This window comes from Pinus tabuliformis, chromosome 7 (assembly GCF_031772625.1).
Source record: "Pinus tabuliformis cultivar Carrire ecotype Pingquan chromosome 7, CPIR1, whole genome shotgun sequence".
NCBI lineage: Eukaryota > Viridiplantae > Streptophyta > Pinopsida > Pinales > Pinaceae > Pinus > Pinus tabuliformis.
In genome coordinates, this window is record NC_142293.1 from 1,009,923,912 (window position 1) to 1,009,996,000 (window position 72,089).

The following is a 72,089-nucleotide window of genomic DNA, read 5'->3' on the forward strand; positions in this document are numbered from 1 at the left end:
GTGGCATCATAATCTTCAGCCAGAGTTTGGAAGGCCACCTCCACGACATCCAACAAATTCCCCAAACACAGCAGCAACACAAGCTATGTGCCAATTTAGAGAAATGCACTTTTGGCATGACCCAAGTTCAGTATCTGGGATACATTATTCATGAACATAGGGTGAATCTGGATCCAACCAAGATCGAAGTCCTTCGAGATTGGCCAGCTCCAGCCACTCTGATGGAGCTCTGCAACTTTCTAGGTCTTGCCAATTTCTATCGCAGGTTAGTGTTAGGCTTCACTCATATCACTTGGCCCTTGAGTCAAGTCACCAAGGGAGGAGCAAAAGAAAAATTCTTTTGGTATGAATCTCAACATAATGCATTAACAAAGTTGAAACATTGCCTCTGCTCTCCAAGAGTGCTCACATTACTAGACTTGAAACAACCATTTGAGACCGAGATAAATACCTATGACTATGCTATTGGGGCAGTCCTTACTCGACAGGGACATCCAATGGCATCTCATAGTAAGACACTTTCATACATTGTCCAAAAGTATCCCACTTATGAAAAAGAGATGTATTCCATTGTGCAGGCCTGCTGACAATGGAAGAATTACATTTTGGTGAAGGAAACAGTCATCCACATAGACCACCGGCCCCTGTAGTTCATACAAGTGCAAGGGAAGTTGTAGAATGATTGCCATCAGAAGTGGTCCACATACCTGCAACAGTTCCATTTGAATATCAAGTATAAGAAGGGAAACACCAATAATGTTGTAGATTGCCTTAGCCAACCACCAATCATTGTGTTAACCACAATGCTCAACTCATGTGGGCATGAGACTTTTGATTGGCCACTTCTCTACAAAAGCGACCTAGAATATGGCCACACATACCAAACGCTCTTGGAGGGTCATCAAGTTCAATATTTTCACCTCCAGGATGGCCTGATATGCCACCTGGGACACCTTTGTGTTCCTTCAAGCAAGCATTCCAAGATGATTTTGGAAGCACATTATAGTTGGGCCACTGGGCATTTCATGGTCGAGAAAACGGTGGCAATAATGCAGAAGATTTCTATTGGTCGAATCTTCGACAGGATACCGCGAAGTACATCAAATCCTACACTGCCTGCGTTATTGCCAAACCGAACATCAAGAAGCAAGGCCTCTATACTCCACTGCCAACCCCTAGTCAACCTTGGAAATCCATCTCCATGGATTACATATGGGGCCTTTATCCTACTAAGCATGGAAACAACTATGTTTTTTTGGTCATTGACAGATTCTCGAAGATGGCCATTATGGCGGCCTGCAAGAATAATATCACAAAGGAAGCCACTGCTAAAATCTTCTTTGAACAAGTGTGGGTGCACTTTGGGATCCCACAATCTATCATCTCAAATTGGGACAGCTGGTTCCACAGTACATTTTGGCCCAGTCTCTAGTTGATGTTGGATACCAAGCTCACTAAGTCCACAGCTTTCCATCCCCAAACTGATGGTCAGAAAAAGGTCGTTAATAAGATGATCATACACATTCTATGCATGTACAACTCAAAGCATCCATGCGCATGGGATGAGAGCCTACCTTATTTCCAACACAACTATAACCGGGCTCACCATAGCTCGATTGGTCACAACCCTTTTCAGGTGGCCTTGGGATTCCAACGACTATGTCCCATTGATGTGGCCATGCCATTCGCAGCTACTCAGGAAAATTTGGCTCATGTCGAATCCGAAACCGATAAGGCAAACAACTTCATTGAGCACATCCAACATATCTTCTAGAAAGTCCATGACATTTTGGAGAAATAAAAAGCGAAGTGCAAGCAGCGACATGATCAACATTGGGTGCCACACAAGTTTCATGTGGGCGACAAAGTCTAGTTGCATTTGGAAACGGAATGCCTTACCGGAGCCTATCAGAAACTAAGATCGCTCTGATATGGTACTTACACCATTACTAGGGTTGTGGATACAATTCATTTGAGCTCAACATTCCCCCATTCGTTGGCCTACACCCAATGTTCAATGTGGACTGCCTTCGACCATACTTCCCACCATTTCTAGGCACATCTACAGAGTTAAATCGAGATTACATGGAACAAACCACAACTGATTAGATCATGGACACACATATCAAGAACACCTAACAACAAAGGATCCAACTATATCGAGTTGTCAAAGCAGGCCAACTGCTTCACCAGGGCAAGTGGCTCATCAGGGCCCAAGTTGAGCAGAAGTTTCCCCATCTCATGGAGGCACTCAATGCAATGGGGACTATTGATTCCTAAGGGGGGAGGAATGATCTAGGTGGATATTGGTGGCCACCTGCCTATTCCACTTTGACCCCTGACACTGTCTCTTTCAGTTTTTCGGTTTCCTTAATTGTAGCATAGTTTATTATTTTTGGCTGTTTTTCGACTCCTGAACTTCCAAAGAGACTAAAATCCTCCCAAATCGGCTTTCTAGTTTGCTCTCAGCCTTCTCATTGAGATCTTCAAAGCAAGGTATTATAATAGCATAACGAAGATCGTATGCCAAAGTTACGACCCGAGGAATTTGATGTACCAATTTACTCAAACGAGTCCCACTGTTTTGGCGCTTCATCTCCTAGGGTTAGGGTTTTTGGATGTTTAGGGTTTTCCATTATTTCTTAATAATAAGTAGGCCTTTGAGCCCCAGTGTAACACAGTTCAGAGGCATGTAGCCACCACATATCTTCTCATAGATAAGCTACCATTGTCCTAGCTAGATTATTTCCATTTCTGTTTGTAAGCATATTTCAGTGTTTGATATTAATGAAATGAAGTATTATTTCTACTGAATCTTTGTATTTATGGTTATCTCTGTAATCTGTTGCCTTCCTATTTAAATCTAGAACAATGGTATCAGAGCGGTCTGCTCTTCCTCTATTTTTCTTTGCATGTCCGCAACGAGGTCGAGATATAAGGAGTTAGGGCTTGAACTGGTCGAACCTTTGCAAGACCAACCTCATAAAGCTCGATGGCCTCCCATGGTAGATGAAAAGAAAGATGAGGAGGCAGGACATCCTATCAAAATATTGCTCAAAGAAGCCCTCGAGTTGCAAAGGAACGCGATGATGGACAACTTTTCCAAGATCCTTCAGCGGCTACCCAGGGGTGACACATCTACTTTCGACAGCTACTCTGGAAGTGTCACACCCTTTGAGGTGCAAGCTAACCTTGACATTCCCATATTTGAGGGTGTGATAGATGCAAACACTGTAGATAAATGGTTAAATATGCTAGAAGGATATTTTTCCATTCATGATTTTTCCAGCCAGGAAAAGGTCACTTTTTCACTTCTCAAAGTAGTCCCCCACGTCAAGGACTAGTGGGAAACCTACTGTGAGCAGAAGGATGAAAGTATGAATTCACTATTTTCAATTGCACCCACTTGGAACTCATTCTGGGGTGCCATCAATGAGTAGTACCACCCTGTCAGGGGCTATGAGGATAAATACATAAAGTGGACAACACTGCGACGGGGAAGGCACCAAGATGTGCCAGAGTTTGTCAATGTTTTTCATACACTTTGGTCGAAGTTGGGTATCAAGGATTCATAGAAGCATTTGGTTCTCAAGTACTACAGCTGTCTACATAGGTACGTATAGGATGAGATGGATTTGTTGAACATATCCTCGCTCAGCACAACATACCGATATGCTGTCAAAATCGAGTAAAAGTTTAAATAGAAGAAGTAAGAATTTGGATCTCTGAATCTGAAGCAAGGGAAAGGTTCCCCCAAACCACAGAAAAACTGACAAAGTCAAGGCGGGGCGACCCCGTACAACCCACCAAAGCTGCAAGCAAAGAACAACACTATGAATTCGAAGAAGGACACAAGAAATTTGTGTGAGTTCCATAAGAGCTCCACTCAAAGCACAAGTCAGTGTTGGGCCAAGCAGTCACTGCTGGCCGAGCTAAAGGCTTCGGAATCAGATGCATGTTCCAGCTTTGAGTCAGAACCTGACAAGGGGAATGAAAAAGGGAAACAAACTATCGATGCAGAGCCCAATGCCACCATTTCCATCATGAAGATCCAGAAGGAACAACCTGAAGATCCAAAGGAGAACGAGCACCTCTTCCACTCCTAGATGTAGGTAAAGGGTTCCCTACTATAGTTCATTGTCAATAGTGGGAGCCAAAATAACCTCAAATCATTAGAGGTCTTGAAGCAACTGGGATTACCGACCACATCACATCCACAACCATACACCATTAGGTGGCTTCGCCAAGGAGAGGCTCTTTGCGTGAGCCAGCAGTGCCTCCTTCCATACAACATCAAGCACCACCTACTGCAAAACAAGGCATTAAGCTCATTTCCAAAATTGGGAAATTTGTTTTCCTGATTATACACCCTCAGAAAAATAAGAAGACGATGGCCACGACCTCTAGACAGGGACCCTCTGCATGCCACCAATAGATGGACAAGGTCATGGAGGAGTACAAGGACATCTCACCTCCCCCACAGGGGTGCCTCTGCACTGTCAAGTCAAGCACACCATAGATCTGACCTTAGGTGCACCACTACCGAATGGACCAATCTACCAGTGCTATGTTCTGGAGAATGAAAAAATAAAGAGGTAGATTCAAGAGCTATTGCAGATAGGTCACATCCAGCCAAGCTCATCGCCCTGTGGGAGCCCGATCGTGTTGGTATAGAAGAAGGATGGGACATGGAGACTCTCTATTGACTATCGAGTGTTGAACAAGATCATTGTCTGGATAAAAAACCCAATCGTACAAATTGATGTCCTTCTCGAACAACTGAAGGGGGCAAAATATTTCAGCAAGATCGACTTGAAATCAGGCTATCACTAGGTACCAATCGAATCCTCCGATGTGTGGAAGACTGCCTTCAAAGCTAAGGAGGGCCTATTCAAATGGTTGGTTGTGCCTTTCGGGTTAATGAAGTCTCCCACAACCTTCGTAAGGCTGATAGATGACATGTTGCAGCCATTCACCAACTCATTTGTAGTGGTATATTTGGACGACATCCTGATCTTCAGCTAGAGTTGGTAAGGGCACCTCCACCACATCCGAAAAATTCTCCAAACACTATGACAACAAAATCTATGTGCCAATTTGGAGAAATGCACTTTTGGCATGACCCAGGTTTAGTATCTGGGATACATTACTGATGAACGGGGGGTGCATGTGGATCCAGCCAAGGTACAAGTCCTTTGGGATTGGCCAACTCTAACCACTCTGAAAGAGCTCTGAAACTTTTCGGGTCTTGCCAATTTCCACCACATGTTCATGTTGGGATTCTCTCATATCACTTGGCCCTTTAGTCAAGCCACCAAGGGAGGAGCGAAAGAAAAATTCTTTTGGTTTGAATCTCAATAGAAGGCATTCATAGAGTTGAAACATCGCCTCTGCTCTGCATCATTTCTCACCCTAGCAAACTTGTAACAGCCATTTGAGATCGAGATAGATTCCTATGACTATGCTATTAGGGCAGTCCTTAGTCAACGTGGGCATCCAGTGGCATATCATAGTGAGACACTTTTAGACATAGTTCGAAAGTATCACACTTATGACAAATAGTTGTATTCCATTGTGCAAGTCTACCGAAAATGGAAGGATTACATTTTTGGGAAGGAAACAGTCATCCACACGGACCAGCAGCCCCTATGGTTCATACAGATGCAAGGGAAGTTGCAAAATTATCGCCATCAGAAGTGGTCCACATACCTGCAATAGTTTCATTTGAATATCAAGTATAAGAAGGGAAGCACCAATAATGTTGCAGATTGCCTCAGCTGACCATCGATCATGGCGTTAACCACCGTGCTCAACTCTTGTGGGAACGAGACTTTTGATTGGCCACTTTTGTACAGAAGTGACCCGGAATTCGGCCATACATACAAGATTCTCTTGGAGGTGTTATCACTCTGATATTTATTTTGAGGTTAAAGAAGGAAGAAAAGTCAAAGGTAACCACAAACAAATTTTGGAGATCAGGACCTAGCCTTCCTGATGCTGAGAGAGGCCTCTCTCTTTATAATTTAATTTCGTTTTAGTTAAGATGATTTTAGGCTAGTTATTGTTTGCACTTGGGTTTTGTTTTGAATTTGGGTGGTAGGAACACTTCACTTATATGAACAAAGGTTTTCTTTTACCATTGGGATATGCGCTCAAATGTCAGCCAAACGAGACTAGATTCAATTCTAAAAACAGTGTCTACAGGGAAATATAGATGAGTTACTGCAGATAGAAAAGGATAAATGGTGAAATGGTTTCAAATCATATCCAGGGAGAAATTAAGGGTTCCATAGGTTAGAATATGGAAGGAATGAAAGAAGTCAACCAGGATGAGAGAGTAATTAAGGGTTCTCAAATCTGGGTATCAGAGGAAAACATGTAAATGATTAACTGTGCAAAACAGAGTGTACTTAAACAAATTATGAGTGATATCTCCAGTTAATTAATTCAAATTTAGAACACATTTAAGATTATGAAACACATAACAAGGTAACAAAATCAAACAAAGAAGACACTTCACTTCAAATAGCTCATCTCATGAATCCTGTAGCGAAATGCTTTTATTACTTGCTCCACTCTGTTGACTTGAAAATGGTATAATCAATCTTAGGTTTTAAGATAAAAATATCTCTACAAATGTAAAATAATCCACACCTAATACTTCGAATTATGAAGTATTTATACAAAAAGGAACTACAAAATATCTCAAACTGCATTGATAATTAATCTAGGAAAAAGAAATATCTTCATGCAAGAATATAGAGACAACTATTGAACTGTTGTTTTCTATCCCTTTTATTTAGGTTCTGTTGGCTTTTCTCTTTGATATTTTTCCCTTTAAGCTTCTTGGATGTTTAGTCTTCACACTGGATGTTCAGTTTTACTTGAACCTTGTATCTAATACTCTTTCATGTGATAAACTTTGACCTTGCTCACCTGTCAATGTCCTTTTACTTTTTTGTTTTACTTTTTACTGTATATTTATATTTTTACTGTGTATTTACTACAGTAAATCATTCAGTTTTTCCCATCTTTCCTCATTTGGTAATTGGATATTGAGCATCTTTCTGTATATTTCATGTACCTCTATATACTTGGCAAAAGTTGGATTAATAATAAAAAGGTGTTTTACCTCATGCTGGAGGTAAAAAAAGTTTTCAAATGTTTGGTACAATAATTTTCTTGTTGGTATGCCCTCCATGGATGAAGTGTTTACCTAATCTATGGCCACTTCCCTAATCTTGTTATTGTAATCTTCCCGTGTCACTAGCTTATCATTTATAACTAAGGGATTAGGTAATCCCTTTTCCTTTAAAAGTTCGAATTTAACCATGGACCTGTCAACAACCAGTTGCATGGTTTGACACTTATCTTCTAACTTAAAAATCAAATTCCTCTTAATGAGGACTTTTCTGACTTCCAAAATTGTACCTATCTTGTTAGGTATATCTAGTTCTTGCAACTCATACTTGTTCTTGGAGTTGAGGAAGTTGATGATTCTTGTTGCCTCCTCTGGAATATCTCCAAGTTCTTCTTTAACTTTCTGAATGGCTTTTGTCGCCTGCTTTATCAAATCAATATGTTCATAAATAACCTGAATGGATGGTCAAATATCATTGACAGAGTCAATGATATTGGCCCACAGTTGTTTCTTATCCTGACGTAGAGGCTCACACAGTGTCAGTTCCTTATCCAGGGTTTTTACTCTTTCATTCATCCTTGTGGCCATTTGTTGTTCTTCTTTATGCATGATCTGGGAAAGTCTGCAATCTGTCTTGAGGATGGTGACTTTCTCCTTAAGTCTATTCATTTCAGTGGTTTGAATGGACATTTCTTCCATTGCTTTGATGAACATGTTTTCTTCATCACCTCTGGAGGTTGTTGTTGTTGATCATGTTGCTGATGTAGTAGCTGGTAGTGCAGTGGCCATTGGAGCAGTAGGACCTAAAGATGTTGCCAAAGTATAAGGTACAAGAGTGGTAACTATTGGAATGATAGTTGTAGGAGCATTATCCAAACTAGCTTATTTGAGCTGCATCAAGCTATCTAGTTCTTTCTCCATCTCCTTCCACAGATCATTCAATTGCAGCACTAGGTCCATCATTTACTCATGATTGGTCTAGCTTTCCAGGACTTCCTTTGTTTGTGGCTGTTGTAAATGAGGCAACTTGAGTTGTTTCTTGAGGGCTTCTATGTCCTCATTTTTATTCTTTATTAATTTCGCTATGGCCTTAACATCACTTAGGTCATGGCCTAGTTCAATGATCAAGTCCTCCAAGGATTTTATCCTGGTGTCTTTGGCCTGTGAGGAGGCCTTTTCTAGCTTGAATTGGGTTGTTACGTTATCAAATGAATCTTTCAGCTTAAAATACCCCATGGCCTTTTCTGCTTGTGAAACTCTATCTGATCAATGGGATGAACATCCTTGGCCAACACCTCAAAATTTGTCTTCTTATAGTCTGGTGAGGTCTTTGGTTGCTGTATAGTGGGCTGCAAAAATGATACCCGCATTTTCCCTGATTTGATGTCGAAGGCTGACATCAATCTGGTTTGGTTTGGTAGTGTAAGTTTGAGGTATTGGGCATATAACTCTACCTTCAATTTTTCATTCCTCACCTTTATCTCTTTGAATCTATCTATGATATCGTTTTCCTTGTCAGTTGGCCTCACAAAGGAAGAAACATCCATATTCTATTGTCTCTCTATCATTTGTGTGTTGGAGGTTGATGGATGTTGTGTTTCACCTGATGCAACTATTTTTTCTCTTCTCTACCCCGTTTCCTTAGTGTCAATTATTTCCTCTGAAGCAATTCTCTCCTCCTGTTCAAAGACATAATTCAACTTGGGCCTCTTTCTTAGCCCAAATAGCTCATCAATAGCCTCCATGGCAGAGCTAGATGCCTCCTTCTTGTTCCTATTATGATTCTTCTTTTCATTGGCTAGGGTCTGTATGAGAGGAGGAATGTTCATTGGCTCCCCTTGTTCTGGAACCTGCAGGAAAGAGTTATGATCAAATTGTCTTTCAAGATCAATGAGTTTGTTCTCTACATCCACAACAATGTTGTCCATATCAATAAAGGTGTTCTCCACCCACTCATCCTAGTTGGAAAGTTGTTCAATGTCAGGTCTTAGCTGGTGGATGTATGCTCCCAACTTGACCCTAAGACTAAGCTTGTTTATGACCCCATGAGGGTCACAGTGCCACATGAAATTGTTTCTGGATTTCATTTGTTGAAGTAACATGTCGGCCTCTGGTCCAGCCTCTCTATTGTTGAAAATCAATGGGCCCATTTGGTTTTTCACTTTGAACTGTGTTTTCTTCCTGTAAGCTAGGAAGTAGACATCCTCAGAGTTGATGATTTGTCTGAAGTATTAAAGAACAAATATCCTCATAGGGAGGTATTTGGGAAACTTATAGAGGGCTAGCTCACAGCCATAAATTCTAATCTCAGTGTGGTTTTGGTACAAGTACCAATATCCCACCTTGTTGTTCTTCACCAATTGCAGTACTCGCTTGACATTTGGGCTAATTCAAGGCTAAGCCTTAGAAGTTAGCATGTTCATGACTGGGAACACAAAAGATTCTATGAAGTCTTTATAGGTGAATGTTGTGGAAAATGTCTGGACCAAGGGTGTCTAGTATATAACTGATCTCTCCTTTCCCTTGGTGTCCAATTTTTGGATCCTCACAGGGAACTTGTCTGTCTCATAATACAAAAACATATAAAACAACACTGAAGAGTATTTGAAAACTCTTTCAGTGGGAATTCTGGTGAATTGTTTATGTATTATGTCTGCAATGAACTGAGCATAATCATACATAATATCATGAGGCTTGCCTAGAGTAAAAATGGACAGGAAGGCCATGATGACCTCATCCACGTGCTCATTTGATGTGTATTGTAGGGTGCATGAGAGCATGCTGATTATGCGCCTCCCAGTATCTGAAAAAATAGTGGCAGCATAGGGTGGAGTGTCTATAGGAGTATGGCATTCCTCAATGATAAAATTATGGAAAATTTGTTTGATTTTGACTGGGTCTAGTGTGATGTACAAGTCCAACAGATTTCCAATGGATAGAGGGGTCTGATTAGGGATGGGTTGTATTTGTAGCATCTACTTGATGGATTCAGTAGTAATGGTGAATAGTAGCTCATGGTTTGGTGCCACAATAGCCCTTTGGCTTGGGAAATAGTAGGCATGACAAAAATCTATAATGTCTGGGAATGGGTGAGCTTTTGGGAATGCATACTTGGGCAAATTGGATTCCCAAAGGTGAATTTCATCTAGATGGTTTAGGAACCTATCCTTACTCCAGCAATGGATTTTCAGAAGGTGGCCTAGAGTAGAAGTGTCTTTAATTTGGAAATCCTTGTCTACTAGGGCCAAATGGTCAATGTCCAGGCGAGGGGTTGACACAGGTTTGACATACAGAGAGGTCTTGAAAGCCATATTTAGGATAAATATGGGAATCAGGCTTATACAGGTTGAACTAGTGAGGTTTTGAAAACTCAGGTGTAGTGATAGGGTAATGGAAGTTTGCAAGATGGGGGTTTGGGTATTTAGTGGGGAATACTCTCAATTCAAGGGAAATTAATTAAATTTAGTTACTTCAAAGTTTGAATTAACTGTACATTCTTGAATTTCAGAGGGATGGTACTCGTTTGTTATCAAAATACCTAGAATTTGAGGTTCAGACTGCAAACAAGTTTTGATGACGGCCATAGAGGGTAATGTGGCTTTAGGTATGTTGTAGATGGCTGAATTGTGCGTCCGGGGCGTACTCAGAAAGTACTCGGGAGTTGAATTTGGTTGCAAAAAATCGAGTTTGCATAGGAAGGCTTGGAATATTTCGCAAAGAAAATTGAGCAAAAAGGGTAAAAATGGGGGTGTGCAGCCTTTTAACTGGCAACAGTTAGAAATTGGCGTAGAAAAACATAATGAACAATGATGGTTTTCACTTATGCGAGGAGGCAGTTTAGGGGGACATCACACCGCTTTTGGCCATCGGGTGGTATTTTCTCGAGAGCACGCGAGTTCAAACAATGCTACCACGTAGCCAAAAGGGGCCTGGGAAGTACTGCTCATATCGCGCGCTCTTGGGTGGGTAAAGGTCAGGAGGTGAATGGACGTGATATGGTTGCACGCCATCAGATTTGGGGGTGGCAGATTAGACGGCTATCGTGCGGTGAAGTTGCATGATGAGAAATCAGGGAGAAAATTAGTGGGGCCCAAGGGTTAATTAAAATTGATTTGTAATTAATTTATGAGTAATGGCAGGATTAAAAATATAATGACTGGGGTTTATGTAGTAGGATTAGTTTACGACACCAGAGTGGCAGTTTAAACAAGTTTTGTTGGGAAAATGGTGAATTGCGAGGGGGGGGGGAATAAAACTTAAGATAAATGGTTTTATGGGTTTTTAGTGAAAAAAGGAATTAATAAGGGGAAAGTGATTTCTTTTAAAGGGGAAAAGGGGTTTCACACTAGGGAAAAGGGATTTTGGGTATGGGAATGAATTTTGGCGGGTAATTTGCTAGGGAAAAGTGTAAAACCATGGGGCAAGGGTGAAAATGAAGGGAAAAGGTGTCTTCATAGGAAATGAAGGGGTAAAAGGGGAAGTTTGTAAGTATTTAGTGGGGGGTGAAATGAAATGAAGGAGAAGTTAACCAAATCATCTTATAAGCATCCTTTTACTTTCATAACTGCTCCTGCACATTGAAACACATGATTAAGTATGATAGATGTTCTTATGCTTCAATCAACTTTGTACTCTTTGCAACCTTTCTTCTAGTTACCCTAACATTTTTTCTTCACTTTGTTGGGTGCATTTAAGCTAGCAGACCCTTTCCTCTCCTTTTCCTTTTGAAAACTAAACTATCTACTTCTAACCTTATGTATTCCAATGGCTCAGATTAAGCTTATGCACAAATTTTATTTCTCTACCTATCTACTGATCTGCCAAGATTAAACAGTTTGACTATCATGGGTTGTGGCATGTATGACAAGCTACACAAAACCATTATTTTAGAAAGTAAAGGAAAGAGTAGTGGCAATTGGACTTGCAGATTTTCATGATCTATTTTTGTTTGGGGTTCATATTTTTTTTTTTTTTTGATCTTTTCTTATTCTTTTTGTCCTTTGATATTTCTTTTCGGACATACCCTCTTTATTTTTTTTTAATTTTAATATCGAAAGCATTTGCAGAAAGCAAAGGTATGTACAATATTACAAGACTTAACCATAGTCAATTCAAAACTATGAATCATACCATTATAGGATCCTAACAGTGGCTCCACATGGGGATGTCATTCCATGGTGAAATGTCAAGAACTCTAAAGACCAGTAGCCCTTTAATTGTGACTGAAGTTACTTTGTAAATTGTCCTTTTTTGATTCTGCTTTATTGATACTTATGAAAGTGAATCCTTCAAAGCTTAGGCCTTCTCTCCGGGCTTCTACTTCAAAGGATTACCATCCAATCCAATCTAAACTCTACAATGTTATGTCCAATTATGAAAATTAAAGTGAACTATTATTATTCAGTGGAAAAATAATGCTTCAACATTCTACCATTAACAAGTCCTCCTAGTAGATCTGATCCATCTATCTCTCTTAAGAAAAAGGCATTGTTGCCCCTGTAACCATAAATGACATAAGGCACTTGCCACAAAAAATAGAATTTTCCATGCTTGCCTTTGTCTTCTCTCCTTGAATCCCACTTAAGGACTTTATCTCCTATGTAAAAATCATCTTCTTTACTCTTTTTATCAAAAAAACCTTCTTCATTTTGTCCTGGATTACTGTGATTTTACATACATTTTCCCTCTAGTCTATTGCAAGTGTATGATCTGTTTTATTCTTCTTTGAATATCATTTGGTTCCACCTATAATTCTTGGATGCTCTTCATCACTGGCACTCCCAAAGATGATGGAAAAATTGCATCCATCCCATATACTAACTGGTAGGGAGATGTGCCAATGGACTTCTTGATAGTTAGTTTGTCTGCCCATACGGCATTGACTAACCTTTTGTTACATGTCTTTTTGTTATCTTCCAATAATTTCTTAATGATATTGACCAGGCTTTTGTTAGAGGATTCTCCTAGTCCATTACCTTGAGGGTAATAGGTTGTGGAGTGGTGAAGGGTGATATGGTATTTGTTACAAAACTCTATCATTCTCTTGGATTTAAAAGAAGTTGCATTATTAGTAATGAGAGCTTCTGGGGACATCCAAATCTTGACAGGATATTATTCTCTAGAAATGATATAATGATAGTGTTTGTGGCTTGTCTAGAAGGGATGGCCTCTACCCATTTGGTGAAATAGTCAGTAGCTATCAGAATCCATTTGTGTTGGGTTGACGAGGATGGGTGTACTTCTCCAATGAAGTCTAACCCCCATTGTTGAAATGACATTTCAGTGGAAATTGGTTTAAGATACAAAGGTAAAAGTTTTCTCTTTCCCTCAAATATTTGGCATTTATGACAGGAGGTGACATGTTTCTTAACATCTGCCAACAAAGTGGGCCAGTAGAAGCCAACCCTCAGGATTTTGTTAGCAGTAGTCTTCCAGTAGAAGTGTCCTCCATAATCCCCTACATGAAACTCTTGCATGATTTTATCAGCTTCATTTTTTTAGTAAACAATTCAAAAGAATACCACTATTTTCTTTCAAAACAATGCATTATATATGCTACAATACTTTAATGACTTCATATTTAAAAATATAGCTTTATTTCTTGTTAAACTAGGAGGAGCTTGTAAATTTTGTAATACAGATATAATATCTGCATACCAGGGTGAATCAATAAAAGGTTCACCAATCGGTGGAGTCACCATCTCTTCCTGATCGTCAAAGGCACTAATGAAGTTTATATCAAGGGCCTGATAGTTCGATTCAGCCATGAGTTTGGCTAAACCTTGGCCTTTGATAAGCTTAGCTGGCTTTATCTCTATGTAATATTGCAATATTGTGGCAATACATTTGCCTCTTTTCCCTTCAGGCCCATTTTGTGTGAAAATTTCCTTAACTACAGAATTTGGAACATAAGCAATAATGTGAGAATACAGAATGTATACTCTGAATTCTTTGATAGCATTTACTAAATCTAATGCTTGTTTTTCCATAATATTGTATTTGAGTGTGGCATCACTTAAGGATTTATTAAAAAATGCAATTGGTTGTTCATATACATGGTTGTTCTTTTGCAACAAGACTATTGCAATGGTGTGTTCTGAAGAAAAAGAAAAAATTATTAAATCCTTGTTAAATTCAGGACTTATCAGCACTGAAGTTTTGGTTAAGGTTTCCTTCATGGCTTCAAAGGATTGTTTGGCCTCCACTGTCCATTTAAGTGCTGAGTCCTTTCTTAGCATGTTATTTAATTCTCTAATCAATTCTGCTAGATTTGAAATGAATCTCTTAAGAAAGTTTATCTTTCCTAGAAATGACTGTAACTCTCTAATGCTTCTAGGATGGGTAACGGTCAAAATGGCCTCTATTCTAGCAGGATCTATTCTAGTCCCATCTTTAGATATGATATGTCCCAACAGTTTTCCCTCTTCCAGACCAAAGAGCGTCTTTTTTGGATTTAAAGAAATCCCAAATTTTCTACATTTGATAAATAGTCTTCTCAGGTTGTCTAGGTGTTCATTGTCAGATTTAGAGAAGACTGTGATGTCATCTTCGTACACTTCTAGGAAGTCATGGATCTCCTTGGCAAAAGCTATATCCATAGCTCTTTGAAATGTGGTACCTGCATTCATTAATCCAAAAGGCATCTTCAAATACATGAAGATACCCCAAGGAGTAGTAAATGTAGTTTTGGCTTGGTCCTCTGGTTGAACTAAGATCTGGTTATACCCAAAGAATCCATCCAACAGTTAAATCCTGGATGAGCCTACTACCCTCTACAGGATATGGTCCATTTTTGGTAGAGGATAGTTATCTTTTAGTGAGACCTTGTTTAAATTTTTGAAATCTACACAAAGTCTAATTTCACCAGTATTTTTCCTAGTAGTGACTAAGTTTGAAATCCAATCTAAGTATCTAATGGGGGCTATATGTTGGGCATAAAGAATTCTTTTAACTCCTTTCTCAATATACGACATAAGAACTGGGTTTATTCTCCTAAGTTTCTATTTGAAAGGTTTATGATCTTCTTTTAGAGGTATTTTGTGTTGGATTATGCTAGTGTCATAATATTTTAAGTCTTCATAACTCCAGGCAAATACATCTTGGAACTCTTTAAACAAATTGATGTATTTAACCTTTTCCTCTGGAGGTAAGGCTTTTGATATTTTGATGAGTTTTGGTTTATCATTAGTTCCTATGTTAACCTACTCTATGTCAACTCTCAAAGGTTCCATTTTTGGTTTCCTACCTATATCATTAGAGTCAAACAAATCTTCTATAGGGACTTATAATCCCTTAGGCAAAAAAAAAAAATCATATTAAGAATTTTGTGATCATCATTCATTATTTCTTCAATCTCTACATTCTCTAAACTATTTATTTCTACTCTAGTAAATATAGTTGGTTTAGCTATATCTAAAATATTTACATCTATGTTAATTTCTATTAACTGTACAGTCTGTATCTATCTTACAATTATGAAACTCACCTTCATTGTTCATGAAATCGTAAATCTAAGAATCCTGGGAGAAAAGTTGCCAATACTTCAGATTGTCTGGTATAACAGGCCTATGTCTGACTTATGTAGTGTATTGATGGTTGGGTTGAAATGGAAATTTACAGGTAGTAGAAAAAGTGGCCAGACTGTGGGCCTGCATGTTTTGTTTTCTAGGAATGGAAACAAAGTTTGTTTCCAGGAGGTCTTTGATCAAATCTAAGACAGTTTCCCTATATTGACCAAGTATGGGACTGTTTATAGAGTATTCACCATTAATCTGTTTAATAATCAGCTCTGAGTCTCCCATGATGGAAACTCTTTTGGCTCCAAGTTTCCTAACCAATTGTAACCCTATAATTAGGGCTTCATATTCAGCCATGTTATTGGTACACTTGAAGTTTAATCTGAAAACATGTCCCTCAGCATGATTATTCTCCATATTATGGATCTACACTCCTGCACTAGCCCCTAACCTATTGACAGATCCATCAAAGTCTAGGTGCCATATGGACTCATGAAGAATGTTCTCACTGTTAGCTATTATGTCTTTCAGGTCTTTAGCTGTGATTTGATTATTGTCATTTTTTGTATTGTACAAGATAAAAGAGTCCATATCTGAATGCATGGATTATATGGGAATTTGTTTTAGTTTTTCATCACTACTCACCATGTATTTCATGAACGTCTCTCTATATAGTTTTCTTGGTTGGAAAAAAGCAAATATGGTGGCATAAGACATATCTAACGACAAGGATCCCTGCAGTTTTTCTCCCCATGAGAAAGATAGTAGCATTCCATATTTGGGTGGGATATCTGCAACTACTATGTCCACTAGAATACTCTTTGCAGGGAACTGGACAAGAGTTACACATAAGTCCTTGATCAAACCAAGGCATTTAACTTGGCTAGAGTAAAAAGAAAACAAATCCTTATATGGCCTGGTAATGTATAGGTTCAGTCACCCCTTGATTGCCTTTCGCATCAAATTATGGGATGCCCCTGAGTCTAACATAGCATTATGCCATATTTTTTCATGAATGTTTAGGCTAATGTAGAAAGGAGGAACTCCTCCTTGCTGATGAATACCATTGGCCTCAGGGCCAAACAATAATTCAGGTTGATCATCATTCAATTTAACAACATCCTCTCCCTCTCCTATGTTTAAAGTTTCAGTTATAAGTGACCTATAGGATTCATTATTTACTAGTTTGGTGAAGGGAACTGATATCTTTAATTTTTATATTTTATTTTTGATGTTGAAAGGGAGCCGAGTTTTGTTTGTTTAATTTAGATCTTCCTTAACATGTGCAGTTTGTGTGTTTTTATCTTGTTTCTGAGTACTAGGCATTTCAGTCTGTGTTTCTATTGTTTTGCCTTGATTTTCCTTATTTTTCTTGATTTCAGTAATTGTCTTTATTTGAGTTTCAGTGGAGGTTATATCTACAATTTTTGGGTAGAATTCTCCGGTGTTCCCCTCAGGAGGATTTGTAACACTTTGGTAATTGAAGTTTCTTTTATTATCTTAGTCTGGGTCTGGATGGATATTTTAATGGGAGTCTCATTGTTCTTTTTACTTCTTAAGCTATATTGTTTGTGTACCTCATATATAGCTCACTCATATCCCTATTTAAAATCAAAGGATTCACCAAATTCTAACTGCAATTGCTACAACATATATAACGCTTGTTCTTCTTGATTAAGAAAAACAATGTCTTCATCTTTGGTTTCTAGTAAGTTTATCTGGGTATCATCCCATCCTTCATGGGTCTGTGAATCCTCAACATAGTTCTCTTGGAAGGGAGGCCTAATCTATTTATCTATTATAGAATTCTATCCAGTGTTAAGGTTCTTCCTAAAATTGGGGTTTCTTATTAGGGGTGGTTGTTGATTTTCCCATTGATTTTTCTCTCGATGTTTTCTAATCTATCCATTACTCTCTCTAAACTCTTACCTAAAATATCTACCTTACCTTCTGAAGTGGAAGTTTCCTCTTTAAATACAACTTTCTTTTCATTTCTCATTCGTGCTTTCTTGGCTAATAGGTTGGCATCTACACTAAAAACATTTCTTTGAATTTTTTCCAGCGTTTCAGGGTTTCTTTCCCTTAACTAGTATGACATGCTAGTGCCAAAACCATCAGGGAATTTAATTAATGCTAGGTCAGGTGGAGGCTTGATATTGTCTGGGATTGCATTTGTAGATACTATTGAACCTAGTGCAATAGTCTTGAACTGACTCATTAGGAGCTATTCTAATGTTTTCATATTCAGAAAGTATTTGCAATAGGTTTTTATTTCCCTCCCATCTATCAACAAATAATCTATGAAAATTAGCTAAATCTACAATATGGTTGGTAGGAATGGCTTTGAACTATTTCTTGACATCCCCAATTAAAGTTGGGGCAAACAACTTCATTTAGACATATGCTTCATCTATATCATGTGTTGTTGGGAAAAGTATCCAATACGGAATGACCCTATCCCACTCTAAGGGTGATAGTACCTCAACAACAATCAAAGCAAAGCTATTCGAGATTACTTCTTTATGATATGTAAGAGAGAGGGGAAAGAGATCCACTAACCGATGTCTTCCGCTAATGATTGATCCAATCTTCTCTCTTTGTTGCTTGCTCCCAGCTCCTTGCTCTTTCACTGGCCCAGTTACACCAAGATCCTGCAAAATAACAAGAGAGGGGAACTACAAGAAGCATACATTCATAATTGATTCAAGGATTAGAATAAATCAAATACACAAGCATAAAAATACACCATTGAGACACATGCATATAGAAGAACCTCAAATGCTTTATTAATGGAAGAAGTAAAGTTCAGGAAGTGATACAACCATAAAAGGCCCAATCCAGCATCACCTCCCAGCAGAAAGAAATCTCCTCTTCACCTCCTTCAAGCAAATCACCCAATAGTTCTATACTCAAACCAATAGCACTTCCTTACATTCACAAGATTCCAGCCTCCTTAGACCTCATGAGAGAGCTCTATATATAGGAGTTTTGGAGAAAGGATGAGTCAGCTTGAGGCTGGCATGAAGCTGACTAGTGTCCTCTCCCACTTCAATTATTCTTCAGTTCTTGAGTCCACTTGGAGGTTCTTGCTTCCACTTGGAGATCTAGACCCTCTTACTCATCACTAGGCGAATTATCTAATCGAAGTGTCATTTTGGAAGCTTCCTGGGCATTGAAACCTTGAGAAATGACTGTGCCACTTGGCCAAACTCGCCCAGCGCAGGTAGCCTTCTTTGCAGTTGACATTTAGCGCAGGTACACAGTGGAGCAGTTGACATTCAGCGCAGATGCTCAGTGGAGCAGTTGACATGATCCAGAATTAGCTTGTTTTTGAGTGTTTTCAGGTGGAGAACTGATATTCAGTGTTGTGGTTTGCGGACCTTGTTCCTCTAGGGGTAGGAACAACATGTTTAGGGACTTTGGATCCCTTAGATTATTGACATTTCATGCTTCATGCTGTTAGGCACAAAAATGTCTATAACAGTTGCCCCCTAAAGTATGAGGTCATTTATCGGGTGAAATGCTTTATCAGGAGGGTCCGAAGTTCATTCAATCGCTGAGAGGTGACCTGTAATAAAATACAATAAAATACATTATTTTTCATTCTGCTTTCATGATCTAGCTGAGGCGGGCATTCCCATGCTCAGCTTTATAAATTCATTTTAGTACATAGAACAGACGATTGTCTGATGGTAGACTGATAATTCTCTGTTGAAATTATCATCCTTTGAGTAGGATGATCATCTGCTGCAATGATGTACATGTCAAATTTCTTTATGTTTCCTGAATATATATCGCAGCCCGGATGGATGAAACTAGATCCGGGGTCTTCAAACTCGTTCGATATTCACTCTAAGTACAAGTCGATCCATGTGAGAATTGCGCTGAAGTTGAATATGGAAAGACATCACTTGATTACCGGTCAATGATGTAAACCGTTAACAAGCGCGAGAGGAATCACCGATAATGATAATGACCCTCAAGGTACTGCAGTACAATTCACATGGTGTGAATAAAGGACTTGGCGTCGAACACCACGCAAAATCTTCTGGTCGAAGGTCATTGATGTATACCTATCGCCGGAAGTGAGAAACTTGCCATTGAGGCATGCAAGCTTCAAAGTACTGAGGGGGTGTTCCTAGATCAACTTCTCGGATAATGAGCTGAAGTCGACAAGAAGTGATCTGTCAAAGGAGGGCCTTAATGAATCCCACATCAGTGACACGGAACGGAGCTAATGATTTTAGAGGAGGTGAAAACAATCTGTGACATATGATTCAGGGTGGCAATCATGGGTGGATGAAGGATAATGTATGGCAGTGGATGGGACACGGTTGACTCTTTCTGAACAACATCTCTTGAACCTATAACGACACTGATGTGATGGATCGGTAGCATTACCCCAAGTGTGGATGGTTTGGCGAGGACCATGGTGATGAGACCGGTGAATGAAACAACCCAACCCGATGTGATATGGAGGAAAAGTGTCATGTTCAAGAGTGACTTGCTACCATTAAAGCTTTGAGGTTCTCCCAATTTTTCCCCAGTCATTTCTGACCAGTACCTCTTTATTTTTGTCAAGCTTGAGGAGGATAACATATGCTTTTTCTATAACCTGCCCTTCGGGCAAGCCCATCGCTACGTTTTAACGAGCTTAGCGATAGGGAAACTCGTTCTCGTCTAAAGAAAAGTTTGTCGCTATTTGATCATTTTAACGAGTCTAACGACAAGGAAAACTCGGCCCTTTTCATTTTTAGAGAGTCTGAAAAGGTACAGAAAGTTAACTCCAAAATTCCTTTTTCGTCATATAATCCCTTAAGTCCGAAAAAGTATAAAACAATACAAAGGGGATGAGTTTTCGATAACTTTAACGAGCCGAATAAAACAAGCGCTCGACCTTTTTGTGCAATAATCCCTCAGGTCCAAAAAGATTAAAATCTAGAGGAGGGATAGCTCTTCCAATCCTTTTAACGAGCTGGAAGGCCAAAACTCGGCAAAATTTTCATATTTTACGAGTCAGATGAAAAGAGCTCAAAGAAGACTTGTCTTTTGAGGAACGAGTGATAAACAGGGATAGCAGCAGATTCCAGGTACGGGTTGGAATTTTCCAATCACGGCAGTGTCACAAGGATGGCTAGGTGAAATCACTCTTCGCCGCTGTTCCTCAAAATGGGTAAACAATCATATGGGGGTGAATGATCGGCCAAATGGAATGGAGGTGGCAGGTGCAAAACACAACCAAGGCTTTTTATGGCTAATAAATTTACGATCACAATGGTTATTTACCAGGATAGGTTCATTTTTTATTTAACGAGCTTGAATGCGCCAAAAAACTGCTCAATCTTATGTTTATTTTTTAACGAGCATGAACTATGTACAAAAACTGCTCGGATCTTGCTTTTCTATTTTTTAACGAGCATAAATTTTGCGGTAAAACTGCTCGATATACCAGTCATAAGATGAGAATGTCTCCTATGAGATAGCTATTTTTTATGGAGCTTTATCTCACGAAGCTATGCTCCTTCTCATCCTTTCTTTATGCAAGTTTGGAAACGGCTAATCCTACGAGTTTAAAGGGTTAGACCTACAGGTTTAAAGGGAGGACCTAGAAATTTAAAAAATAAATAGTCGTCCCTTGCTTGCACTCCAAAAGTTTTGCATGCCCCCAGGTATAAAGTAAAATTTCAAGGGTGCCCCTACTTATCCGTTAAAACATTTGTTTTAAAGGGTGAGGCTTGCCTCTTTCTGGTTACCCAAAGATTGTTTTGCTAACACCATCAAACGAAAACATTTCCTCGGCACTGTCTACCGAAGTAGACAATGGTGAATGACCTTTGTCAAACAAGTAACCTTAACAAAAGAATCCTATTCTAGAACAACCCCTCTTCCATCCACGGATGGGGTACGGACTAGTCGTATTCTTTCACGGAAATTCTACCTTATACCCAAGGTTTCCTCTGCCCGAAGTAGACCAGGATGCATGCCCCCTGGGTTCCAGTCCCATCTTTCCGAATCACTCGCACTAATCGGGAAGGAGGACTGGGGGTGGAGACATTTCTTGAGTGAATAGACCATTCAGGGTTGGTATATGACTATTTGCGATGCGTGATCCCGGAAATGAAAGTTGGTCTACGAGCTTGACCATCCTTCCTTCGGGTGGAAAACACATTACTCTAAAGAGTGAGGAGACTATAGCTCCCATGCAATATACACAGTCTCGTCCAAGGAGTAGGTTATATTCCAAGGGTCCTTGAACGACCATCACGTTCATTTGAATGGTCTTCCATTTCAATTTAACAGGCACATCTGGGAGGATCCCTAATGGTCGACTAGTTCCTTTATCAAAACCTGAGAGATTTCTTATCTCAGGCAAAAGCGTCGGGGAACCCAGTTCTTTCCAAGCAATAGAGGAAAGGATACTCACAGACGCCCCTTCATCAATGATAATGCCCGCCATTACCATTCTGTAAATTTGGACTATGATTTTGAATGGTATACTGGCTGGCAACCGGGGTCTGCCTAGTTGATTCCAATCAAAGGATACAACCAGGTTGCTTGGTGGTGGGACCGAATACACGGTCGGATATGACCCTGACGATGTTCCTACCTGCGATAAAGGAATGGGTGCATTGCATTGATGCTCATCAGGGTCGGTGTTGATGAAAAGAATCTGGATGGTGTCATCCTTATTCTCTTCAGTGAGGGTGTCATTTGAAGATGAATCTTCAGTGACGGTGTCATTTGAAGATGAAACCTCTGAAGGCAGAACTGGGTCAACTGCCGTTTCGACCTTTAGACTTTCGTCTGGTCTGGATTCAGTAGGTTCATTTTCAATGACTGACACTTCAGCTGACCACTTGAGTGGGCCAGCTGTATTTTCAACCAACGAAGGACTTGGCACGAGTTTTTTGTATCCAGGAGGAAGTCTCAACGGTGAAACTGGACGATCTTCCAAAACTCTCTTCGCTTTGTCTAAGAAGGGACAACGGTGGATGGCGTGATCGCCTTCACACAATCTGTAGGGGGATCTTGCTCCCCCTCTTTGTCTTGAACCTTCACTTTCGCTGGTTGACGGTAAGCATTCAACATGGCTATCAGAGGTTGATGCTCCCGAATTGTGCAATCGAGGGGACCAGTCCCTTAGTATCCGGGGAATACAGGGACAATCTCTATGGAAATGGTCTCCTCTACATATGATGCATGGTGATTTAGGCCCGGTCTGTGCTGTGTGTGGATTTTTGTCAGATGTCTTTTGCTTGCCCCCAGTCACCTTAGGCTCCTTCTTCTTCTTCTCTTTCTTCTTCTTCTCCTTCTTCTCCATGGGAGCTTGGCTTTTGCCGGCTCTACCTTGCGAAGATGAAGGATTGGAGGAAGAGTTATAGGAAGTAGAAGGCTGGTGGGCAGCTCTAGACTGATCTAACTATTGACTTGACTGTTCAGGAACCATGGTGTTCTGAACTACATTGGTTGAGAATAGCCAAATTGGCAGGCCAATTGTCAACCCTGGAAGCGACAATGTGGCCATGTGGGGCGCACCAACTTCTCCCCAAGAGGAGAAAGGACTAGGATTTCCATCATGTGGAATTCCTTCGTTGGGGCGTTCCATGTTTTCAACCTACAGATCAACGCAGGAATAGGAGGTGATTATGTTCCGTTTAAAATAAATTTTATAACGATGCTTTAGACACAACTTGCTTTTTCACTTTTTAAGAGTCGAGAAAAAGCTAAAGATGACTCTAGTCTCCTTCGATGTTTTAACGAGCCCGAAGTGACAAATGCTCGGATGGACTTTTTCAGTTATAGAGTTTGAAAAAGGCCAAAAGAAACTACTCTGGAGTTCTAGGCAGAGGGTGTGCCAGACCTTTCGCAAAACCACAGAATATGTTTTACGGTACGAGTGGTCGATCTTCGTGAATGCTGTGTTCACTGCATTGCGATCAGTAGGGCGGCTGACACGGCTTCCTATGGATAAAGGCTTTGTTCCTATAGGGGTCTCCCAATATATACGTGACGGTACGTGGGAGCACAAGTCCGTATTGATACTTATCGATTCACCGTGGAGGAATCACCCAACCACTCAACGCTAAGATATCACGTTTAACGACGCCGGAACACATCTCTAGCTTAGACCTCTATGTGTTTGCATTATGTTTCAATGCGTTGTTATGTAAATTCAATTTATTTTAAGGTTGATCTTGTTTAGCAGTTTGCCTTTATGGATCACCACGAGATGTATAATACAACTTCCTAAATGCAGTCTAAGATGATAAGCAAGCTTTTCAATCTTTCAACTTTGAAAATCTTAACTACTGAGGGAAAAGAAAGACATCATCTTTTCACACAGATCATAGAGCACACACTAATGCACTTTTTCCTAAATCGACATGCAAACTGTCATAATGCACATGCACAATGCAAGTATTTCTTTTCTCTTTCTTAATGTTGATGTAATACAAAAAGAAAGCTGTTGTATAATTTTGAATTCAATTTCAAGTGAAAGCGAACAAGCTTGTCTAAAATCAAAAGACACCTTAAGATTTACTTGTTTCGACACTAGAAATATATAAATTCAAACCATATGATGAAATCAAAAGCTCAATCAGCTATGAACAGCAAACAAACTAACTCTTAAGATCAAAACGACACTTTATCACAGGTCTAGATCTAAGAGGCCACAGCAAGACTAGTTCACTTTCGTTATGGGAAACTGCAAATGATACAAGAAATACACAAAGAACAAACACAATTTCTTTATACAACCGAGGTGGAATAGTGGCAAGGAAAGTTGGTTTCAGATAGGTACATTGACTGATAACAGGCTGCAAAAACAAGGGTGAAAACAGGGCAATAAACAGGAGGGAACCCCAGTAGCACTAGGAAAAACTGGTTCAGCGCAGGTAGTACACTGGCAGTTTGACCTTCAGCGCAGGTAGCCCCTTCGGGAACTGTGCTGAAATGCAGACTGCCTTCACAGTGCCTGCACTGAAGAGATAAACTTTCGTTTTTCTCAGTTTCCGGATCACAGATTGCTAAAAAATTCACAGTTTTTGGCCAAATCAGAAGCTATCAATCAAGTACACACTAAGGGATGAAAAGGAGGATGAAAAGCTATCACTAAGAGCTATTTAGAGTCCTTGTGGATCAGCTCTTAAAATCATAAACATGCCCAGAAACTGAGCTAGAGTAGCTGCCCTCTTCTTTGCATTTGAAAACTCCAAATGCAGTTCGATTCGGTACTCCCTGTGTTTATGAAATGAATAGCAAAAACACAAACAACCAACAAGATACAATCCCCAGTGGAGTCGCCAATTTGTTGTTTGGAAAAGTATCTAATACGGAATGACCCTATCCCACTCTAAGGGTGATAGTACCTCAGCAACAATCAAAGCAAAGCTATTCGAGATTACTTCTTTATGAGATGTAAGAGAGAGGGGGAAGAGATCCACTAACTGATGTCTTCCGCTAATGATTGATCCAATATTCTCTCTTTGCTGCTTGCTCCCAGCTCCTTGCTCTTTCACTGGCCCAGTTACACCAAGATCCTGCAAAATAACAAGAGAGGGGAACTACAAGAAGCATACATTCATAATTGATTCAAGGATTAGAATAAATCAAATACACAAGCATAACAATACACCATTGAGACACATGCATATAGAAGAACCTCAAATGATTTATTAATGGAAGAAGTAAGGTTCAGGAAGTGATACAGCCATAAAAGGCCCAATCCAGCATCACCTCCCAGCAGAAAGAAATCTCCTCTTCACCTCCTTTAAGCAAATCACCCAATAGTTCTATACTCAAACCAACAACACTTCCTTACATTCACAAGATTCCAGCCTCCTTAGACCTCATGAGAGAGCTCTATATATAGGAGTTTTGGAGAAAGGATGAGTCAGCTTGAGGCTGGCATGAAGCTGACTAATGTCCTCTCCCACTTTAGTTATTCTTCAGTTCTTGAGTCCACTTGGAGGTTCTTGCTTCCACTTGGAGATCTAGACCCTCTTACTCATCACTAGGCGAATTCTCTGATCCAAGTGTCATTTTGGAAGCTTCCTGGGCATTGACACCTTGAGGAATGACTGTGCCACTTGGCCAAACTCGCCCAGCGCAGGTAGCCTTCTTTGCAGTTGACATTCAGCGCAGGTACACAGTGGAGCAGTTGACATTCAGCGCAGATGCTCAATGGAGCAGTTGACATGATCCAAAATTAGCTTGTTTTTGAGTGTTTTCAGTTGGAGAACTGATATTCAGTGCTGTGGTTTGCTGACCTTGTTCCTCTAGGGGTAGGAACAACATGTTTAGGGACTTTGGATCCCTTATATTATTGACATTTCATGCTTCATGCTGTTAGGCACAAAAATGTCTTTAACATCATGCAACTCAAAAAAGTTAGACATCTTGTTTACATGCTACTGGGCATTGTACTAACCAGTAGCATCAAACAGGAAGATTTTACTCTGATAGTCTGGGGCCATGGCATGGAGTTGTGCAGGTAAAACTAGAGGTGCATATCAGTTTTCCATAGTTGTGATTCTGGTTTGACTAGAGGGTAAGGAGCTAGTACTTGAGGAAGGGATTGAAAATGATGGAGATGACCTAGATGATGGTGAGGATGGTTGATGAATTAGTGGTTTAGGGGATTGGACTATGGTGGATACTATTGGTGAGGTTATGGTGAAAGAAGGTGTATTTATAGTGAGTGAAGACTGTGTAGAAATTTCAAAGGAAGCAGTGGTGAGGGCAACTAGTTCAATAGATTGTTGAAGGTAAGCACTGTCTATATTGTTGATCAGTGTAGAGGTCAAGTCTTCTAACTTATCAAAAGCGTCAAAGACAAATTTATCTAAATCTGGATGGATAACCCTTTTTGATTCAATGAGTTGAGTAAACTCAGGGTCTAAGACTGTTTCATGGATGACAGTTTCCGATTTAGTTCTAAATAATGAGATGTCAAATGAAAAATCAAAAGGGATTTCGTCTAAAGTTGACAAATCCTCAGGGAGTGAATTAACTCTGACTAACCGACTACTACTTGCATGAGTTTCTTTGATTTTTGGTTTTCTTAGAATTTTGTCTGGGTCATCAACTATAGTTGCAGGGTTTGGATCTAGGTTTGCATTGGTATAATGAATCTTCTTTGGAGCTAGAATTTTAACCTTTTTTGAGTTGTATTTATGAAATTTTTCAAGCTTAACTTTAGAAAATGACCTTAAGGGGCTTAAGATGAAATTTAAGGTTTCCTTAAAATTTTATGAGACTGAGGATAGAAGTTCCCAAGTATGGTCACAAAATATGTTATCACTCTGATATTTCTTTCAAAGTTAAAGAACAAAAAAATTTCAAAGGTAACCACAAACCACTTTTGGAGATCAGGACCTAGCCTTCCTGATGCCCAGAGAGGGCTATCTCTTTATAGTTTAACTTTGTTTTACTTAAGATGATTTTAGGCTAGTTATTGTTTGCACTTGGGTTTTGTTTTGAATTTGGGTGGTGGGATCACTTTACTTATATGAAACGAGGTTTTAATTTACCATTTTGATATGGGGTCGAATGCCAAACAAATAAGACTGGAATCAGTTCTAAAAATAGTGTCTACAGGGCAAGATAGATGAGTTACTGCAAATATTGAAGGCTAAATGGTGAAATGGTTTCGAATCAGATCTAGGGAGAAATTAAGGTTTCCCTAGGCCGGACTCTAGAAGGGATGAAAGAAGTCAACCAAGATGGGAGAGAAGTTAAGGGTTCTCAAATATGGGTATCATAGGAAAATATGTAAGTGACTAACTGTGCAAAACAAAGTGTACTTAAACAAATTCTAAGTGATATCTGCAGTTAATTCATTCAAATTTAGAACACATTTAAGATTATGAAACACATAAGAAGGTAACGAAATCAAAAAAAGAAGTTACTTCAATGCAAATAGCTCATCTCATGAATCTTGTAGCGAAATGCTTTTATTACTTGCTCCAATCTATTGACTTGAAACTGGTACAATCACCCTTAGTTTTTAAGATCCAAATAACTATACAAATGTAAAATAATCCACACTTAATATTTCGAATGCTAAAGTATTTATACAAAAGGGAATTACAAAATATCTCAAATTGGATTGAGAACTAATCTAGGAAAGAAATATCTTCATGCAAGAAGATAGAAACAACTATTGAACTGTTGTTTGTTGTCCCTTTTATTTAGGTTATGATGGCTTTGTTGTTTGATCTTTTTCCCTTTAAGCTGCTTGGCTATTTGGTATTCACATTGGATGTTCTGTTTTACTTTAACCTTTCATCTGATACGCTTTGGCCTTGTTGACCTGTCAATATCCTTTTACTTTCCTGTTTTACTTTTTATTGTATATTTATATTTTTACTGTGTATTTACTACAGTAAATCATTCAGTTTTTCCCATCTTTCCTCACTTGGTAATTGGATATTGAGCATCTTTCTATATATTTCATCTACCTCTGTATACTTGGAAAAAGTTGGCTTATTAATAAAAAGTTGTTGTACGTCATGCTGGAGGTAAAACAAGTTTTCAAATGTTTGGTACAATACTTTGTCTGTTGGTATGCCCTTCGCGAATGAAGTATTTACCTGATCTCTGGCCATTTCCCTGATCTTCTTATTGTAATCTTCCTTTGTCATTAGCTTATAATCTATAACTAAGGGATTTGGTAATCCCTTTTCCTTCAAAAGTTTGAATTTAACAATGAACCTGTCAACGGCTAGTTGCATGGTTTAACACTTATCTTCTAAGTTCACCATAAAATTCCTCTTAGTGAGGGCTTTTCTGACTTCCAAAATTGTACTTGTCCTATCAGGTATCTCTAGTTCTTGCAGCCCATACTTGTTCTTGGAGTTGAGGAAGTGGATGATTCTTGTTACCTCCTGTGGAATATCTCCAAGTTCTTCTTTAACTTTCTGAATGGCTTATGTAGCTTGCTTTATCAAATTAATATGTTCAAAAATAACCTGAATGGATGGCCAAATATCATTGACAGAGTCAATGATATTGGCCCATAGTTTTTTCTTAGCTTGACCTAAAGGCTCACCCAGTGTGAATTCTTTCTCCGCGATTTTTACTCTTTCATTCATCCTTGTAGCTTTTGTTGTTCTTATTTATGCATGATCAGCGCAAGTCTGCAATCTGTCTCCAGGCTGGTGACTTTCTCCTTAATTTTCTTCATTTCAGTGGTCTAAAAGTACATTTCTTCCATTGATTTGACTAGCCTATTTGCTTCATCACCTGTGGAGGTTGTTGTTGTTGAAACTGTTGCTGATGTAGTAGTCGATAGTGTAGTGGCCATTGGAGCAGTGGGAGCTAAAGATGCTACCAAAGTAGAAGGTACAATAGTGGTAACAGTTGGAATGAAAGTTACAGGAGCATTATGCAGACTAGCTTGTTTGAACTGCATCAAGCTATCCAGTTCTTTCTCCATCTCCTTCAATTGATCATTCAGTTGCAAAACTAGGTCCATCATTTCCTGATGATTGGTATGCCTTTCCAGGAATTTTTTTGTGGGTGTTGTAAATGAGGCAACTTGAGCTATTTCTTGAGAGCTACTATGTCCTCATTTTTCTTCTTGATTAATTTCTCTATGGCCTTAACATCACTTGGGTCATGGCCTAGTTCAATGATAAAGTCCTCCAAGGATTTTGTCCTGGTGCCTTTGGCCTGTGAGGAGGCCTTTTCCATATTAAACTGGGTTGTCACATTATCCAATGAATCTTTCAGCTTAAAAGCATCCATGGCCTTTTCTGTGAGGGTGGAGTAAATGATTTCTCCAGCTTGCTTGTGAAACTTTATCTAAATAGTGGGATGAAAATCCCTGGCCAACACCTCAAAATTTGTCTTCTTGTAGTCTAATGGGTTCTTTGGTTGCGTTACAGTGGGATGCAAAAATGATACCTGCATTATCCCTGCTCTGATGTCGAAGGCTGACATCAGTCTGGTCTAGTTTGGCAGTGTAATCTTGACATATTGGGCATATGTCTTTGCCTTCAATTTTTCATTCCTCATCTTTATCTCTTTGAATCTATCTTTGATATCCTTTTCCTTGTTATCTGGCCTAACAGAGGAAGAAACTTCCATATTTAACTATCTCTCTATCATCCGTGTGTTCGAGGTTGATGGCTAATATGTTTCACCTGATGCAGCTATTTTTTCTCTTCTCTTCCCCATTGCCTCAGTGTCAGTTATTTCCTATGAAGAAATGTTCTCCTCCTGTTCAAAGACATGAATCAACTTGGGCCTCTTTCTTAGCTCAAATAGCTCATTAGTGGCCTCCATGGTAGAGCTAGATGTCTCCTCCTTGTTCCTCTTAGGATTTTTCTCTTCATTGGTTGGGGTTTTTTATGACATGAGGAATGTTCATTGGCTCCCCTTGTTATGGAACCTGTAGGAAAGAGTTGTGATCAAATTGTCTTTCAAAATCAATGAGTGTGTTCTCTACATCCACAACATTGTTGTTCATATCAATCAAGGTGTTCTCCAGCCACTCATCCTAGTTAGAAAATTGTTCAATGTCACGTTTTGGGTGGTGGATGTATGCTCCCAACTTGACCTTGGGTCTAAGCTTGTTTATGACCCCATGCGGGTCATAGTGCCACATGAAGTTGTTTATGAATTTCATTTGTTGAAATAACTTATCGGCCTCTAGTCCAGCCTCTCTATTGTTGCAAATGAATGGGACCATTTGGTTTTTCACTTTGAACTGGTTTTTCTTGCTATAAGCTAGGAAGTGGAGCTCATCAGAGTCGAGGATTTGTCTAAAGTATTCAAGAGAAAATATCCTCATAGGGAGGTGTTTGGGAAACTTATATAGGGCTATATCACAACCATAAATTCTAATCTCAGTGTGGTTTTGGTACAAGTACCGATTTCCCACCTTGTTGTTCTTGGCCAATTGCAGTACTCTCTTGACCTTTGGGCTGATTCTAGGCTAAGTCTTAGAAGTCAGCATGTTCATGACTCAGTACACAAAAGGGTCTATAAGGTCCTTGTAGGTGAATGTTGTGGAAAAATTCTGGACCAAGGATGTCCAGTAGATGATCGATCTCTCCTTTCCCTTGGTGTCCAATTTTTGGATGCTCACAGGGAACTTGTCTGTCTCGTAATACAAAAACATATAAAAAACACTAAAGAGTATTTGAAAACTCTTTGAGTGGGTAGTTTGGTGGATTGTTCATGCATTCTGTCTGCAATGAACTGAGCATAATCATACATAATATCAGGAGGCTTGCCCAGAGTGAGAATGGTTAGGAAGGATATGATTACCTCATCCACATGCTCATCTGATGTGTATCTTAGGATGCATGAGAGAAAGGTGATTATACACCTGCCACTCTCTCAAAAATTAGCGGCAACATAGGGTGGAGTGTCTGTAGGAGTGTTGTGTTCCTCAATAATGAAATTCTAGAAAATTTGTTTGGTTTTGACTGGGTCTAGTGTGATGTACAGGTCCAACAGATTTCCAATAGACAAAAGTGTCTGATTAGGGATGGGTTGGATTTGTAGCATCTAGTTGATGGATTCAACAGTAATGGTGAATAGTAACTCATGGTTTGGTGCCACAATAGCTCTTTGGCTTGAGAAATAGCAGGCATGACAAAAATCTACAATGTTTGGGAATGGGTGAACTTCTGGGAATGTATACTTGGGAAAATTAGATTCCCAAAGGTGAATGTCATCCACATGGTTTAGGAACCTACCCTTACTCCAGCAGTGGATTTTCAGAAGGTGGTCTGGAGTAGTAGTGTCTTTAATTTTTAAATCCCTGTCTGCTAGGGCCAAATGGTCAATGTCCAGGTGAGGAGTTAACACGAGTCTAACATCTGGAGAGGTTTGGGCAACCATATTTAGGATAAATGTGGGAATCAGGGTTATACAAGCTGAAGTAGTAAGGTTTTGAAAGCTCAGGTGCAGTGATAGGGTAATGGCAGTTTGCAGGGTAGGGGTTTGGGTATTTAGTGGGGAATACTCTCAATTCAAGTGAAATTAATTGAATTCGATTACTTCAATGTTTGAATAAACTGTACATTCTTGAATTTGAGAGGGCCGATACTGGTTTGTTATCAAAACACATGGAATTTGAGGTTCATAATGAAAACTGGTTTTGACGGCGGCCACAGAGGGTAATGTGGCTTCAGGTATGTTGTGGATGGCTAAATTGGGCGTCCAGGGTGTACTCGAAAGGTACTCGGCGCTTGAATTTGGTTATGGAAACTCGGGTTTGCGCAAGAAGGCTTGGAAGCTTTCGCAGAGCAAATTGAGAAAAAAGGGTAAAAATGGGGGTCTACGTCCTTTTAACCAACAATGGTTAGAAATTGGCATGGAAAAGCATAATAAATAGTGATGGTTTTCAATTACGCGGGGAGGCAGTTTGGGGGGGCATCACACTTCTTTTGGCCATCGGGTGGTATTTTCCCGAGAGCACGCAAGTTCACACAGTGTTGCCACGTAGCCAAAATGGGCCCGGGTAATATTGCTTATATCGCGTGCTCTCAAGCAGGTAAAGTTCAGGAGGTGAATAGATGCGATATGGATGCACACTGTTAGATCTACGGGTGGTAGATCGGATGACTGTCGCACAGTGAGGTTGCACAGCAGGAAATTGGGGCGGAAATTACTAGGGCCCATGGATTACTTACAATTTATTTATAATTAATTTATTAGTAATGGTGGGATTAAAAATATAATGACTAGGTTTATGTAGCGGGATTAGTTTATCACACCAGAGTGGCAGTTTAAACAAGTTTTGTCGGGAAAATGGTGAATTGCGGGGTTTATTAACAATGCCGGGGTGGGGGAATAAAACTTAGGATAAAGGGTTTTATGGGTTTTTAGTGAAATAAGGAATTCATAAGGGGGAAGTGATTTCTTTTAAAGGGGAAAATGGGTTTCACACTAGGGAAAAGGGTTTTGGGGTATGGGAATGAATTTTGGAGGGTAATTTGCTAGGGAAAAGTGTGAAACCATAGGGCAAGGGTGAAAATGAAGGGAAAAGTTGTCTTTATAAGAAATGAGGGGGTAAAAATGGAAGTCAGTAAGTATTTATGGGGGGGTGAAATGAAATGAAGGGGAAGTTACCCAAATCATCTTATAAGCATCATTTTACTTTCATGACTGCTCCTGCACACTGAAACACATGATTAAACATGATAAATGTTCTTATGCTTCAATCAACTTTATGCTTTCTGCAACCTTTCTTCTACTTACTCTAACATTTTTTCTTCACTTTGTTGGGTGCATTTAAGCTAGCAAACCCTTCCCATTCCTTTTTCTTTTGAAAAGTAAACTATCTACTTCTAACCTTATATCTTCTAATGGCTCAAATTAAGCTTATAAGCACATTTTATTTCTCTACCTATCTACTGATCTGCCAAGATTAAACAGTTTGGCTAGTTCTTGATTCTCTAACTATAAATAGGAAATTTAAAGCATGAAGTAGTCAAGATTAAACAGTTTGACTATCATGGGTTGTGGCATGTATGACAAGTTGCACACAACCATTATTTTAGACAGTAAAGTAGAGAGTAGTGGCACTTGGACTTGCACACTTTCATGATCTGTTTTTGTTTGGGGTCCATATTTTTTCATTTTTTTTATCTTTTCTTAAATTCTTTTTGTCCTTTGATATTTATTTTAGGACATACCCTCTTTACAATTTTTAATTTTAACATGGAAAACATTTGCAGAAAGCAAAGGTATGTACAATATTACAAGACTTAACCATAGTCAATTCAAAATTATGAATCCTGTTATTATAGGACCCTAATAGGAGGGTCAGCAAGTTTTAGATTTTCACCTCCAGGATGTCGTATTATGCCACCTGGGACACCTTTGCATTCCTTCAAGCGAGTGTGCCAAGATTATTTGGGAAGCAAACTACAGTTAGGCCACTGGGAATATTGTGGTCGAGAAAATGGTGGCAGTACTGGAGAAGTATTTCTGTTATGAAACCAGCTCACAAAAAGATAGAAAAGATAGATGAACACCTTGGAAATAAGCCTCTTTGAGGGGGCAACCTCCTTTACATTACAAAAAAATAATTCTTTGATGATACAAATGACAATACCTCCTTTCTATGTATAGGAGTCTAAGGGATCATAATATAATTAGAGCCGACATAACAATAATAATGTAAGGGCACAATAATAACAATAGTGGGATTATATGGGGCACAATAATAACAATATGGGGACTACATGGGCACAACAATATAATAAGAGGGTTGTACTAATAACAATAAAGGGTTACACTATTAGTATAGGGACCTAACATGCCCCTCTCCTTCAAAAAGTGTTGTCCTCAACTCTTGAGTAGTTCTTGATGCTTCTGTATAAATTCTTGTCCTCCCATGTGGAATCTTCAGTGGGTAAGTTCTTCCACTTGATGAGATACTCTAAAATTGATCTATTTCGTAGCTTTCGATTTCTTGGTTCTGTGACTGCTTCAGGTTCCAATATGATTTTTTCTTCCTTGTCAAGTTCTCGCAATACTATTTCAACTAGGACCTTCTGGAACTTTTGAATGAGTTTCCACTCCTTTGGGCATATGGATATATGTAAGGCCTGATCCTTGGAGGAACACTTCTTGGAATCAAATGAATGGCATGATCATGATCACGAATAGGTGGGAGGCCTTTGGGAGTCTCAAATACCTTGGAATGATTCTCCAAAACATTTTGGAGATCTGGAGAAAAACATGATTTCCATGTGGGATCCTCTAGTGAACATAATTGTGCAATTACACCCCGTTGTTCTTTATTTAGAATCTTTTTCATGATGTTAGAGTTTATTATCTTTCCAGGTTTTCCTTCGATACCCCTCAATTCAGCTTCCTTTCATTCCCCAAAAAATTTCAAGAAAAGTTCTTGAAAATTAAAAGCTATTGTACCCAAGGATTGTAGCCATTGGACTCCCAATAAAACATCAGCACCACCCATTGGAAAAGAAAGCATTGGGCTATTCAGTACATATTCTCCCATGGATATCTTGATATTATGGCACTTTCCAGAGCAATTTATGGTTCCTCCCCTTACAACCATCACTTGAGACTCTGGTGTTGGATATAGGAAGCAACTGAATTCCTTGGCTATCTTACAGTCAATAAAACTATGGGTACTGCCCGAATCAATCAACACTCTTACCTTTTTCTTCTTGATATGTCCTTCTATCTTGATAGTTTGAGGAGTGGTAATTTCTTCCAATGCATTAAAAGATATGGTCAGATTGATTTCTTGAGACTTGATGTGATCTTTCAATTCTTGAACATTTTTCTTCTTCTTTTAGATAGGAGGAATGACCTGTTATAGAGTTTTAGTGAACCCAACATTTCGGACTACCAAGTGAGTCCATCATCACCGAGATGCGTCAATAGATATTCTTCAGATCTTAATGATGTATCCAGGGGCTAGATTTAGGTTATATATATATATATATATATATATATATATATATATATATATATATATATATATATATATATATATATATATATATATATATATATATATATATATATATATATATATATAGGAAATTGAAGAAAAGATGTAAGAAAATAGGTCGGCTAGATTTTCATTTAATTAATTAATTAATTATTATTCTTTATTTAATTTATTTATTATGATTTTTATTTATTTATTTATTTATTATAATTTTTTTTAATTAACTAATTAATAGGTTTATAACTTAATTGATTTTATTTTTTACTTACTATGTTATTAATTTTATTTAAATATATGGTTTAATTTGATTGGTTAATTTATTTATTAATTTGATTGATTGATTAATTAATTAATTAATTAATTTTATTATTTATTCTTTATTAATATGTTTATTAATTTATTCTATTATTCACTTGTTAGTTTGATTAATTGATTAATTTTTAGTTTATTGATTAATTGTTATGTTTATTTCTTTAATGTAAAATTAACTAATTAATTGATTTATTTATTATTTTTTTATTAATAATTAGATTAATTACTTTTATTAATGTTTTTAACTACTAATCTAATTTGTCTGATTAATTAAAATTAATTTATTAGTTTTAATTATTTATTATTTGTTAATATGTCTCTAATTTTATGTATTTATTTCATGTTTAATTATTTATTGATTTTTCTTCTTGATATGTCCTTCTATATTAATAGTTTGAGGAGAGGTAATTCCGTCCAACGCATTACAAGATATGGTCGGATTCATTTCTTCTTTCTCAATGTGATCTTTCACTTCTTGAAGCTTTTTCTTCTTGATATGTCCTATCTTGAGAGTTTTAGGAGTGGTAATTCTTTCCAATGCTTTACAAGATATGGTCGGATTCATTTCTTCTTTCTCTGGGATTCGTTCCTGGTGCATATACTCTTCTTTTGGCGTTTCTTGATCCTTTTCTTCCTCCTCTCCACAGTCCATGTAAAATAATTTCTTCTCAGCACCCTTATGACCTTTTAATGTATTTGTTATCACAATTGTAACAAAGCCCTTTTTCTCATTTTTCTTCCGATTTTTGTGGTGTAACCCATGTAGGTTGTGGAAGTCTAAGAGAAACTAGTAAAAGCATGTTAATGTGGATCCCTTTTTCCCTTTTTGTGGCAAACAAGTTTTATAAAAATAAATGGAGTTCAAATGTTTACTCTTATATTTACAAAATCATCAAAAATTAGGTGGTGGCAAAAGAAGACAAAACATGTCAATTTAAATTCAACTTCATGTCATTATTTTTCTAAAATTTAATATATAATTTTTATCTAATTTATTCATTTTCTTTAAAAGATATCATTAATATTTTACATAAATTTTTACGTAGTGACAAAACCACGACGCAAGAAACTACCCTTTCAAGTTTATAAAATCAATGTTTTTTTAATAGAAATTTGAAAATAGCATATAACAAAATGTTAAAATTATTTTTTGAAAATTTTAAAATATATTTTATATTTTTTATAATAAAATTTTTATTATGATTATAATAACGTATTTTATATTATTCAAAATATAATATATAAAATTATTTGTTTAGAAATTCTACTTCTATTTGTATATATAAATTTTAAAGAGTTTTAGCATTTCATTTAACTTTACATAAAGTTATTTATATTTTGTGAGTGATTAACCATAGTATTTACCAATATTTACTATCAGTTGACTTATTTGCAAATTTAGTATTTACTTTTTATAACATTATTTATATTTTCTAAACCCATTAAATAGGTTCACTATGGCTTTTACCAAAATTTATTGTGAGTTAGCTTTGTTACAAATTTAACATTTATTTTTTATAATTAACAAGTATGAAACTCAACTCATTTAATTGATATTTTTATATTATTCCTTTTATATTTTTTCATTTGAGTACTTTTTTACTTTTTCCATATAATGAGACACATTCCATCATTATAGTTGTGACGGGTAGACTTCCTTGTTGCCATAATTTTGCTTTCCACTTTGTAACAAAGCCCTTTTTCTCTTTCTTCTTCCAATTGTTGTGGTGTTGCTCTAAAGAAGGTGTTGCTCTTTCTATCCTCATAATGTGCTATCATTTCCTCCATGAAAATTAACCACGTAACAAGTTGTTTATGAAAACAAAGCCCTTTATACCATAAGAATGGATTCAGTTCTAAATATGAATATCTAATGCATACCTTTTGTAACAGTTGTACACCATGTAGATCAAAATATTGCTCCATCTGTAGTATCCAATTTACTGGATCCTTTCCATCAAATTTCCTCATATCGCCTTTTCTTGATTTTAGGAGCTCGATCTTGAAATGACTGTAACTCTGTACTTTCAGATCTCAAAGTTCTGAAATTGCGTATGGTGGTAGCCCTCTAAGTCCTCTTTATAACACCACAAGTCTCATCAGAATTTGATTCTCCAAGAAAGACTTATGGCCAATATCCTAATATGACCTCATTATATAATGTTTCAGTAGAGTGAACTTGTATGATGTGCCACGTGTCACTGTTTGAACCTTCAGATCTGAAAGCTATGCACAGAAAACTACAGTTCGTCCTCTTTCTGTAACTTCTTATGATATTTCAATTTGTTGCTCAGAGAGAAAGTAATGACAATTTTCCCAAGGTGACCTATTTGGATGTAATTCAAGGGTCTGAAAAAACCATAACTTCCTCAAACTATATCGCTGAAAATATAGTAACACAGGATCTGAAATTCGGAGACAAGGTTTAGACCGATTTCTTCTCAAATGGATTTTTGTTTTCTCTTATGAAACTTCGTAGCGAAAGAGGTGTAGCTAAAATACCATGATGACCTATTTTATTTGAAATTCTAGAGCTTGAAAAAACCTTAACTTCCTTAGATCATATCTCTGCAAACATAGCGAGACAATCTCTGAAATTCGGCCCTGAGGTTCGGCGCGAGTTCTTCTCAAATGGGTTTTTTTCTTCACTTATGACATGTTGCGAAAACAAATTTATAGTGAAAATGCCACGATGACCTATTTGGAGTAGTGAAACCCTAGAATCCACAGCTCTAATACCAAATGTTATGAAACCAGATCACAAAAAGATAGAAAAGATAGACGAACGCCTTAGAAATAAGCCTCTTTGAGCAGGAAACATCCTTTACATTACACAAATGAATTCTTTGATGATACAAATGACAAGACCTCCTTTCTATATATAGGAGTCTAAGTGGTCATAGTATAATCAGAGCTGACATAACAATAATATTGTAAGGGCACAATAATAACAATATGGGGATACATGGGCACAAAAATATAATAAGAGGGTTGTACTAATAACAATAAGGGGTTACACTAGTAGTATAGAGACCTAGCAATTTCTATTGGCCAAAGCTTCGACCAGATGTCACGAATTACATTAGATCCTGCACTGCCTGCATTATTGCTAAACCAACCAACAAGAAGCAAGGCCTCTATACTCTGCTGCCTACCCCTACTCGGCCTTAGGAACCCATATCCATGGATTATATGTCGGGCTTTCCTTCTACTAACGATGGCAATGACTTTGTTTTTGTGGTTGCTGACACATTCTCGAAGATGGCCATTATGGCGTTCTGCAAGAAGAATATCACAACAGAAGCCACTGCTAAACTATTCTTTGAACGAGTGTGGGTGCACTTTGGGATCCCATAGTCTATCATCTCAGATCAGGATAGTGGGTTGCTTAGTACATTTTGGTCCAGTCTATGGTCGATGTTGGACATCGAGCTCACTAACTCCACAACTTTCCATTGCCAAACTGATCGTCAAACATAGGTCGTCAAGAGGATGATCATACACATTGTGCGCATGTACAACTCAAAGCAAACAGGCACATGGGATGAGAGCCTCCCATATGTCCAGCATAGCTATAACCAGGCTCTCCATAGCTCGACTGGCCACAACCCTTTTTAGGTGGGCTTGGGATTCTAGCCACTATGTCCCATTGATGTGGCCATGCCATTTGCAGCTACTTAGGTAGATTCAGCGCATGTCTAATACGAAACTGATAAGGAAAACAACTTCATTGAGCACATCCAACATATCTGCCAGTAGGTCCATGACATTTTGGAGAAATCAAATGCCATGTACAAGCATCAGCGTGATCAACATCGGGTGCCACACAAGTTTCTAGTGGGTGACAAAGTCAGGTTGCGTTTACAAAAGGAACGCCTTACTAGAGTCTATCCAAAACTCAGACCGTTCTAATATGGTCCTTACACCATTACCAGGGCTGTGGGAGACAATGCATTTGAACTCACCATTCCCCCATTCCTTGTCTTGTACCCAGTATTCAATGTGGACAGCCTTTGACCATACTTCCCGCCATTGCTAGACACATCAGACATTGCAGAACATCTCACACCTATAGAGTTAAATCCAGATTGCATGGAACAATAAAAAATTGATCAGATCATGGACACATGGATAAAGAACACCTGACAACAAAGGATCCAACTATATCGAGTTGTGAAAGTAGGCCAACTCCTTCACCAGGGAAAGGGCTCACCAGGGACCAAGTTCAGTAGAAGTTTTCCCATCTCATGGAGGCACTCAATGAAATGGGGACCATCGCTTCTTGGGGGGGAGGGGGGAATGATCCTAGTAGATATTGGTGGTGACCTACCTATTCCACTTGGACCCCCAACACTGTCTCTTTTAGTTTTTCAGTTTCCTTAATTGTAGCACAATTTACTATTTTTGGTAGTTGTTTGGGTCCTTAACTTCCGGAGCCGTTTTGAGGCCCTAAACAACATTTTTAGGGAAAACAGAGAGATATGGAACCGCCCAAATGGCTTGCCCATTTGTTTCTTCTATTCTCTTCGAGATCTTCGAAACAAGGTATTATCATAGCCAAACGAAGATCGTATGCCAAAGTTAAGACACCGGGAAGTTGATGTAACAATTTACCCAAACGAGGCCCACAATGTTGGCACTTCATCTCCTAGTGTTAGGTTTTTTGGATGTTTACACTTTTCCGTTGTTTCTCAATAATAAATAGACCTTTGAGCCTCAATGTAACACAGTTCAGAGGCATGTAGCTGCCACATCTCTTTTCAGAAATAATCTACCATCGCCCTAGATAGTTTATTTCCATATCTATTTGTAAGCATATTTCAATATTTGATATTAATGGAATGATGTATTATTTCTGCTGCATCTTTGTATTTATGGTTATCTCTTAATTTGTTGTGCTCCTATTTAAATTTAGATCAATTTAGGCATTTTTTTGTTATTTTTGGAATAAATAAATATATGAAGATGAATCCCTTTGAAAAGCTAGCAAATGCTCGCATTTTCACATATCGCATGATCAAGCATGTCAAAAGCCCTGTTAATGACTAAAACTTGCAAAAAGAATTCGAAAGGGATTAATGCGCTTAACCTCGAAACTATTAGAATTTTTTCATTTGAACTAAGTCCTAAAATGTTTCTTATTAAAATAATGTCTGCATCGCATATCGCCACTTACAAAGGGTGCACCCTCACAAAGTATTTTTAAACATGCAATATGTGAAATTGCGATGACATGTTCAGCCTTATCGCATCGCATTGGAAACCCTTAAGGAAGATCTGAAACTTTACCAACCATGTGATATTGCGAAATGCAATGGAAGCCTAGACTCAATGGCCAACTATGTTATAAAAAGCACTCAAGTCTGTTGCACAACGAAAAGGGCTTTATAAAGGAAATCATATCAAGTGAGCTATGCTTTGAAAACTAATAAATAACATCATGCATTTCGCATTTTGCAGAAACCAAAGGAATGTGAAAGAAAGTGCACACACGAAATGCGATAATGTGATATGTGATATTGCGTTGCAAATCGCGAAATTGGCGTTTTCACAATTAGAAATCTCACCACCCTAATAAATTTTTTTCCTAACTTACGATGCAAAGCATTAATGAGAAATAAAGCTAGGGATAAGGAACCATTAGTGGGAATTTAGTATGGGTTAATGGAATTTACGTTTGAAAAGATTTTCGACGTGATACGATATCTTCTCACTTGCATTTAATAAAAACTCCTTTCTTGTCACCTTTTCAAAGTCATCTATATCATTCATTCTTATGTTCATTTTTACTTCTCTCTATCTAATAGCTTCTGCTTTTCTCCTTTTTTAGGAACAATCCACAAAAAGAGTCATTGGGAGCAATGGAAAAGAGGGGAAAGTTAGCTGCATCTGAAAAATCATAAATGATCCCTTTGTTCTCTGACACTATGTGCAACAAAGACGGAGGAACATCAACATGGGATGCCATGTATGATTTATTACAAGTGGAGAAGCAAAGACCTCTGGTAAAAAAGGCCACAACTGATGGTCATCTTTCCTCTGACGCCTCTTTCTTTGAGACAACATGCTCATTTCTGCACCGCATAGCCACAAGGCCAAAGATAATCCCATATACAGATATGGTTAAGTGGATAATCGATCAGGAGGATGTCTCAGACAGTGAATTCAAGAATAGCAGGCAGAAGGTTATGGGATATTTTTTACCATAAAACCTGCAACTTATGTACAATCTACTAGAGCCATAGAATCTCTACAATAAAGAGTTCCATGAAAAATTTGCTAAGGAGAATGAAGACCTGGAAGATGTCACATGGACCTAGACAAAAAACGAAGCCAAGATCAAAACGGATAAGACAGGTATGTATTCTACAACATCTATCTCTCCCCCTCATAGTTTTGCAGCAACCATACTATGTAGAATGTTTGGCAAGCCCGATAGTACCTGTTAGCTCTGCTATTCAATGCTAATTTTCTAAGGTCATAAGAGATCTAGTCTGTTTGGTTGTGCTAAAATAGGTTTCATAGTCGGTCATTTTTCCCTTCTTTCGTTCCTATCCCACTTTCTCTCTACCCTCCATTCCTCTATTTTGCTGCTAAACCCTGCAAAATAATCCCGTTTTTACTTTAGCCTCGAGTGCAAACCCCAATCCCTTCATAGAACTGCACCCAAATGACCTCGCACGCTCATAAACCCATCACGCCTCTTTCGCACCATTGATTAACCCATGTCGATCTAACGGCCCACATCACGCCCGATAAAGTAACCTGTCTGATTACTCTCCACCGTCAGATCCTTCTCTGCCACGATCTGACACTTTTCACTCCTTCCGTGCCTGCAACTCAATCGAACAACAGCGTGTGATGAGAGTGGTTTTCCTCTCTCATCCGCTGCTATGTGTCGATCGCTGAGTGGAATCGCGCAGTCTCAGGATTTTATCGCTTCATGCCCGAGAGCAGTGCGATGAATACCATTACCGCCCATCCAAACCTCTGGCACTGGTTAAATGACCACACAACTGCTTAGCCCGATGACCGTCCAATCTATCCACCAAAGTTCTGATGACCCCAATTCACCCTACTCCCACCTCGGCCTATAGACTATGTTGAGCCATCTTCACTATTCATTTCCTTGATCTGACGGTCATCCTTCCTTCTCATCCCGATTGACTATTTTCCCATGCATTCCACATCCTTGACCACTCTGTTGCCCAAGGAAGGAGATAACTAGTTTGCTAGTACTAGTCACAATCAGTTCCCAACAACCATATTTAATAGAAGACATGGCCAAGAGGGAAAAGGACGCAACACGACCCTGTAACTGAATTTATCAGTTATGGACTCCACTGTTATGAGCACTCTAACGACCAAAAGGGACATCACAACGCTTGAGCAGATCCGATTCATTCACTGAAACAAGAAAACACACCAAAAGACTCCATGAGGTAGTTAAATGCGGTTGGTGGTCAATTATGACCCCTCCATACCTAAAATGGCCAAGTGCCCTGGTAATGTAACTCTATAAATACTCATAAACAAGATGCAATCAAGGTTGGCATTTGATGTAAAGTTCAAATTCTGGAGACTGTAGATATTTTGTCACTTGCAGCGTCTCGTCTTCATTTTCAGCTAATACAAGCTTCTTTTGCTATTAACTACTCACTTTCCATTTCCCTCTGTTCTAATTTGCGCCTGATATGCTATGTTCTTGATCTTTGAGGTTTAAGACTAGATACTTGTCATCCTATCTCTGTGTTAGAATCTTGTATGCATCATTGAATAGGTGGTCCAGGTTTCTTTCTATCTAATGCAGGAGAGTTGTCATCCTGTCTGTGCATTAGTGGATTAGATTTACAAACTTCTTTACTAGTTGCAGCCAACCATCACATGGTTTTGTGCATCTACTGGTGTGGTTATTATTCTCCATATTCACCTAATACCTCAAACTGTGAGAAATTGGTGGTCTAAAGCCTTCTAGTTTGGGGGTGTTCACGCAGGTCTAAAGTGAAATAAAGTAGAAGTGGTTGTTTGGCTTGAACTAAATCATCATTCCTTCCATTAAACCTACAACAATAGTTGAATTTATATGTTACCAGGAATCTTCAAGCTACAACCTAGGAGAGTTTCTTGGAATCCTACCATAGTTGGCACCATTGCCGGGGAGAGAAGATTGAAGCTCAACTTCCCTGGGAGAATGACACAGATCCTGCTTTGATGATAGATAAAGTCTAGACACATTATTGGTTGTAATCATCTATCTGGCGACTCTACTGGAGGACCAACCTTTTGGCGACTCCACATTATAGTTTTGGCTCAGTCTGAGAGACATACGTGGAGAAATCCTCAGAAATCACCAGCTGACCTAGTCCCTGACCCTGAGAAGATTGTCAAGCAAAGAAAGATATCATGAAAACGAGCATCAAGATCAGGTAAGCCTAAACAATCTTATGTATCTCTACAAGAGAGGCTTGTAACTGAGCATATAAATGTTGGAAATATAGAGCCTAGCACTATTAGTGAAGAAATAATCCCAAAGATTCATAAAGCTCCTTATTCAATAAGTTCCCCTTTGGATCTTAGTCCAAAGAAAATCTCCCCTATAGTCTGTCATATTCCTTTATCCTTGTCAGTGATTTCTCGGTTCACTACCTTTCAAACTACCAGTACCTTTCCATCTACCACAATCATGGCAGGCCCACAAGCACTTATCAAAATGGAAAGAATCATAGCTGCTAGGTATGGAACCCTGGTCCTACCTATCCCTTTGAATGACATGCCTGTAGGAGAATATTAGAAATACATGCCTAAGTTCACTGGTACAGAGGGAGTAACAACTGAAGAGCACCTTGAGTCTTTTTATAGCTATGCTGATAACCTAGATATCAGTGAAGATGATGTGTGGATGAGAGTATTTGTCCAAAGCCTTGATGGAGAGGGTATAAAGTGGTTCAAAGAGGTGACCCCTAGGTCTATAACAGATATTGAAGCATCAGATGATGTTTTTTTAAAGCATTGGGGAGATAAGAAAGACCTGCTATCCTACCATACTGAGTTTGGCAACCTCAAAAGGGAAAATGTGGAGTCATTGTCTGACTTTAATAAGAGATTCAATCGTATGTATAGCAAGATACTAGCTGAAGTGAAGCATACCCCCACCTCTGCCAAACTCACCTATGCTAATGCCTTTGATTTTGATTTACGCTTGCTATTAAGAGAAAGAAGGTGTGCTAGTCTAGCTAAAATGTAAGATGCAGCCTTAGAGGTGGAATCCAATATCATGGCTGCAGAGAAACTGAAGGGTCATGCTGTTAGAAGGAGGCAGAGAGACGAGGCTTCCTCCTCTTCTTCATCTCCAGAGCCAAAATTAGACAAAATGACTAAAATGATAGAGTCATTAGCTGCTGAGATATCCAAACTAAAGGTTGAGCAGAGTTCTGAGAAAGCAAGGCTACCTAATACATTTGCTCCTAGAAATCCAAATCCATTCAAAAGAGCAAATGAATAATTGCAAATCATTCAATGAAGCAAAGAGTCCAGTGAAGAACAAAGGGTTAAGACTCCTTTCTAGAACGTAGTCATGGGGGAGGAACAGTTTGATGAAGAGGATGAGATTCACTGCATGGAAGACAAGGGTAATGCTGCCTTTTTGACATTAGCTACATATGAAGAATCATTACTCAAGGACTAGACTAGTCAAGAGTGGGATAAAGAAGTTGTTCTATAGGCCGAAGACCAACAAAGATATAACTTGAGGTCAAGAACGCGTAATGTCAAAGAGAATCCTGCCCAAAGAGCTGTTGTTCCCACAGAGCAACAAGCAAAAAAAACTAGGAGCTGAGCTAGTCATCCTCAAGACACTAGCTAAAGAGGTAAGAGGCCCTGATAAGTCCCCTTTCCCTTTCAATTTTGAATCAGAAGTCCAAAAGTTGAAAATATCTGTACCCCTGATAGAACTTGTAAAGAGTGAGGCCTTTGGAAGCCCATCCTTGATGCCCTTGAGCTGAAAACCACACAAGCATCCAATGACCATGTGAATTTACAAGATGATAAACCTGCAATTGTGCTTAACCCAATGACTGAACCTACTGATAACAATTCCCCATAATTTTATGTCTCTTTGACCATTCATGGCAAAACCCTCCACAATTGTCTGCTGGACACAGGCGCAACCATAATCTGATGCCCAAAGCTGTCATGGAAGAGTTAGGCCTTGATATTGCTAGACCTTATCAAGATTTATTCTACTTTGATTCGAGGAAGGTGAAGTGTCTGTGGTTAATCAAAGATTTGGCTATCACCCTGACTCAGCTACCCATGAAGGGCATGATGATGGATATTGTGGTAGGAGATGTCCCCCCCAAGTTTGGTATGCTACTTTCCAGATAGTGGATTAAGAGGTTGGGTGGGACATTGCAAAATGATTTATCTTATACCACAATCCCAATTTTTGGAGGGGAAAGAAGAAGATTATATAGGGAAGCCCAACTGGCCTATATTATCAGTGATGAGAAGAATCCCAGTAATCATCCTATCTATGTTGTGGACACTGACTTTGGGGCATGCATTCTCCAAATTGAAGAATCCCATAAGGCCTCAGTGCAGCTCAAGAAGCCAGCTGGCTAGGACATGGAAGAAGAATGGACAAAATCTTGGGAGATGTTCTTTGATGGAGCTTGTTCAAAGGAAAGTGCATGAGTAGGAGTGGTGCTGGTATATCCAAAACAAAAAAGCACACATCTATCTTTCAATCTGACTTTTCGGGTCACCAAAAATATAGCAGAATATGAGGCTCTGATATTGGGCTTAAACACTGCCAAAGACATGGGAATCAAAGACATAAGGGTGTTTGGAGATGTTGATTTCATCATTCAGCAAGTGAAAAAAACGTTCCAAGCAAGGCACCCAAGGCTGAAAGCATACAAAAATGAGGTATGGAGATTAAAAGATTCTTTTGATAATTTTTGTATCTCATATATTCCTAGAGTCAAAAATCAGCTCGTTGATTCCCTTGATATGTCTGCTAGCATGTTCATCCCTCCCATGCCCCCTAGATTGGTTTATGAAGTCTAGATAAAATATAAACCATCCTTGCTTGATAATGTCCAGCACTGGAAAGTTTTTGAGGATGATGATGAAGTAAATAGGTTTTTGCAAGTCATTGATGAATTCTCTGAAATTCAAATTGATCAAGAGAAGGAAACCTTGGAGGAATGTCCCTGGCCCCTGCTAAAGAAGAAAATGGGCCAAGACAACATCGTTCAACTACCTAGCAATCATATACCTAAAGGGATAGTGCCTTTAGAGAATATGTTTGACCAAAATGATGTGCCTCATAAGATTGCCCAAAAAGAAGATCAATCTGCAGTCCATAGGCATAACATAGGGAGTCCAGATCATCCAATGTATATAAATCTATCCACCCATTTGTTTGCTACCCAAAGTTCTGAGTATTGCACCTTAATGAAACAATTTGCTAATGTCTTTGCCTGGGAGTACAGTGACCTCAAAACTTATGACAAAAATAACATCCAGCATAAGATCCCATTGGAAAAAGACACCATTCCTTTCGAACAGAAGCATATACCCATAAATCCTTTTCTCCTCCCTCTGATTGAAAAAGAAATCAAGAAGTTGTTGGCTACCAAAATCATAGTTCCTCTGAAATATTCAAAATGGGTAGCCAACTTGGTAGTGGTGAGGAAGAAAAGTGGAGAAATTAGGTTGTGTGTGGATTTTAGGAACTTGAACAAATTCTCTAAGGAAGACAATTACCCCCTGCCAAACATGGAGCATTTGCTGCAGAAGGTCTCAGGAGCCAAAGTCATGTCTTTCCTGGATGGATTTTCAAGGTATAACCAAATTTTTGTACAAATAGATGACCAAGAAAAGACTGCTTTCACCACTCCTTGGGGCACTTTTATGTACTCCAAGATGCCTTTTGGGCTGATGAATGCTGGAGCCACCTTTCAAAGGGCTATGGATATAGATTTTGTAGGAGAGAAGGACAAGTTTGTCCTTGTCTACCTGGATGATATAACAGTATACTCCAACAACCATCAAGATCATTTGCAATATTTGAAGAAGGTGTTCCTAGAATGCAGAAGGTTTGGGATATCAGTGAACCCTAAGAAGTCATAGTTTGATTTAAAAGAAGGCAGGATGTTAGGACACATTATTTCTACTGCAATTGTCAAAATTGACCCAGAAAGAGTAAAAGAAATACAAAACTTTTTTGTCCCAAGATCAAAAAAGGAAATCAAATCCTTTCTGGGCAAAATAAATTTTGTAAGGAGGTTTATTCCTAATTTTTCAGAATTAGTAAAACACATTACCTCCATGCTAAAAAAGGGATCGGAGATCAAATGGACTGATGCAGAAAGAAGATCTTTCGAAGCCATCAAGAGAGCTATTATGGAAGCTCCCACTTGGATTAGCCTAGACTATAACAAGGAGTTTCATATTTTCTCCTTTACCTTAGGTGACACCCTTGCAACAGTTTTGTTGTAGAATGATGACAGTGGTTCAGAGCATCCGGTGGCATTTTTCAGCGAAACGTTAAGGGATGCTGAACTAAGATATGATATCATCGAAAAGAAGGCTTATGCTCTTAACAAATCCTTGAAAGCTTTCTGAATATGCATTCTTCACTCCAAGGTAATTGCATATGTGCCCTCTACTTCAGTAAAATATGTCCTAATGTTTCCAGACATTGATGGAAGAAGAGCTAAGTGGATTGCAAAGCTTATTGAATTCAACATAGAACTAAAGCCCACCAAGCTGGTCAGAGGTCAAGGCCTTGCCAAGCTAATGGCTGAAGAAAATTGCAGAACATTGGACATGAATCAGATAGGAACAAGCTCAGATGACGAACAAATAGGGGAAGAAACAGTTGAGCCCGGGCAGAACGAGTCAGTGACAGAAAATCTAGCTTCTTGTGAATGTTATTCTACAATAGTTCACTTTTTGCTGAACCTAGAAGTTCGTCCAGGCCTAAGTTCGAGTCAAGCTAGAACTACTAAGCTCAGGGTAGCCAAGTTCTGTGTTCATGAATACTTGCTCTACTGGATGGATCCATCCAGAATCCTTTTGAGATGTCTGGATAAAGAACAATCTAAGGAGGTCATGCATCAGTTTCATTCGAGCATTTGTGGAGGACATCACTATTGGAAAACCACAGCCCACAAGATCCTCAGAGCTGGGTATTATTGGCCCACATTGTTTTCTAATATATTTTCATTTGTAAGATCTTATGATAGGTGCCAAAGGTTTGAAGGAAAACAATAGTTGAAGTCTTTTCCCTTGAACCCAATTCAAGCTGGTGGTCCTTTCCAATAGTGGGGCTTGGATTTCATAGGGGAAATTAATCCACATTCCAGTGGCCAGCACAGATGGATCTTAGTAACCACTAAATAATTCACTATATGGATTGAAGCCATCCCTACTAGGAAAGTTGATCACCATGTGGTCATGAGGTTCTTGACAGAAAACATTTTTGCCAGGTTTGGCTATCCACACAAATTGGTTATAGGCAATGCAACAGCCTTCAGGGAAAAAGAGTTGGTGGACATGTGTGACTCAATGGGAATTAATCTAGTACATTCCACCTCATATTACCCTAAAGGTAACACTCTAGCAAAATCATCCAACAAAAGCATGATAAGGATAATCAAAAAATTGTTGGAAGACAATAAAAGGAATTGGGATTCCAAGTTGAAGTATGCATTGTGGGCTAACAGGGTGACCACCAATAAATCCACAAGGAATTTTCCATTCAGGCTGGTATATGGCACTGAGGCTGTATTCCCAATTCAGTTGACCCTCCATGTGGAAAAATTCTTGCCGGAAGAGCAAAATGAGGAAAGTGACATGGCAAAGAGGGTTAGTGACTTGGCAGAAGTGCACCAGATCAGGAATCAACTGATTGAAAATTCTGCAGCACACCAAAAGAGAATCAAGGAAGCCTTTGACAGAAAGGCAAAGATGAACAATTTTTAGATTGGAGACTTGGTGCTCAAATGGGATGCACTAAAGGAAAAGAAACGTAATCATGGGAAGTTCGATGCTCTGTGGACTGGACCATTTGTCATTGCTCAAATCCAGGGGAACAACACTTTCATGTTGCAAAGCATGGAAGGAGAAACAGTTTTTGATGGCCTAGTCAATGGGCAGTTTTTGAAGATTTATGTTGTTTAAGGCCTTTACGCCTCAACATTTTAAATATGTTATTTTTACTAGTTTTAGTGTAGGCTTAATTAGACTCTGCCCAATCGACCACTAGGAATTCTTGCTGATCTGTTTTCTAGGAAAGGCAGTGGTCTACAGTTCTTGAGACCTCACAGGGAGGATCTCATCCCCATAAGGAGCCAGTGTTAGCTCTGCTATGCAATGTTGATTTTCTAAGGACAAAAGAGAACTGTTCTGTTTGGTTGTGCTTAAAGAGGTTTCATATTAGGTCAGTTTTCCCTTCTTTGTTTTCTATCCCGCTTTCTCTCTGCCCTCCATTCCTCTATTTTTCTACTAAACCTTGACAAATAAGTCCCTTTTTACTTTAACCTCGAGCGCAAACCCCAATCCCATCATATAACTGCACCCATATGACCTCGCACGCTCATAAACCCATCACACCTCTTTCCCACCATTGATTAACCCTCGTTGATCTAACGGCCCACATCACGCCCAATAAAGTAACCTATCCAATTACTCTCCACCATCAGATCCTTCTCTGCCACAATCGAACTCTTTTCACTCTTTCCACGCCCGCAACTCAATCGAATGATAGCACGTGATGAGAGCATTTTTCTCTCTCATCTGTTGCTATGTGTCAATCGCTGAGTGGAATCGCACAATCTCAGGATTTTACTGCTTCATGCCCAAGAGCAGTGTGATGAATACCATTACCGCCCATCCAAAACACCTGTGCCCGTTAAACGACCATGCAACTCCTTAGCCCAATGACCATCTGATCTGTCTGCCAAAGATTTGACGGCCCCAATTCACCCTGCTCCCACCTCGGCCTGTAGCCTCCGTTGAGCCATCTCCATTCCTTGATCTGACGGTCATCCTTCCTTCTCATCCTGATTGACTGTTTTCCCATGCATTCCACGTCCTTGACCACTCTGTTGCCCAAGGAAGGAGATAACCATTTTTCCAGTACCAGTCACTGTCAGTTCCCAACAACCATATTTAATAGAAGACATGGCCAAGACGACAAAGGATGCAACACAACCCAGTAACTGAATTTATCCGTTATGGACTCCACTAGTATGAGCACTCCAACGACCAGAAGGGACAACACAACACTTGAGCAGATATGATTCATTCACTGAAGCAAGAAAGCACACCCAAAGACTCCATCAGGCAGTTAAATGTGGTTGGTGGTCTGACCCCTCCATACCTAAAATGGCCAAGTGCCCTGGTAATGTAAATCTATAAATACTCAAAAACAAGATGTAATCAAGGTTGGCATTTGATGTAAAGTTCAACTTCTGGAGACTGTAGATATTTTGTCACTTGCAGCATCTCATCTTCATTTTCAGCTAATACAAGCTACTTTTGCTGTTAATTGCTCACTTTCCATTTCCCTATGTTCTAAGTTGTGCCTGATATGCTATGTTCTTGATCTTTGAGGTTTAACACTAGATAGATATCATCCTATCTTTGTGTTAGAATCTTGTATGCATCATTGAATAAGTGGTCTAGGTTTCTTTCTATCTAATGTAGGAGAGTTGTCATCATGTCTTTGCGTTAGTATATTAGATTTACAAACTTCTTTACTAGTTGCAACCGATGATCACATGGTTTTGTGCATCTGCTGGTGTGGTTAGTATTCTCCATATTCACCTAATACCTCAAACTATGAGCAATTGGTGGTCTAAAGCCTTGTTGTCTGGGGGTGTTCACACATGTCTAGAGTGAAATAAAGTAGAAGTGGTTATCTGGCTTGAACTAAACCATCATTCCTTCCATTAAACCTGCAACAATAGTTGAATTTATATGTTACCAGGCATTTCTGAGCTACAACCAAGGAGAGTTTCTTGGAATCCTAATAGTAACAAATTTTCCCCAGAATAACTGCCATTAATAGATGCAATTGTAAATATAACAATAATGAATTGGGCCCAAACCTTGTCTCATAATTTGGCAAAATCCATAATAGAGTATAGGAGAAAGAGGAGTATATTTTCAAGGGTTTACCCTTCATTTTTGATGAGTGCCTATGTAATGGATGTTATCTATTTTGGCTCCAAATTTCCTATCATGGGATGGAAGTGGACTGTGCAAGACCCACTTCCTATCCATATATATCATAAGAGTATGTGGGAGTCTCATCTTCACCCTGATTTTTACAAAATTTGTTAGAGTTATGCTACCTATTCATAAGAAAGTCTACAACAAAAATGCCCCTAGGCTTTCTAAAGAAGTTGAAGTGGATATCCTACATGTATCCAGAGAGTATCAGGAGGAGACATTTAGATATATCATATTATTTGGGAGCAATGCTTCACCGCATGTCCTCCCATACTATGTCCCCGACAAGTTAATGGTCAAGGAGATAGCCTACAAAATAGCAGGGGAAGGTGGGCTGAGTAAAGGAAAGGGAGGAAGTGATCAGACAAACGAGAAAGTTGAGATAGGAAGCATACTGGAAATTGTTAGATAAACAATACAACTAGTGGATGACCTCGCGATGCCTAACTATCTCCACACAAAAAACGGTACCAACACTGACAGATGTTATATTTATTGGACGGTTGAAATACGTGATCAGCCAATCGACACAGCTAAAACCAATGACAGATATGTTGGTTTATATGGGCTTGACCCAGGTTGGAAAGAGTCATTTAGCCAAACAGATCCCGCACCTAGTGGCCCTTTCGGCAACAGCTCGCAGAGCGTGGACTGAGGTCTCACCCGAGGTAGCAGGGGAGGGTGTTGGAACTAGGTTTCCAAACCCTTGGGATGCCTTGATGTGGTCTAGAAGGGTCCCACACTGTTCCATGGCTTTGCACCACTCTGCTCCATGCAAATCCTGACCCAAGAAACTCCTTAATACTTATTAATGCACTGTTATAGATTAGATCTACTTTTTATGGTCTTTAAGCAAACATTTAACAGAAATAACTAGTTTGTGCACCCAGAAAAGATACATATTTGCATAAACTCATAACACAAGCATATGTGCATAGATAAACCAGTTATATCAACCATACATTATCCACATCCGCAATAATTTAGATTTAACACAGAAATTTAGATTCAAGTTATGTTTATTCAATACCTTCACAAATTCATTCGAATCCGCCCTATGCACTCAGCTGCAGGGGTCTGCACACATAGCTGCAGACTATACTAGGCCTCTATGCACATAGCTGCAGAGCCTCTATCTAACTAGCAACACCCTTGACTCAGACTTACACATGCTTCAAGATGTTTCTTCTCAAAAACCCATTACATTTCAGATCCAAAGTGCACACCAAAAAAATTGCCTTCTACCCATAGAGCCTCGCTCTATTTATATATTCCCATGGTCTGTGGACCATGGGCAATCCGACTTACTTCCTATTATTTTACATTATTTTTGGGCAGACAACCCTTTCACTTGACTCATTTACAATTCGTGCTCCACGCACTTCGCGGAGTCCTTACCATACCTTTTACCAGCATTGCGAGCTTTCAGCCCCAAAAATATTACACAGGCCCTCTGCTACCCAACAATCCCCCAAAAAAATCATCGTAACTCGTCCCGAGTCACTCGGCTGGTGCGGTAATCTTCGCGTGGAGGTTTTTCAACAATTTTTGCACTTTGCTTGTGCTTGCAACACACTCGGCTGCTAGCTTCTGTGCTTGTTCTACACGAGCTGCTAATGCATCTGTATCACTGGGAGTTACCTGTCTAGGATCACATACTACCTGCATGTGCGCTATCCTTCCTTCTATGGTTGTGGAGACCGCGAATGCTTCATCAATACAAGGCTGGATGCATTCCTTAAGCACTACCTCCTTTTGCCTCGCGGTGTCAACTTGTGCCTAGAGAGCCTAGGCCTTCCTCATTTTAGCCAACCGCTGTGTGATAGCGACCATTTGCACAGTCCCTCGGACTATGTCATAAGCTTGCTGCAGCTCCCACGCTTTGGTTTTTGCCTATTGTATGGTTGGGTCTTCCTGGAGAGCGATGAGCATAAGGAGGGACTAATCTAATAGTTCCGACTAATCTCATACATCTCACTTTATCATTTCTAATCCTGCTTGAATATCACCCTGGTGCTGCTCCTGGATTTCCGGTGGTGTGGCAAGATGCGCCTTCAATCTTAGCTCTGGAAATTGTAGATTCAATTCCAATTAAGCCTTCACGGCCTCCTCTTGGGCCGTACAGAATCTTGTGGCCATGCAATGAATCTTGTGAGTGTTTGGAAGTTCGGCTGGGATAGATAACTCTGGATCTTGCTGCAAGCAGCCATCATGACCTATTCCACTTCTTGTGTGTGTGAGATCAAATCATCTCGCTGGAGACTGACCTGCTCCAGATTTTGCTTGTGCTCCATCGTTATTTGGTGGGCATGGCATTCCTGGGCATGAAGCTCAGTGGTTACCCCATCCTATAGTTGGTATAAGGTTTCTCTAGGAAGAGCGGCTAGGTTTAATCCCCAACTTCACACATCCCCCTCTACTTCGGCCAAGACAGCACCTGCTGGCAACACTAAGGTGTTCATTGTATTGGTACGCACCATCTGGTCGACTACAATTGTGCCCTTGGTTAATTGTAGGCTTACCCCGCCTGGGGGTCGCACCTGTAATGCTTGCCACTGCACTCAGATCTCCACCAACATAGTTGTTTGCTCCGCGATCAGTTCCGTCAATGCACCGGTAGGGACATTACTCGGCGGTTTGATGCTGTCAAGAAATTCCTTCTCCAAAAGTTTGGCTGTCTTTGACTTTTTGCATGTGTGCGGTGATTTCCTAATGTGTGCTCTCTTGACGAGGGTTGATTCGATAAGATGGTTTGCACGTTCCTGTATCTCCTTCTCCTGTTGCATATCGTGGTTCGAGGTCATTTCCTGATCTGTCATGCTCCCTTCGGTTAGCACTTCCTTGGGTGCTTCCTTCTGCGAAGCTGCCTATTGTCACTGATGGGCCTTTTCTTCCAGGTTAGTGAGTCACTGCAGAGGTCCTTTTTGCACTGTTGCGCTGCCATTCTTTCTAGTATAGCCTTGGTTGGGGCGTGTCATTCGAGGAGCCATGTTGCTAACATCGCATAAATAACATTGTATGTTGCCATGAACTGAAGTGTGACCCATGCTTGCTTCGGATCCTTCCGTGCCTGGATATATAAGTTATGCATGTCCGCTTTGAACTCGGTCACGCTTTGCAAATTTTTTTAGGTTGTTGGAGACATTCATGGCCTGCAAGCGATCCGTGTCTAGATAGTACCCTCCATGAAGGTCCAAAAAACCCTAATTTCATAAGCCCTCACTGCATCCTTTGTAGCCTAGAGTGAGGTATATCGTACTGCTTCCGATAGGTTGTCTTCAATGCTGGGAAACTGGCTACCATGTGGAAGTTTTCCTGCAACCAGAAAGATTGATAGTAGCAACCATGCATAATAAAATGTCTTACCTTTGTCCTATGTTTCCTGATAGTTTGTCAAAAATTCATCAAATAAGAACTGTGTCTAGTTAAACTGAACCCCTGCCACGCACTATTCCACAAGCGCAATGGCAGGAGCTGGCACCTCATCTGTGCAACATTTCCTCATTATTTTACTGGCTAGTAACTGGGTAGAAATTTGCACCCCTCGATCTTTGATGCTTTCTGTTGCATACCCCCACTTCCAATTCTCCAACTTATATTTAGCCTTCACTATTTCGGCGTGACCCACATCACTACTTGTTCCGACTATGTTTGTGGGGTCATTCCCTTTTTACCGGAAAGTGAGTAATCTGGTGTACCAAATCAGCTGTGATCACAATCAGCTCCTCCAACTAGAGAAACCCATCATGTACCAGACATAGTAATTGCCGAATAACAGAGATGGTGAGGGTCATGCGGTGATAGTGAGGTATCCACCTTAGATTAAGTAACCCCACCTTCTCCACACCTAGTAACCACTTCCAATGCAGTAATTTGTCTTCAGCCAATTCGGGAAACTTTTTATTGTCTGCAAGGTCCCAATCTTCGAACTTGATACTCGAGACTTGGCCCAGCAGCAGCCCATCGAACCTTATCTCATCTGGAAGAAGTGGGGTTTGGAGCGTATTTTTTGCAGCATCCATGTCCTTTGCTAGCTTGACCGTGCCAGTCCATGGGGGGATATATGGGGTTCATGACGAGATTTGGAAAGCATCCTCTTCGTCCTCATCTTGTGTGTCAATCTGATCAATCAAAGCTTACAAATATTCAGTGGTGATTGCTTTGCCCTTTTCGGCTCCTTATATCTTATTGAACCTCAGCAATATCCTGATTGGCTGATCGGTTGCTTGTTTTTCCAAGACTGCGGTGTGTGTGGGGATTTTGGGACTTTGAGGACTGTGGCGACTTCATCTAGTGCCTCTTAGGTTGAGTATAGTTCTTCTATGAATCCTTCTTGGGTTCTCGCCATGGTACTCATGGAAACCTTTGTAGCCGATTGTTTTTTGATCGTTACTGGTTCCAATCTCAAATATATCGATGCTATCCAAAGGTTATTAGATGACCATATAAATTTGAATGAATCCCTTCCCTCCACTTCCAGCTTATTAACATCGTTTAGGCGACAGATCTTTTCGTATCTAGCTTGAAAATTTCTTCTTAATGGCCTGTCGCTTACTCCTCCCTAACATAACTTGACTTTCTTGTCAGGAATAGTCATGTTAACGGTCACTTCTCGAGTTCTCTATGTGGTAGCGTCGTCACCCGAGTGCCACCATGATGTTGTGGACTGAATGACTCTGTAGAGAACCTTTTTGTCGCATCGACCTCCTGCAAACTTGTTTATAGTCCCGCACCCTCTTTCAACTACTTGGGGTGCTGGGACTATGCTTCCTACAGCTATTCAGGTGGTTGCACCCCTGGGACAAGTCCGGAACATCCCTACTAGCCTGGTCTGCAAGCACCTTCCGAGTGTCTTTGTAGCCATTATCTATTTGCAGGCCAATGTGTGGGGTGTATCCTTCCGTAGGTGTGGGCGCAACCATGATAGTAGGGTCGTGGTGCATTCACGTTTTGCGTGATACCCGACCTAGCCCGATTTCCTTATGCGTAGACTCGTGCGGCCTTCATGGGCACCACTACCTTTCATTTTGCTGCTTCCTTCCCCAACTAGCACACTTTTCTTCCTGAGCCATGCACATAGGTTCTCGATCCCGCGAGACCTGTTGCCACCTTGCTTACTCGGGGCTCCTATTTATTTACTTATTGACACTGTCATTTGTGCCTCCCTTCTGGTATAGGCCCATTGAACCTGTGGTATCTTCAATTTCCCGGTGGTTCATTTTTCTGAGCGAACACTGAGCAAACTTCCCCCTATTCCCTTGTTGACTTTTTCATGGGCTGCTAGCAAACAAGACTGCCCCCTAACCCTTGCGCATACTTGCCTCTGATATTTGTGCCACTTTCACCGAATCTTTGGGCATGTGCTCCATTCGTGGACAATCGTTGCACACAGTGTCTTCACGAGGTCATCCTGCGGGCTTGGTCTCGGAATGGTTGTTTTGCACTGGTGAACTGGTGCCTCCACTTGTGTGGCATCCTCATCTATTGGCCTGTCCCTTGTGTCCATTGTTGCAAGGTGTAGCGATCTAAGCATCATATTACAATTTAGTGTCGTTACCTCATGTAATCAGTTTTTCCACCGCTAAATCTCTTCATCTGAGTCCGATGGGCAGGAACTGTCACGGTCCCATGAGATTCATTTTTCCGTGGTCAGATTCACTCGGTCATGATCTTGTGCATTGATTTGGTAAATACAATCTAGTTCATTGTCGTTGTCCTCATTTCGAACTGGCTTGGCATAATTTGCACCTTCGACTGGGTCTGGCGGAATGATTACGTGGAGAGATTTTTTCTTGAATATCATTTTTGCTTCTTTAGGTTGATGACTCCATTCATATTCGTTGCCCAGTCTATCCCTAATAATGTAAGATATGGGTTACTGTCATCCACAATCTCTATGACCTCAAAATCGATTAGTGTGCTTACACCGTTGATGTCTAATGTAACTCCCTGCAGTCTTCCCCTAGGCAAGATCTTTTATTGGTTCACCATCTGCAGCTGGATAGGGGACCATTGTAGTGTGGGCCTGCCAATGCACTCCCAGGTTTGTTTAGGTAGGACATTTGCGTCTAACCCCAAGCCCAAAACAACCTAGTCCATCTCATAGTCTGCGATTTGGGTAGTCAACAACATTTCCCGCCCTCTTCACAATGCATGCTTGCCCAACTTCCGTACCATTCGAGGTTCATCTAATCCTGTGCACCTAGTTATTAATTCTTGCAATCCCTTCACCACTTCGGTATCCCGGAGTAGCTTCATGCATGTTTTTAATAAGGTATTTAGCATAGAAGTATCCCTCTCTAACTCTGTTTGATCTGTGCTACCTGAAGTGGAAGCTTCCACGAAGTTCTTCTTAGCCTCCATAAATGTTTCCTTCGCGCGCTCCAAGTCAAACTCTGGTTATTTCGCAGGAGCCTTACGAACCCATGCATCCTCCTCTAGTCACTTCCCTTTATCTTCTCCCGTAGTTTCACCACTTCTAAGCATCATATTCACGTTAGGGTCTTCCACGCGTAGTTCGGCCTTCATCATTTGGACGTTTTGAGTGGGGGTAGCCAGAAGCACTCCTTTCTCCCGCATATGAGCAATTAGAGTGGGACAATTGACTGCTTCGTGGTCGAATTGGTAACAGTACAAGCAACAAGTTTTCGGTGGGTTCGTGCAATCACACGTGCAGTGCCCCGATCCTCCACAATTATAGTAGATCAATTGTCCTCATCTGCATCTGAGTCCCATTCCTGCTCAGCCCCATCCACGTCCTTGGAATCTGCCCCACATTATTGTTGTGGTAGGATCTTGCCCACGTGCCTCCATCTGCATCCTATTCACAGGTGTTTGATCCATAAACATCTAGTAACTTCGATAGTTTCTTTCATCATGGCCCACCATCCTACGAAAGTTGCAAAATAACCGCTCTGGGGGGGCTGTCTCAGATTTTGTAATAGATGACAGTTGTATGTGGCATGCTTTCCTCCCTCCTAGAATATCACGCACCAGAGTGTGGACACTGTGTTTGGCCCTACTTGTACCTCTGGTCGCAATGGTATTGGTCCCCCCACCACCACAAAGTTGGCAAAAACCAGACAATGTTCCTTTTCGTGGCCCTGGCCCTTACATTTGATACACCATACTTCTTCATGCCCTTCTGACCGTAGCGCGTATCCTTGTTTCAAGCTTCGTATCTCTAAGGATAAGTTTTGTAATTGCGTGTGGATTTGCTGAACTCCCAACCCCAGATCCTCTATTGGGGTTTCGTGCAATCTCATCGCGGTCTCTAATGCTTCAGCTTGGGTTGAGATCTTTTGCTGTGATAGCAACATCCTTAGATGTGGTGTTAAGGACACCACAAACCACACGCAGTGCTGCGCATCTCTCAATGTCATGTCAGCCTCGCGGATTGTGCTCTTTAACCTTTGATCGAGATCCCATGGGGTTTCACCTAGTAACATCACTATCTCTTTGAACCCAATGACTGACTGGGTCTCTAATTTTGGCCAACCATCTTCTTTTTTCAATGCATCTTGTATCGCCGTTATTCCAACATTTGGATGATCGCTTGAGTACTCATATAACACGTCAATGCGCGGTCCTATAGTGCGCTAACCAGGGTAGCATTTTTTATGTTATCATCCGTTATGCCTTGGGCTTCCCATACAATCTTTATCACAAGCTAGAACCGACTTGGTTCCTCATTTCCTGCACCCTTAAATACCAACAACTTGACTGCACTCACCATCCCAACCTTCGGTGGCGGCGGAGGTGGAGGTGGAGTGGGCGAAGATGGATTTGACATCAGAGAAGTAGTTTATGGCATAGATGGAGGTGGTATCAGTGGAAAGCGCTGCTTAATCAACCAGACCCCGCTTCTTGGAGAGAACCTTGCGATCTCCTCTCGCTCTCCCGCGAAATAGAAATTAGCAGGCTATTCTCTAATCCTTCGATTCCTCGGTAGCCTCTTACACTTCGCGTTATGCCAGACATCAATAAATGCACATAATCTGTGTTTCACACAACAACATTTTAATCCAAGTGTTCAATTATTTAATATACTTACCCCGCGGTCCTTGGAGAAAGCGCCTTTCTGCTTCACTATAGCTCACGGTTGTGTCTATCATGAACTCGGTAATAAACCCTCCTATTACTTGATCCAACTAGTGATATACTGTGTGTGTGATTTTGTCTTCAGATGCTTCTAGCCTACCCACCAATTCTGGAGTCCACACAATAGGTTGATCTAGTCTGCACCTTCCCACATTGTCGACTAACCTCGCGATGCACTCGTACAACTCTATTGGAAATTTCATGAAGAAGATTTCGTGGATATCAGTGTATATGTAACGATCCAACCACCCTTCCTACAATATCCATGAGTTTCTGTTTTCATAAACCACGAACTCGTGAAGCTTCTAATCCAGCCAATCTTCAAGCTCTTTATTTGTAGGATTCTAGTGTTCTGACATCAAACATCCCTTAGGCAGATCTTGGTCACTGGCAATGGAACCATTTGTTGGCTTATATGTGCCTGACATAGGTTCGGAATATTTATTTAGCCAAACAAATCTCGCAGCTACCAGCCCTTTCGGAAATAGCCCACGGAGCACGGACTGAGGTCTCCCCCGAGGTAGCATGGGAGGGTGCTTGAACTAGGTTTCCGCACCCTTGGGATGTCTCGATGTGGTCTGGAATGGTCACACACTATTCCGTGGATTTTCACCACTCTGCTTGGCACAGATCGAGACCCAAGTTACTCCTTAATACTTATTAATGCGTTGTTATATATTAGATATACTTTTTATGCTCTTTAAGGAAACATTTAATAGAAATAACCATTTTGCACACCCAGAAAAGATACAAATTTGCATAAACTCATAACATAAGCATACACGCATAGATCAACCAGTTATATCAACCATACAATAGCCACATCCTCAATAATTCAAATTTAGCACAAAAATTCAGAATCAACTTATCTTTATTCAGTTCCTTCATCAATACATCCAAATCCGCCCTGCGCACTCAGCTATATGGGTCCATGCACACAGCTACGGACTCTACTGGGCCTCTGCGCACATAGCTGCAGAGCCACTATCTACCTACCAACACCCTTGACTCAGACTTATAGACACTTCAAGACTTTTCTTCTAAAAAACCCATTACATTTCAGATCCAAAGTGCATACCAAAAAAACTACCTTCTACCCATAGAGCCTCGCTCTATTTATATATTCCGATGGTCTGCGGACCATGGGCAAGCCGACTTACTTCCTATTATTCTACATAATTTTTGGGCAAAAAACCTTTGACTTGACTCATTTACAATTCGCGCTCTGTGCACTTGGCGGAGTCCTTACCATACCTTTTCACAACATTATGGGCTTTGAGCCCCAAAACTATTATGCGGGCCCTCTACTACCCAACAAGGTATATGCGATTTTAAGGATCAAATGCAACTTTGTTTTATTTTTATTTTAACTTTATTTAGCCTAATCTGAGGAAGGTCGTTTAAACCTCCTCAGCTATTTTTGTAATAATCTATTTTAGGACCTATAATTTTAGTATTTAAACCCCTCTCATGTAGTTAGAGAGGGGTCCAAAAATTTTATCAGAAACATTCTTCCAAACATGCACTTCTGGATCTTTGAGGAGGCTCTGGTTGAATGAATGGAACAAGATTTATTTTCTTTCGAATATATGGCATGCTCTAATGAAATTTCACTTTTGCACTGTTATTTGATGTTGTATTGATTAGGATTAGATCGATATTGCTAGAACACATGAGCAGAACTTATCATATATGGTACTTTTATCTTTTGATTCTGTTTTATTTATGTATCAGGCAATAACTTTTCTTCAATTGTTTTATGTATGAAAGTTTGAATTTCAAGTAGCATTATTGCACTTTTGTATGGTGTTGGATTTAATTTTATGCTGAATATATAAACAATTCTATATGTGATATATCTTTCACAATAGTTTTGGATAACTATTTATCCAAAATGATTATTGTTAAACGATTTCACTTCTTATTTTAGTTGAATGATCTTTATTACCAATTGCTATAGCCATTATTGTAGATCACATACTTTACTTTATTCCCCTGTATAATTATAGTTTAATAGTGTTCAAAATATGATATATGTATGTGTTTTATTAGTTTATATTAGATTACACTTAGCTTAATCATTCCCGCATTACATCATATATCACCACATCAACACTATCAAAATCTCTTTTGGGAAACTGGTCCCATTATCCCCAGTGGGAGCCACTACACCAAACAGAAAAGGAGCTGCCAACCAAGGTCTGGACCTATAGCAATGATTTTCGAGGCTTCAACATTTTAGCAGTAGAAGGAGGGCCTAACTATGAATGGCAAGTAAATTCAAACCAACAAGTCATTTTAAGAGTAAAACTCCCTCACCCTTACCTCCAACTTCCCGATCACACTCCAAATAAATGACTCCTAAGCGCAAAGTTGTAAAGACACAAGGTCAATCACTTGCCTCACAACTCCAGATCGTGATCTGCACAGGCACTGGAGCACAAGCCTCCTCTACCCAATCACCTTCAACCACTGGAACATCTTCCTCTACGCAAACACCAACGATGGCTCAAAACCTTCCAAGGCCGTGGACAAATCCAGGAGTTGTATGGATGGCAAGGCCTTTACATCAATTTCCAACCCATCCCTAAAAGTGGCTACTAATGTTCAATCCTTATAATGGCCTGCTAGCTGAGGAACACATAAAATATTTTATGTTGTCCATTAATCCAAGAGAAGTAGTGGAAGAATAGGAAGTTGTAAGATGATTTCCTTATACCTTACAAGGATTAGCAAGATCATGGTAGTTTTCATTACCATCAGGTTCTATTAATATTTGGGATGCCTTTCAAGAGCAGTTCCTAACCAAATTTGGAGATGACAGATCCACGACTACCCTTCTTAATTATCTCTCCAATTTGAAAGCCAAACCTAAAGAACCGATCAAAGACTTCAATTCTCGTTTCAACAAGTTATTGAATAAAATACCAATGGCATCCAAGTCTAGTGATGAAGTCCAAAATCAATGGTACATTTCTGCTCTCCCTTCAAACGCAACTATTTTCGTTGATAGAGCTGCTAAACCAACTTTAGCAGAAAACATGAAAGAATAAATAGCTATAGAAAAACGAATTCTAGCCTTATATATGAAATATGCTTTAGAAGAAAAAAATCCAAGAAAGTGACTTTTAGGGATGAATCCAAGAAAAACCACCTAAAGATCCTTTTGATCTTGAAGGTTGACAAAAAATCCTCAAAACCATGTCTAATGAAATCATTGATATCAAGAAACAAGTAGCAGAGATGTCCTCAAAGAAATATTTTAGGCCATGTAAAAGGAATCCCTTCGCTGATCCTAAGCCTCCAAGCACTATATCAAATGATGAATCAAATATGGAGGAAGATGAAGTCTCAACAACTGAAGGACAAACATATGTTGAAGAACTAGTAGAATTACAAGGAATGTGGGATTTTATCCTTCCCAACGAAGATACACAAGAAGCACTACCTATTACAATCCAGAGTAGAATCCATGTTGATTTACCACAAACAAAACTAAAGCAGAAGGTATCAACTTCGGCTCCCAAGGACAAAACAACAGGTAATACATCTCCATATAAATCTACCCAAACCACCTAAAGATCCTTTTGATCTTGAAGGTTGACAAAAAATCCTCAAAACCATGTCTAATGAAATCATTGATATCAAGAAACAAGTAGCAGAGATGTCCTCAAAGAAATATTTCAGGCCATGTAAAAGGAATCCCTTCGCTGATCCTAAGCCTCCAAGCACTATATCAAATGATGAATCAAATATGGAGGAAGATTGTTATAGACATTTTTGTGCCTTACAGCATGAAGCACGAAATGTCCATAATCTAAGGGATCCAAAGTCCCTAAACATGTTGTTCCTACCCCTAGAGGAACAAGGTCAGCAAACCACATCACTGAATATCAGTTCTCCACCTGAAAACACTCAAAAACAAGCTAATTTTGGATCATGTCAATTGCTCCACTGAGCATCTGCGCTGAATGTCAACTGCTCCACTGTGTACCTGCGCTGAATATCAACTGAAAAGAAGGCTACCTGCGCTGGGCGAGTTTGGCCAAGTGGCACAGTCATTCCTCAAGGTGTCATTGCCCAGGAAGCTTCCAAAATGACACTTGGATCAGAGAATTCGACTGGTGATGAGTAAGAGGGTCTAGATCTCCAAGTGGAAGCAAGAACCTCCAAGTGGACTCAAGAACTGAAGAATAACTGAAGTGGGAGAGGACACTAGTGAGCTTCATGCCAGCCTCAAGCTGACTCATCCTTTCTCCAAAACTCCTATATATAGAGCTCTCTCATGAGGTCTAGGGGGGCTGGAATCTTGTGAATGTAAGGAAGTGCTGTTGGTTTGAGTATAGAACTATTGGGTGATTTGGTTGAAGGAGGTGAAGAGGAGATTTCTTTCTGCTGGGAGGTGATGCTGGATTGGGCCTCTTATGGTTGTATCACTTCCTGAACTTTACTTCTTCCATTAATAAAGCATTTGAGGTTCTTCTATATGCATGTGTCTCAATGGTGTATTGTTATACTTGTGTATTTGATTTATTCTAATCCTTGAATCAATTATGAATGTATGCTTCTTGTAGTTTCCCTCTCTTGCCATTTTGCAGGATCTTGGTGTAGCTGGGCTAGTGAAAGAGCAAGGAGCTGGGAGCAAGCAGCGAGGAGAGAAGATTGGATCAATCATTAGCGAAAGACATCGGTTAGTGGATCTCTTTCTCCCCTCTCTTACATCTCATAAAGAAGTAATCTCAAATAGCTTTGCTTTGATTGTTGCTGAGGTACTATCACCCTTGGAGTGGGATAGGGTCATTCCGTATTGGATACTTTTCCCAACAACAAATTGGCGACTCGCTGGGGATCGTATCTTGTTGGTTGTTTGTGTTTTTGCTATTCATTTCATAAACACAGGGAGTACCGAATCGAACTGCATTTGGAGCTTTCAAATGCAAAGTAGAGGGCAACTACTCTAGCTCAGTTTCTGGGCATGTTTATGATTTGAAGAGCTGATCCACAAGGACTCTGAACAGCTCTTAGTGATAGCTTTTCATCCCTTAGTGTGTACTTGATTGATAGCCTCTGATTTGGCCAAAAACTGTGAATTTTTGAGCAATCTGTAACCCAAAAACTGAGAAAAACGAAAGTTTGACTCTTCATTGCAGACACTGTGAAGGCAGTCTACATTTCAGCACAGATCCCGAAGGGGCTACCTGCGCTGAATGTCAAACTGACAGTGTACTACCTGCGCTGAACCAGTTTTGCCTTGTGCTACTGGGGTTCCCTGCTGTTTATTGCCCTGTTTTCATCCTTGTTTTTGCTGCCTGTTATCAGTCAATGTACCTATCTGAAACCAACTTTCCTTGCCACTATTCCGCCTCGGTTGTATAAAGAAACTGTTTTTGTTCTTTGTGTATTTCTTGTATCATTTGCAGTTTCCCATAACGAAAGTGAACTAGTCTTGCTGTGGCCTCTTAGATCTAGACCTGTGATAAAGTGTCGTTTTGATCTTAAGAGTTAGTTTGTTTGCTGTTCATAGATGATTGAGCTTTTGCTTTTGTCATATGGTTTGAATTTATATATTTCTAGTGTCGAAACAAGTAAATCTTAAGGTGTCTTTTGATTTTGGACAAGCTTGTTTGCTTTCACTTGAAATTGAATTCAAAGTTATACAACAGCTTTCTTTTTGTATTACATCAACATTAAGAAAGAGAAAAGAAATACCTGCATTGTGCATGTGCATTTTGACAGTTTGCATGTTGATTTAGGAAAAGTGCATTAGTGTGTGCTCTATGATCTGTGTGAAAAGATGATGTCTTTCTTTTCCCTCAGTAGTTAAGATTTTCAAAGTTGAAAGATTGAAAAGCTTGCTTATCATCTTAGACTGCATTTAGGAGTGTTACTATACATCTCGTGGTGATCCATAAAGGAAAACTGCTAAACAAGATCAACCTTAACATAAATTGAATTTACATAACAACGCATTGAAACATAACGCAAACACATAGAGGTCTAAGCTAGAGATGTGTTCCGGCGTCGTTAAACGTGATATCTTAGCGTTGAGTGGTTGTGTGATTCCTCCACGGTGAAGCGATAAGTATCAATACGGACTTGTGCTCCCACGTACCGTCGCGTATATATTGGGAGACCACTATAGGAACAAAGCCTTTATCCATAGGAAGCCGTGTCGGCCGCCCTACTGATCGCAATGCAGTGAACACAACATTCACGAAGATCGACCACTCGTACCGTAAAACGTATTCTGTGGTTTTGCGAAAAGTTTGGCACACCCTCTGCCTAGAACTCCAGAGTAGTTTCTTTTGGCCTTTTTCAAACTCTATAACTAAAAAAGTCCATCCGAGAATTTGTCACTTCGGGCTCGTTAAAACATCGAAGGAGACTAGAGTCATCTTTAGATTTTTCTCGACTCTTAAAAAGTGAAAAAGCAAGTTGTGTCTAAAGCGTCGTTATAAAATTTATTTTAATCAGAACATAATCACCTCCTATTCCTGCGTTGATCTGTAGGTTGAGAACATGGAACGCACCAACCAAGGAATTCCACATGATGGAAATCCTAGTCCTTTCTCCTCTTGGGGAGAAGTTGGTGTGCCCCACATGGCCACATTGTCGCTTCCAGGACTGAAAATTGGCCTGCCAATTTGGCTATTCTCAACCAATGTAGTTCAGAACACCATGGTTCTTGAACAGTCGAGTCAACAGTTAGATCAGTCTAGAGCTACCCACCAGCCTTCTATTTCCTATAACTCTTCCTCCAATCCTTCATCTTCGCAAGGTAGAGCCGGCAAAAGCCAAGCTCCCATGGAGAAGAAGGAGAAGAAGAAGAAGGAGCATAAGGCGACTGGGGGCAAGCAAAATACATCTGACAAATATCCACACACAGCACAGACCGGGCCTAAATCGCCATGTGTCATATGTAGAGGAGACCACTTCCACAGAGATTGTCCCCGTATTCCCCGGATACTAAGGGACTGGTCCCCTCGATTGCACAGTTCGGGAGCGTCAACCTCTGATAGCCATGTTGAATGCTTACCGTCAACCAGCGAAAGTGAAGGTTCAAGACAAAGAGGGGGAGCAAGATCCCCCTGCAGACTGTGTGAAGGCGATCACGCCATCCACCGTTGTCCCTTCTTAGACGAAGCGAAGAGAGCTTTTGAATATTGCCCGGTTTCACCATTGAGACTTTCTCCTGGATACAAAAAACTCGTGCCAAGTCCTTTGTTGGTTGAAAATACAGCTGGCCCGCTCAAGTGGTCAGCTGAAGCGTCAGTCATTGAGAATGAACCTACTGAATCCAGACCGGACGAAAGTCCAAAGGTCAAAACGGCAGTTGACCCGGTTCTTCCTTCAGAGGTTTCATCCTCAAATGACACCCTCACTGAAGAGAATAAGGATGACACCATCCAGATTCTTTTCATCATCACCGACTCTGATGAGCATCAGGGCAATGCGCCCATTCCTTTATCGCAGGAAGGAACATCGTCAGGGTCATATCCGGCCGTGTATTCGGTCCCACCACCAAGCAACCTGGTTGTGTCCTTTGATTGGAACCAACTAGGCAGACCCCGGTTGCAGCCAGTGTACCATTCAGAATCATAGTCCAAATTTATAGAATGATAATGGCTGGCACTATCATTGATGAAGGGGCATCTGTGAGTATCCTTTCCTCTATTGCTTGGAAAGCACTGGGTTCCCCGGCGCCTTTGCCTGAGATAAGAAATCTCTCAGGTTTTGATAAAGGAACCAGTCGACCATTAGGGATCCTCCCCAATGTACCTGTTACATTGAAAGGGAAGACCGTTCAAATGAACGTGATGGTCGTTCAAGGACCCTTGGATTATAACCTACTCCTTGGACGAGACTATATATATTGCATGGGAGCAATAGTCTCCTCACTCTTTAGAGTAATGTGTTTTCCACACGAAGGAAGGATGGTCAAGCTCGTAGACCAACTTTCATTTCCGGATCACGCATCGCAAATAGTCACATACCAAACCTGAATGGTCTATTCAATCAAGAAATGTCTCCACCCCCAGTCCTCCTTCCCGATGAGTGCGAGTGATTCGGAAAGATGGGACTGGAACCCAGGGGGCATGCATCCTAGTCTGCTTCGGGCAGAGAAAACCTTGGGTATAAGGTAGAATTTCTGCGAAAGAGTATGACTAGTCCGTACCCCATCCGTGGATGGAAGAGGGGTTGTTCTGGAATAGGATTCTTTTGTCAAGGTTACGTGTTTGACAAAGGTCATTCACCCTTGTCTATTTTGGTAGACATTGCCGAGGAAGTGTTTTTGTTTGATGGTGTTAACGAAACAATCTTTGGGTAACCAGAAAGAGGTAAGCCTCACCCTTTAAAAAAAATGTTTTATCGGATAAGTAGGGGCAGCCTTGAAATTGTACTTTATACCTGGGGGCATGCAAACCTTTTGGAGTGCAAGCTAAGAGCAATTATTTATTTATTTTTGGGATTAGCCGTTTCCGAACTTGCATAAAGAAAGGATGAGAGGGAGCATAGCTTATGTAAGGCGCGAGCTCTATAAGAAATGGGATCTTACAGGAGACATTTCTTATCTTATGACTGGTATATCGAGCAGTTTTACCACGGAATTTATGCTCGTTAAAAAATAAACGCAAGGTTCGAGCAGTTTTACCGCGAAATTTATGCTCGTTAAAAAATAGAAAAGCGATTGTGAGTAAGAGTTTCCTCCAGAGTTCAAGCTCATTAAAAAATGAACCTATTCCGGTAAATAACCACTGTGATCGTAAATTTATTAGCCATAAAAAGTCTTGGTCGTGTTTGCACCTGCCACCTCCATTCCATTTGGCCGATCATTCACCCCCATATGATTGTTTACCCATTTTGAGGAACAGCTGCGAAGAGTGATTTCACCTAGCCATCCTTGTGACACTGCCGTGATTGGAAAATTCCAACCTGTACCTGGAATCTGCTGCTATCCCTGTTTATCACTCGTTCCTCAAAAGACGAGTCTTCTTTGAGCTCTTTTCTCTTGACTCGTAAAATATGAAAAGTTTGCCGAGTTTTGGCCTTCCAGCTCGTTAAAAGGACCGGAAGAGCTATCCCTCCTCTAGATTTTAATCTTTTTGGACCTGAGGGATTATTGCACAAAAAGGTCGAGCGCTTGTTTTATTCGGCTCGTTAAAGTTATCAAAAACTCATCCCTTCTGTATTGTTTTATACTTTTTCGGACTTAAGGGATTAGATGACGAAAAAGGAATTTTGGAGTTAACTTTCTGTACCTTTTCAGACTCTCTAAAAATGAAAAGGACCGAGTTTTCCTTGTCGTTAGACTCGTTAAAATGATTAAATAGCGACAAACTTGTCTTTAGACGAGAACGAGTTTCCCTATCGCTAGGCTCGTTAAAACATAGCGATGGGCTTGCCCGAAGGGCAGGTTATAGAACAAGCATATGTTATCCTCCTCAAGCTTGACAAAAATAAAGAGGTACTGGTCAGAAATGACTGGGGAAAAATTGGGAGAACCTCAAAGCTTTAATGGTAGCAAGTCGCTCTTGAACATGACACTTTTCCTCCGTATCACATCGGGTTGGGTTGTTTCATTCACCGGTCTCATCACCATGGTCTTCGCCAAACCATCAACATTTGGGGTAATGCTACCGATCCATCGTATCAGTGTCGTTATATGTTCAAGAGATGTTGTTCAGAAAGAGTCAACCGTGTCCCATCCACTGCCATACATTATCCTTCATCCACCCATGATCGCCACCCTGAATCATATGTCACAGATTGTTTTCACCTCCATTAAAATCATTAGCTCCGTTCCGTGTCATTGATGTGGGATTCATTAAGGCCCTCCTTTGACGGATTGCTTCTTGTCGACTTCAGCTCATCATCCAAGAAGTTGATCTAGGAACACCCCCCTCAGTACTTTGAAGCTTGCATGCCTGAATGGCAAGTTTCTCACTTCCGGCGACAGGTATACATCAATGACCTTCGACCGAAAGATTTTGCGTGGTGTTCGACGCCAAGTCCTTTATTCACACCACGTGAATTGTACTGCAGTACCTTGAGGGTCATTTTCATTATCGGTGATTCCTCTCGCGCTTGTTAACGGTTTACATCATTGACCGGTAATCAAGCGATGTCTTTCCATGTTCGACTTCAGCGCAATTCTCACATGGATCGACTTGTACTTAGAGTGAAGATCGAACGAGTTTGAAGACCCCGGATCTAGTTTCATCCATCCGGGCTGCGATATATATTCAGGAAATATAAAAACATTTGACATGTACATCATTGCAACAGATGATCATCCTACTCAAAGGATGATAATTTCAGCAGAGAATTATCAGTCTACCATCAGACGATCATCTGTTCTATGTATCAAAATGAATTTATAAAGCTGAGCATGGGAATGCCCGCCTCAGCTAGATCATGAAAGCAGAATGAAAAATAATGTATTGTATTGTATTTTATTACAGGTCACCTCTCAGCGATTGAATGAACTTCGGATCCTCCTGATAAAGCATTTCACCCGATAAACGACCTCATACTTTAGGGGGCAACTGTTATAGACATTTTTGTGCCTTACAGCATGAAGCATGAAATGTCCATAATCTAAGGGATCCAAAGTCCCTAAACATGTTGTTCCTACCCCTAGAGGAACAAGGTCAGCAAACCACAACACTGAATATCAGTTCTCCACCTGAAAACACTCAAAAACAAGCTAATTCTGGATCATGTCAACTGCTCCACTGAGCATCTGCGCTGAATGTCAACTGCTCCACTATGTACCTGCGCTGAATGTCAACTGCAAAGAAGGCTACCTGCGCTGGGCGAGTTTGGCCAAGTGGCACAGTCATTCCTCAAGGTGTCATTGCCCAGGAAGCTTCCAAAATGACACTTGGATCAGAGAATTCGACTGGTGATGAGTAAGAGGGTCTAGATCTCCAAGTGGACTCAAGAACTGAAGAATAACTGAAGTGGGAGAGGACACTAGTCAGCTTCATGCCAGCCTCAAGCTGACTCATCCTTTCTCCAAAACTCCTATATATAGAGCTCTCTCATGAGGTCTAGGGGGGCTGGAATCTTGTGAATGTAAGGAAGTGCTGTTGGTTTGAGTATAGAACTATTGGTGATTTGCTTGAAGGAGGTGAAGAGGAGATTTCTTTCTGCTGGGAGGTGATGCTGGATTGGGCCTCTTATGGTTGTATCACTTCCTGAACTTTACTTCTTCCATTAATAAAGCATTTGAGGTTCTTCTATATGCATGTGTCTCAATGGTGTATTGTTATACTTGTGTATTTGATTTATTCTAATCCTTGAATCAATTATGAATGTATGCTTCTTGTAGTTTCCCTCTCTTGCCATTTTGCAGGATCTTGGTGTAGCTGGGCTAGTGAAAGAGCAAGGAGCTGGGAGCAAGCAGCGAGGAGAGAAGATTGGATCAATCATTAGCGGAAGACATCGGTTAGTGGATCTCTTTCTCCCCTCTCTTACATCTCATAAAGAAGTAATCTCAAATAGCTTTGCTTTGATTGTTGCTGAGGTACTATCACCCTTAGAGTGGGATAGGGTCATTCTGTATTGGATACTTTTCCCAAAAACAAAGATGAAGTCTCAACAACTGAAGGACAAACATATGTTGAAGAACTAGTAGAATTACAAGGAATGTGGGATTTTATCCTTCCCAACGAAGATACACAAGAAGCACTGCCTATTACAATCCGGAGTAGAATCCCTGTTGATTTACCACAAAAAAAACTAAAGCAGAAGGTATCAACTTCGGCTCCCAAGGAAAAAACAACAGGTAATAAATCTCCATCTAAATCTACCCAAACCGCTCCTCTTCAATAAAATTCTTCACCTCCAGCTAAACCCTGACAGTATAGGATGAAATGGAATATAACATTGTGGATGATATCAAAATGACTAGGGAAAGCATTACTTTTCATGAGATTAGCAAGTTGAAACATCAACAGAACTTGTTTCTCAATGAACTCAAAGCATTCCCTACTTTGCCTCCTCCCGATGTTGTTGTCTCGCAAGATGCGCAAGAAATGGGAAGGCCTCCTAACACTTCACTAAATAGAATCGATCCTATTGGTATTTCTCTAATCAGAGGAAGATCTAAATCGCATACTCCTCCATTTCTCTTGACTTTTGAAATTTTCAACAAAAATCTACACAACTATTTTGTGGACTCTGGAGCTTGATCTAATATTTTAACAAGAAGAGTTTGTGAGAAATTGAATGTTCAGCCTAAAAAATATGTTGTGCGCATTGTGCAATTAGACTGATCCCAAGTCGAAGTATAGAGGATCTTAATCAAGTTACCATT